The sequence below is a fragment of the Oncorhynchus masou genome, unplaced genomic scaffold (genome assembly GCF_036934945.1).
Source record: "Oncorhynchus masou masou isolate Uvic2021 unplaced genomic scaffold, UVic_Omas_1.1 unplaced_scaffold_1591, whole genome shotgun sequence".
Classification (NCBI taxonomy): Eukaryota; Metazoa; Chordata; class Actinopteri; order Salmoniformes; family Salmonidae; genus Oncorhynchus; species Oncorhynchus masou.
The window spans coordinates 46499-117091 of NW_027005989.1; the positions used below are offsets into that span (position 1 = coordinate 46499).

General features: G+C 46.8%; 3 protein-coding genes across 3 annotated transcripts in view; 1 reads left to right on the plus strand and 2 right to left on the minus strand.

The window, feature by feature from the left end:
- The window catches only part of ccdc146 (coiled-coil domain containing 146), a 54035-nt gene extending 33267 nt beyond the window's left edge, over nucleotides 1-20768 (minus strand). The window contains exons 1-2 of the mRNA XM_064959488.1: nucleotides 20592-20768; nucleotides 18670-18889 (exon numbers count right to left, since the gene is read on the minus strand). Of these exons, the coding sequence (XP_064815560.1) occupies nucleotides 18670-18831 (162 nt within the window). The 5' untranslated portion in view covers nucleotides 18832-18889; nucleotides 20592-20768. The remainder of the gene's footprint in view (nucleotides 1-18669; nucleotides 18890-20591) is intronic.
- On the plus strand, nucleotides 2927-10053 carry fgl2a (fibrinogen-like 2a). The gene is made up of 3 exons (XM_064959489.1): nucleotides 2927-3825; nucleotides 8172-8371; nucleotides 8681-10053. Exons 1-3 carry the CDS (start codon nucleotides 3078-3080, stop codon nucleotides 9185-9187), a joined length of 1455 nt encoding a protein of 484 aa, XP_064815561.1. The 5' UTR covers nucleotides 2927-3077; the 3' UTR covers nucleotides 9188-10053.
- A 5782-nt stretch (nucleotides 20769-26550) lies between the features above and the next one.
- On the minus strand, nucleotides 26551-56778 carry LOC135531448 (leucine-rich repeat-containing protein 17-like). The gene is given in 5 exon segments (XM_064959490.1): nucleotides 26551-27900; nucleotides 27903-27914; nucleotides 29899-30054; nucleotides 44598-45502; nucleotides 56402-56778. Coding segments are annotated over 4 exon segments (1350 nt in total). The 5' UTR covers nucleotides 45364-45502; nucleotides 56402-56778; the 3' UTR covers nucleotides 26551-27484.
- Between the last annotated feature and the right edge of the window lie 13815 nt (nucleotides 56779-70593).

Consider the following 70593-nt stretch of genomic DNA (forward strand, 5'->3'; position numbering starts at 1 on the left):
TAGGACTACAGGTGTAGAGACACACATAGGACTACTACATAGGACTACAGGTGTAGAGACACACATAGGACTACAGGTGTAGAGACACACATAGGACTACAGGTGTAGAGACTACACACATAGGACTACAGGTATAGAGACACACATAGGACATAGGACAGGTGTAGAGACACACATAGGACTACATAGAGACACATAGGACTACAGGTGTAGAGACACATAGGACTACATAGAGACACATAGGACAGGTGTAGAGACACACATAGGACTACAGGTATAGAGACACATAGGACTACAGGTGTAGAGACACACATAGGACTACAGGTGTAGAGACACACATAGGACTACAGGTATAGAGACACATAGGACTACATAGAGACACACATAGGACTACAGGTATAGAGACACATAGGACTACAGGTATAGAGACACATAGGACTACAGGTGTAGAGACACACATAGGACTACAGGTATAGAGACATAGGACTACACATAGGACTACAGGTGTAGAGACACACATAGGACTACAGGTGTAGAGACACACAGGACTACATAGGACTACAGGTAGGGAGAGACACATAGGACTACAGGTGTAGAGACACACATAGGACTACAGGTATAGAGACACATAGGACTACAGGTGTAGAGACACATAGGACTACAGGTATAGAGACACACATAGGACTACAGGTATAGAGATACACATAGGACTACAGGTATAGAGACACACATAGGACTACAGGTATAGAGACACATAGGACTACAGGTATAGAGACACATAGGACTACAGGTATAGAGACACATAGGACTACAGGTATAGAGACACACATAGGACTACAGGTGTAGAGACACACAGGACTACAGGTATAGAGACACATAGGACTACAGGTATAGAGACACACTTTTAGAGAGGAGATCCAGGCCTGGTTGGTACTGTAACTCTGACAGTTCTGTCTGTTAGAGAGGAGATCCAGGCCTGGATGGTACTGTAACTCTGACAGTTCTGTCTGTTAGAGAGGAGATCCAGGCCTGGTTGGTACTGTAACTCTGACAGTTCTGTCTGTTAGAGAGGAGATCCAGGCCTGGTTGGTACTGTAACTCTGACAGTTCTGTCTGTTAGAGAGGAGATCCAGGTCTGGTTGGTACTGTAACTCTGACAGTTCTGTCTGTTAGAGAGGAGATCCAGGCCTGGTTGGTACTGTAACTCTGACAGTTCTGTCTGTTAGAGAGGAGATCCAGGCCTGGTTGGTACTGTAACTCTGACAGTTCTGTCTGTTAGAGAGGAGATCCAGGCCTGGTTGGTACTGTAACTCTGACAGTTCTGTCTGTTAGAGAGGAGATCCAGGTCTGGTTGGTACTGTAACTCTGACAGTTCTGTCTGTTAGAGAGGAGATCCAGGTCTGGTTGGTACTGTAACTCTGACAGTTCTGTCTGTTAGAGAGGAGATCCAGGTCTGGTTGGTACTGTAACTCTGACAGTTCTGTCTGTTAGAGAGGAGATCCAGGTCTGGTTGGTACTGTAACTCTGACAGTTCTGTCTGTTAGAGAGGAGATCCAGGCCTGGTTGGTACTGTAACTCTGACAGTTCTGCTCAACCAACATGGAATAGGTTCTACACCTGCATTGCTTGCTGTTTGGGGTTTTAGGCTGGGTTTCTGTACAGCACTTTGAGATATCAGCTGATGTAAGAAGGGCTATATAAATACATTTGATTTGAATAGGTCAATTATAAACTCTATGGTTTTCCCTTCCTCTGTAAAAACTAAAGACAGTTTCTCGGTCAGTGGCTGGGAGCCACTTAAAGGAATGGATAGTCGAAAAGTTTCAATTCTCAACAACAACAAAAACAGTTACCATATCAGTTATATAGAGTTCCAGGCAGTTACAATATTCATAAGGATGAGTCATGGACAGTAAACTATTCCATAGATATGGTAGGAATAACAAGTTCTTAACAAGTTCTTTTCCTGCAGGTGAGGAGGACTCGTTAATGTGTAGCCCGTCTGGCTCAGAGGGACAATACTTCCTGATCACAAGATGGCTGACGTTGACCCATGACCGCCACCACACAGAGCCCTGTGGCACTGCCAGTTTCAGCCTGCTACAGGATTTGAGCTGTTCTGTTTATCTTTCAGGGCTCTACAGTCATCTCACCTTTGACCCAAAACTAAGGTGTATAACGTGAGTTTCAATAAGAGGGTTTGAATTGCAAATATTGCATCACTTTCAATATGACTCATCCTGAATGAAACACCTTACTGTGGAATAATATAGTGTGAATGACTTCCAGCCTGTGAAGAGCTATAGCCCACTATACAGGAATCCCACAACCCACCACAACGTCCATCAGTAGGAAAAGCCAACAACTTGTCGTGGCAGAGAGAAGATGCTCCGTATACAAATGAGCCTCTCAGACATTAGAGTTGTGGTGATGTCATATTCATACATTGAATCTAAAACTGTCATGGCAATGAGACCAGAGTTAAGAAGGAACGAGACACATTGGTGTTGATCCACAGCAACACTGAGATTGGAGCTTGGATACTGTAGGACTGTAGGACCATAGCCTTTCTCTCTGTTCAGGTGATCTAGTATCAGCCCTCTAAGACCCTCAAACCGACCACTTCTACCACTTCATAAAGGGCTTAGTGTCCTAGTTCAGGATAAATATCCAAGAATACAAAACAGCAAAACAACAAGAGGGGGAAAACCTACAGGAGAGAATGTTAATTCCATTGTACTGACTCACTTGTCTGTTCAGGGAAATGGGCTGACTTCTAAAGGACTGCAGCTCAGTCAGAACTCTGCCTTCCTACTCTCTCTTTAAATGGTTGACTTTGCTGCTGGTATGGAGTGGTGGAATTACGCAACACAGCCCCTCCCACCCCTCCCTCCTTCCTCTCTCCCCTGATATTAATGACACAACTATCTCAGGCAGGAGGCAGTCTCCTGTGCTCACTCTCCTGCAGGCTGCTCTCTCACGCTGCTCTCGCTCTCTCGTGACTGCGTAGCTGAGAAACACACACTCACTCACTCACTCACTCACTCACTCACACACACTCAGTCAAAACACACACCATGAGGCTGTTTGTGCTGTGTGTTGTGGCCTCCACCACTCTTCTGCTGGCAGTCCCATGGAGCTCCGCAGCAGAGCCAGGAGACAGAGCCCAGAGATGGGATAAGGTCCAGGATAAGGCTGCTACAGGAGAGGTTTCAGGGGTTTGCCCTGTGAGGATGAAGCCTTCTGGCCAGTGTGGAGAAGAGGACGACTGCCCCTACCAGATCACCCTGCCTCCACTGACCATCCAGCTGCCCAAGCAGTTCAGGATGCTGGAGAAGACCATGAAGGAGCTGCAGAGCCTGAAGGAGACGGTGAACTGGCTGAAGAGGGACTGTCAGGAGTGCCGGCAGCAGGCTGACCAGAGCCTGCAGAGGGACAGCGGGGAGGCAGCAGGGGGTCCCGGTACGGGACCAGGGTTTCTGGAAATACAGTCTAGCACCAGTAAGGAGGAACGAGGAGACGGGGGAACCAACACAGGGCCTGATGGGGATGGCATTGGCACCGGTTCTGGTACTGGCAAAGGCACCGTCTCTACCGGCGGTTCTGTGTTTGAGATGCAGGTGAAGATGAACAAGATGTCCAACAGCCTGCGTAACGCACGGGGACAGATCACGGCTCTGCAGGGCCGTCTAGAGGAACTAAGCCTGATCAACATGAGGAACGTGGAGGCCATCGTGGACAGCAAGGTGGAGAACATCACTGGAGTGATCAACAAGCTCAGTAACAACTGTAACCACCAGTGTGCCGTCCAGCCCTCTCCTCAGTGTACGTCTACTTACTCTCTTTCTTTCATTAACCAAATAGGTTCTTGACAATTTGACAGGAAAATTCTGTATAACCTTTAAGTGATTTACAAAATGCTCTGTTATTACTAAACTATCATTTTTCTGTGAAGTGCAGAACTCCCCTCAGTGTAAGTGTTATTGAAAATAGCCCCCCTGTTCTCTTATAGAAGCTCCTCTAGTCTCTTGTTATTGCTAACCTATTGTTCTCCTCTAAGCATCAGCCAGACTTATTATAAAAGCAGGCTTTCATGCACTGCATGCAGTACTGTACAGTATGCCAGCCCTCTGTACTGAGTGTGAGTACTCTGCCATATCACAAGGAGAGTTGCAGGTTTAACTCCAGATCATCACCCTTTATTTATGCATGGTCCTAAACTAACACTGCTACTGTACAAGGGAATTACATTGTTTACTCACACTTTATCTTTCAAAACTCATTGGGATAATCTGAGTGTGAGATATTCTGATATTTTGAGTGTGAGATATTCTGATATTCTGATATTTTGAGTGTGAGATATTCTGATATTTTGAGTGTGAGATATTCTGATATTTTGAGTGTGGGATATTCTGATATTTTGAGTGGTCCTTCCGATGGAAAGAGATATGTATATTTTCATATGGGCTTAATAGGAACCAATTTGAAACAAATAATTTTCCTGTCAGTTTCAATACTGTAGACCACTGGAAGGTACTTCCTTTTGGAGATCTGAACTGAAAACCCCATGTCCAATTATCAATGGAATGCAAACTAGTCATGTCAAAGATCCATTTCCATCGAGAGGTAACTCCAGGGGACATATTTCAGTAGTAATCATATAACATGTTACCATCCATCCAGATTGATATGGAACCATTCCTAAAGCATGTGACAACCATCTCCTCCATTGGCTACTATCTGAAAAACACATGTGAGATCCTTTTGAAATGGATCGACTCCCGACAGCAGTGGGATTTCTCCAGCCAGTGTACTTGTGACAGTGTTAACGTGCGGTCATTTCAGTGTGAACATTGTGACAGTGTTAACGTGCAGTCATTTCAGTGTGAACATTGGGACAGTGTTAACGTGCGGTCATTTCAGTGTGAACATTGGGACAGTGTTAACGTGCGGTCATTTCAGTGTGAACATTGGGACAGTGTTAACGTGCGGTCATTTCAGTGTGAACATTGGGACAGTGTTAACGTGCGGTCATTTCAGTGTGAACATTGGGACAGTGTTAACGTGCGGTCATTTCAGTGTGAACATTGGGACAGTGTTAAGTGTTGCGGTCATTTCAGTGTGAACATTGGGACAGTGTTAACGTGCGGTCATTTCAGTGTGAACATTGGGACAGTGTTAACGTGCGGTCATTTCAGTGTGAACATTGGGACAGTGTTAACGCGCGGTCATTTCAGTGTGAACATTGGGAGTGTTAACGTGCGGTCATTTCAGTGTGTTAACGTGCGGTCATTTCAGTGTGAACATTGGGACAGTGTTAACGTGCGGTCATTTCAGTGTGAACATTGGGACAGTGTTAACGTGCGGTCATTTCAGTGTGAACATTGGGACAGTGTTAACATGCGGTCATTTCAGTGTGAACATTGGGACAGTGTTAACGTGCGGTCATTTCAGTGTGAACATTGGGACAGTGTTAACGTGCGGTCATTTCAGTGTGAACATTGGGACAGTGTTAACGTGCGGTCATGGTGTAAACAGCTTCCTCCTTTATTACACTTGCCAACAAAGATGATGCAATGTGTTGCCTTCCGACAGTTGGTCATGGTGAGACCAGAACACTATGTAGAAGCACTTGTCTTAGATTAATCTGTCATGTTTCGTATAAGAGCTCTGCAAATGACTCTGGATAGCTTGACAAGATAATGTCAGAAGTGATTCATGTAAAGATTATGGAGAAACAGGCAATATAAAGTGTTTCCAGTAAGAGTGGGGAGCATCCAGTATCAAAGTGCAGTAGTGCTTGTGTTCTGTTGTTGACACAGCCTTCTTTCTACTGGCCACGTTTCTATCTTGATATGGGAAACTCTCTGTCGGCTCAATGACAACAGAACGTCAGCAGTCAGACATCTCCCAATCTCAGCCCTGTAACGGATCATTAAGCCCTCATTCACAGTTAAACTAAACAGTGTGCTTCCTATCTCTGATTGGATTTGAAGGTGTTCGCAGACACACATCGAGGGAGTCTACCTTCGGATCATTTCACTGAATCATGTTCTCGATTCATTTATAAACACTTTTAAGCTTCATCTCATGTCCCAAGCCTTTTTCTGTAGGAATTAAAGAACCTGTTTGCCTGTAATGTGAGACTGCTTTTCACTGGGACGATGTTACTTCCAGATGAGGGTTTTATGTCTGCATACTTCCTTGATAATACAGCTGCTCTTCTGTTGCTGTCAATCCCCTTTATCAGTCTGCATGGCTGTCTGTCCATCTGTCTGACGGACTGTTATATTTGGGTCAGTCACAGCCTGGTGCCCATATTCTGAGAACCACTAATACTATCACATATGGGCAGACTTTGATAGGAGTACTGCCCACAGGGGGGAGATACGGAGACACACACACACACACTCACACACACGCACACACGCACAAACAGCCTGCTCTTCCGTGCTCTGCTCTGTCCTCTTCTGTGCTCTGCTAACTCAACTCCTCTCTCATGCTTCCTAGGCTCCTATCCTGAGCAGTCGACTGGCGTCACTTTCCAAAACTCAGGTTTTCTAAGCTCCAGAAGTGTCTGTCAGGATGCGTTATCATCACACACACAGAGTGGGGACTGGCAGGCTCTCCAGCAGCCTTGGTTAATCCCATGTTACACGTTCCCACGTTTTGACAAGGCTGTGCTCCCCTTATATGAAAACAGTGACGGCCATGGCTCAACTCACTCAGTCAGCTCTGGGACTGGAAGTCAGTAACATTCCATGCAATGCCTGCTGGGTTGTGAGAGTCTTGTGCTTTGAGGGAAACAGTGTTTTCTTTACTCCTCGGACACTGACCGTTGTCCTCTCTCTCCCTCTCCCTCCCCCTGCCCTGTCTCTCTCTCTCCCTCCCCCTGCCCCGTCTCTCTCTGTCTCTCTCTCCCTCTCCCTGCCCTGTCTCTCCCTCTCCCTCCCCCTGCCCTCTCTCCCTCTCCCTCCCCCTGCCCCGTCTCTCTCTCTCCCTCTCCCTCCCCCTGCCCTGTTTCCCTCTGCCCACTCTCCCTCTCTCTCTCTCCTCTCCTCTCCTCCCCCTGCCCTGTTTCCCCTGTCTCTCTCTCCCCTCTCCCCCTGCCCTGTCTCTCTCTCCCTCACCCTGCCCTGTCTCTCTCTATCCCTCTCCCTGCTCTGTCTCTCTCTGTCTCTCTCTCCCTCCCCCTGCCCTGTCTCTCTCTCCCTCCCCCTGCCCCTCCCTCCCCCCCTGCCCTGTCTCTCTCTCCCTCCCCCTGCCCTGTCTCTCTCTCTCCCTCCCCCTGCCCTGTCTCTCTCTCCCTCTCCCCCTGCCCTGTCTCTCTGTCTCTCTCTCCCTCCCCCTGCCCTGTCTCTGTCTCTCTCTCTCCCTCCCCCTGCCCTGTCTCTCTCTCTCTCCCTCCCTGCCCTGTCTCTCTCTCTCCCTCCCCCTGCCCTGTCTCTCTCTCTCTCCCTCCCCCTGCCCTGTCTCTCTCTCTCTCTCCCCCTGCCCTGTCTCTCTCTCCCTCCCCCTGCCCTGCTCTGCTCTCTCTCTCCCTCCCCCTGCCCTGTCTCTGTCTTTCTCTCTCCCTCCCCCTGCCCTGTCGCTCTCTCTCTCTCTCCCTGCCCTGTGACAGACCATCTCTCTCCCTCCCCCTGCCCTGTGTCCCTCTCTCTCTCTCCTCTCCCCTCCCCCTGTCTCTCTCTCTCTCCCTCCCCCTGCCCTGTCTCTCTCTCTCTCTCCCTGCCCTGTCTCTCTGTCTCTGTCTCTCTCCCTCCCCCTGCCCTGTCTCTCTGTCTCTCTCTCTCTGACCTCCTCTCCCTCCCCCTGCCCTGTTCTCTCGAACTGGAGGACTCTCTCCCCCCTGCCCTGTCTCCTGTCTCTCTCTCTCCCTGGCCCCCTGCCCTGTCTCTCTGTCTCTCTTCTCTCTCTCTCTCTCCCTCCCCCTGCCCTGTACCCTCTCTCTCTCCCTCCCCCTGCCCTGTCAGCCAATCTCAATCTCTCCCCCTGCCCTGTCTTCTGGGGAACATGGCACAACATGTCTAGTGAAGCATACCCCCCCTGCCCTGTCTCTCTGTCTCTCCTCTCCCTCCCCCTGCCCTGAAACATCACAAATCTTTTTCTCTTCTCTCTCTCTCTCTCTCCCTCCCCCTGCCCTGTCTCTCTCTGTCTCTCTCTCACAACAGTCATCATCGCTCCCAAGGACTGCTCTGACTACAACATGCTAAAGGAGAGGAGGAACGACGTCTACCGGGTCACGCCAGACCCCAGGAATGGCACGTTCCAGGTCTACTGCGACATGGAGTCGTTCGGCGGCGGCTGGACCCTGGTGCAGCAGCGCCTCAATGGCACCGTCAGCTTCAACCGCTCCTGGGCTGAGTACAAGGTTAATAAACCCATTTGACAAAACTCTGTGACAGACCATGGTCAGTAACATTCCATGTAATGGCCTGCTGGCCTGTGAGAATCAGGGAAAACATGAGGCTGTGTCCCAAATGTCACCCTATTCCCTATTTGGGACAGATTTGACTCCTCTGACACAGACCTTTACCTTTTTCTCTCTCTCTCTCTCCCTGCCCTTGCCCTCTCTCTCTCTCTGTCTCTCTCTCCCCCTGCCCTCTCTCTCTCTCTCTGTCTCTCTCTCTCCCCCGGCCCTTGCCCTCTCTCTGTCTCTGTCTCGTCTCTCTCTCTCTAGAGGGGATTTGGTGACCTCCGGGGAGAGTTCTGGTTGGGCAACGACCGCATCCACCTCCTGACCAAGGCCAAGGACATGGTTCTGCGCATCGAACTGGAGGACTTCCAAGGGGTGCGGGAGTATGCCAAGTTCGACCAGTTCTACGTAGCCAACGAGTTCCTGAGGTATCGCCTCTCCATCAGCGGGTACAGTGGCACGGCCGGCAACGCGCTGCACATGAACCAGCACTTCAACCACGACCAGAAGTTCTTCACCACGCCAGACAGGGACAACGACATGTACCCGTCAGGGAACTGCGGCGCGTACTACAGCTCTGGGTGGTGGTTTGACGCCTGCATGTCAGCCAATCTCAATGGGAAATACTACCACAAGAGATACAAGGGCGTGAGGAACGGCATCTTCTGGGGAACATGGCACAACATGTCTAGTGAAGCATATCCCACCAACTACAGGCAGGCCTTCAAGACGGTCAAAATGATGATACGGCCAAAGAACTACGCTCCGTAAAGGAAAGCAGCATGAGAACGGAAACGACCGGAAACATCACAAATACTTTTTTCTTCTTAACTTTCTGCTCCTTTGACCTTTCTGTCTCCCACTGTCAAGTTGAACCACACGGTTCAGAGACAGTCTGAGACATCTGGGTTCCCGGTAATAAAACAGCAATGAAATCTTCAAAAGGTTGGAAAAGTCTCCACCGAAGACAAACGTATGATATCACAGTCAGGAAATGTCTGGCTATCGGTCAAACAACATACTATGGACCATGTGCCACTGAACTAACAACAGCAACAAAATGGAGTCAGGTATGTTTGCTTTCTGCAGAATAATTATATTGGTTGACTGCAGGCACTGCAACTGTTTCCAGACATCTGTAATTCCATTTTCTGTATAATACTGCCACCTAGCGTTAAGTCATTATACTGCCACCTAGCGTTATGTCATCACATTGCATCCTCATCTAGACAGGCAAAGCAGCATGGAAACTAAAGGCCGCAAGTTCAAGGAGGAAATGTACAGTATTTATTTTTGAAAGTATGATAGCTTTTATATAACTAATATATGGACTGTATGTTCATGCAGTACACAGTGATTGCCTAAGATGAGTACCCAAAAAAGTATTGTATTCGGAATAAAAAGTATTATATTGGGGTTGAGAAGTTGACCACAGAGAAGTTTAAAAATAAAACATGGAGTATTTTGACTTGTATGAAAAGGTTTAAAGTGTAGGTATATTTGAATAGAATAATTGATTATGTAGCTTGATGTATAGAACTGTATGTACACTAGAAGTTTTTGTTCACCTTCTATTGTCCTATTCAAAAAAGTATTTACTTTTTATATAAAAACATAAATAAACTTTTTACAGATTTGCACCGAGTACTGAATGTTTTGTTATCCATATCCCACATGAAACACAGCAGGCAAATAGCCCTGACCAGGCCTATATCTGCCAACCATCAGCAGGCAAATAGCCCTGACCCAGCCTATATCTGCCAACCATCAAGCAGGCAAATAGCCCTGACCAGGCCTATATCTGCCAACCATCAGCAGGCAAATAGCCCTGACCCAGCCTATATCTGCCAACCATCAGCAGGTAAATAGCCCTGACCAGGCCTATATCTGCCAACCATCAGCAGGCAAATAGCCCTGACCCAGCCTTTATCTGCCAACCATCAGCAGGCAAATAGCCCTGACCCAGCCTTTATCTGCCAACCATCAGCAGGTAAATAGCCCTGACCCAGCCTATATCTGCCAACCATCAGCAGGTAAATAGCCCTGACCCAGCCTATATCTGCCAACCATCAACAGGCAAATAGCCCTGACCCAGCCTATATCTGTCAACCATCAACAGGCAAATAGCCCTGACCCAGCCTTTATCTGCCAACTATCAACAGGCAAATAGCCCTGACCCAGCCTATATCTGCCAACCATCAGCAGGCAAATAGCCCTGACCCAGCCTATATCTGCCAACCATCAGCAGGCAAATAGCCCTGACCCAGCCTATATCTGCCAACCATCAGCAGGTAAATAGCCCTGACCCAGCCTATATCTGCCAACCATCAGCAGGTAAATAGCCCTGACCCAGCCTATATCTGCCAACCATCAGCAGGCAAATAGCCCTGACCCAGCCTATATCTGTCAACCATCAGCAGGCAAATAGCCCTGAACCAGCCTTTATCTGTCAACCATCAGCAGGTAAATAGCCCTGACCCAGCCTATATCTGCCAACCATCAGCAGGTAAATAGCCCTGACCCAGCCTATATCTGCCAACCATCAGCAGGTAAATAGCCCTGACCCAGCCTATATCTGCCAACCATCAACAGGTAAATAGCCCTGACCAGGCCTATATCTGCCAACCATCAACAGGTAAATAGCCCTGACCCAGCCTATATCTGCCAACCATCAGCAGGTAAATAGCCCTGACCCAGCCTATATCTGCCAACCATCAGCAGGTAAATAGCCCTGACCCAGCCTATATCTGCCAACCATCAGCAGGTAAATAGCCCTGACCCAGCCTATATCTGTCAACCATCAGCAGGCAAATAGCCCTGACCCAGCCTATATCTGCCAACCATCAGCAGGCAAATAGCCCTGACCAGGCCTATATCTGCCAACCATCAGCAGGCAAATAGCCCTGACCCAGCCTATATCTGCCAACCATCAGCAGGCAAATAGCCCTGACCCAGCCTATATCTGCCAACCATCAACAGGCAAATAGCCCTGACCAGGCCTATATCTGTCAACCATCAACAGGCAAATAGCCCTGACCCAGCCTATATCTGTCAACCATCAGCAGGCAAATAGCCCTGACCCAGCCTATATCTGTCAACCATCAGCAGGCAAATAGCCCTGACCCAGCCTATATCTGCCAACCATCAGCAGGCAAATAGCCCTGACCAGCCTATATCTGCCAACCATCAACAGGCAAATAGCCCTGACCAGGCCTATATCTGCCAACCATCAGCAGGCAAATAGCCCTGACCCAGCCTATATCTGCCAACCATCAGCAGGTAAATAGCCCTGACCCAGTCAACCATCAGCAGGTAAATAGCCCTGACCCAGCCTATATCTGCCAACCATCAGCAGGTAAATAGCCCTGACCCAGCCTATATCTGCCAACCATCAGCAGGTAAATAGCCCTGCCATATCTGCCAACCATCAGCAGGTAAATAGCCCTGACCAGGCCTATATCTGCCAACCATGCCAACCATCCAGCAGGTAAATAGCCCTGACCCAGCCTATATCTGCCAACCATCAGCAGGCCTATATCTGCCAAAATAGCCCCGACCAGGCCTATATCTGCCAACCATCAGCAGGTAAATAGCCCTGACCCAGCCTATATCTGCCAACCATCAGCAGGTAAATAGCCCTGACCCAGCCTATATCTGCCAACCATCAGCAGGTAAATAGCCCTGACCAGGCCTATATCTGCCAACCATCAGCAGGTAAATAGCCCTGACCCAGCCTATATCTGCCAACCATCAGCAGGTAAAAATAGCAACCTGACCAGGCCTATATCTGCCAACCATCAGCAGGTAAATAGCCCTGACCAGCCTATATCTGCCAACCATCAGCAGGTAAATAGCCCTGACCCAGCCTATATCTGCCAACCATCAACAGGTAAATAGCCCTGACCAGGCCTATATCTGCCAACCATCAGCAGGTAAATAGCCCTGACCCAGCCTATATCTGTCAACCATCAGCAGGTAAATAGCCCTGACCCAGCCTATATCTGCCAACCATCAGCAGGTAAATAGCCCTGACCAGGCCTATATCTGCCAACCATCAGCAGGTAAATAGCCCTGACCCAGCCTATATCTGTCAACCATCAGCAGGTAAATAGCCCTGACCAGGCCTATATCTGCCAACCATCAGCAGGTAAATAGCCCTGATCCAGCCTATATCTGTCAACCATCAGCAGGTAAATAGCCCCGACCAGGCCTATATCTGCCAACCATCAGCAGGTAAATAGCCCTGACCAGGCCTATATCTGCCAACCATCAGCAGGTAAATAGCCCTGATCCAGCCTATATCTGTCAACCATCAGCAGGTAAATAGCCCCGACCAGGCCTATATCTGCCAACCATCAGCAGGTAAATAGCCCTGACCAGGCCTATATCTGCCAACCATCAGCAGGTAAATAGCCCTGACCCAGCCTATATCTGCCAACCATCAGCAGGTAAATAGCCCTGACCAGGCCTATATCTGCCAACCATCAGCAGGTAAATAGCCCTGACCAGCCTATATCTGCCAACCATCAGCAGGTAAATAGCCCTGACCCAGCCTATATCTGCCAACCATCAGCAGGTAAATAGCCCTGACCAGGCCTATATCTGCCAACCATCAGCAGGTAAATAGCCCTGACCCAGCCTATATCTGCCAACCATCAGCAGGTAAATAGCCCTGACCAGGCCTATATCTGCCAACCATCAGCAGGTAAATAGCCCTGACCAGGCCTATATCTGCCAACCATCAGCAGGTAAATAGCCCTGACCCAGCCTATATCTGCCAACCATCAGCAGGTAAATAGCCCTGACCCAGCCTATATCTGCCAACCATCAGCAGGTAAATAGCCCTGACCCAGCCTATATCTGCCAACCATCAGCAGGTAAATAGCCCTGACCCAGCCTATATCTGCCAACCATCAGCAGGTAAATAGCCCTGACCCAGCCTATATCTGCCAACCATCAGCAGGTAAATAGCCCTGACCCAGCCTATATCTGCCAACCATCAGACCCAGGCCAACCATAAATAGCCCTGACCCAGCCTATATCTGCCAACCATCAGCAGGTAAATAGCCCTGACCAGGCCTATATCTGCCAACCATCAGCAGGTAAATAGCCCTGACCCAGCCTATATCTGCCAACCATCAGCAGGTAAATAGCCCTGACCCAGCCTATATCTGCCAACCATCAGCAGGTAAATAGCCCTGACCCAGCCTATATCTGCCAACCATCAGCAGGTAAATAGCCCTGACCCAGCCTATATCTGCCAACCATCAGCAGGTAAATAGCCCTGACCAGGCCTATATCTGCCAACCATCAGCAGGTAAATAGCCCTGACCCAGCCTATATCTGCCAACCATCAGCAGGTAAATAGCCCTGACCCAGCCTATATCTGCCAACCATCAGCAGGTAAATAGCCCTGACCCAGCCTATATCTGCCAACCATCAGCAGGTAAATAGCCCTGACCAGGCCTATATCTGCCAACCATCAGCAGGTAAATAGCCCTGACCCAGCCTATATCTGCCAACCATCAGCAGGTAAATAGCCCTGACCCAGCCTATATCTGCCAACCATCAGCAGGTAAATAGCCCTGACCCAGCCTATATCTGCCAACCATCAGCAGGTAAATAGCCCTGACCCAGCCTATATCTGCCAACCATCAGCAGGTAAATAGCCCTGACCAGGCCTATATCTGCCAACCATCAGCAGGTAAATAGCCCTGACCCAGCCTATATCTGCCAACCATCAGCAGGTAAATAGCCCTGACCAGGCCTATATCTGCCAACCATCAGCAGGCAAATAGCCCTGACCAGGCCTATATCTGCCAACCATCAGCAGGCAAATAGCCCTGACCCAGCCTATATCTGCCAACCATCAGCAGGCAAATAGCCCTGACCAGGCCTATATCTGCCAACCATCAGCAGGTAAATAGCCCTGACCAGCCTATATCTGCCAACCATCAGCAGGTAAATAGCCCTGACCAGGCCTATATCTGCCAACCATCAGCAGGTAAATAGCCCTGACCAGGCCTATATCTGCCAACCATCAGCAGGTAAATAGCCCTGACCAGGCCTATATCTGCCAACCATCAGCAGGTAAATAGCCCTGACCAGGCCTATATCTGCCAACCATCAGCAGGTAAATAGCCCTGACCAGGCCTATATCTGCCAACCATCAGCAGGTAAATAGCCCTGACATCAGGCCCTGACCAGGCCTATATCTGCCAACCATCAGCAGGTAAATAGCCCTGACCAGGCCTATATCTGCCAACCATCAGCAGGTAAATAGCCCTGACCAGGCCTATATCTGCCAACCATCAGCAGGTAAATAGCCCTGACCAGGCCTATATCTGCCAACCATCAGCAGGTAAATAGCCCTGACCAGGCCTATATCTGCCAACCATCAGCAGGTAAATAGCCCTGACCAGCCTATATCTGCCAACCATCAGCAGGTAAATAGCCCTGACCAGGCCTATATCTGCCAACCATCAGCAGGTAAATAGCCCTGACCAGGCCTATATCTGCCAACCATCAGCAGGTAAATAGCCCTGACCCAGCCTATATCTGCCAACCATCAGCAGGTAAATAGCCCTGACCAGGCCTATATCTGCCAACCATCAGCAGGTAAATAGCCCTGACCCAGCCTATATCTGCCAACCATCAGCAGGTAAATAGCCCTGACCAGGCCTATATCTGCCAACCATCAGCAGGTAAATAGCCCTGACCAGGCCTATATCTGCCAACCATCAGCAGGTAAATAGCCCTGACCAGGCCTATATCTGCCAACCATCAGCAGGTAAATAGCCCTGACCAGGCCTATATCTGCCAACCATCAGCAGGTAAATAGCCCTGACCAGGCCTATATCTGCCAACCATCAGCAGGTAAATAGCCCTGACCAGGCCTATATCTGCCAACCATCAGCAGGTAAATAGCCCTGACCAGGCCTATATCTGCCAACCATCAGCAGGTAAATAGCCCTGACCAGGCCTATATCTGCCAACCATCAGCAGGTAAATAGCCCTGACCAGGCCTATATCTGCCAACCATCAGCAGGTAAATAGCCCTGACCAGGCCTATATCTGCCAACCATCAGCAGGTAAATAGCCCTGACCCAGCCTATATCTGCCAACCATCAGCAGGTAAATAGCCCTGACCAGGCCTATATCTGCCAACCATCAGCAGGTAAATAGCCCTGACCCAGCCTATATCTGCCAACCATCAGCAGGTAAATAGCCCTGACCAGGCCTATATCTGCCAACCATCAGCAGGTAAATAGCCCTGACCAGGCCTATATCTGCCAACCATCAGCAGGTAAATAGCCCTGACCAGGCCTATATCTGCCAACCATCAGCAGGTAAATAGCCCTGACCAGGCCTATATCTGCCAACCATCAGCAGGTAAATAGCCCTGACCAGGCCTATATCTGCCAACCATCAGCAGGTAAATAGCCCTGACCAGGCCTATATCTGCCAACCATCAGCAGGTAAATAGCCCTGACCAGGCCTATATCTGCCAACCATCAACAGGTAAATAGCCCTGACCAGGCCTATATCTGCCAACCATCAGCAGGTAAATAGCCCTGACCAGGCCTATATCTGCCAACCATCAGCAGGTAAATAGCCCTGACCCAGCCTATATCTGCCAACCATCAGCAGGTAAATAGCCCTGACCAGGCCTATATCTGCCAACCATCAGCAGGTAAATAGCCCTGACCAGCCTATATCTGCCAACCATCAGCAGGTAAATAGCCCTGACCAGGCCTATATCTGCCAACCATCAGCAGGTAAATAGCCCTGACCAGGCCTATATCTGCCAACCATCAGCAGGTAAATAGCCCTGACCAGGCCTATATCTGCCAACCATCAGCAGGTAAATAGCCCTGACCAGGCCTATATCTGCCAACCATCAGCAGGTAAATAGCCCTGACCAGGCCTATATCTGCCAACCATCAGCAGGTAAATAGCCCTGACCAGGCCTATATATCTGCCAACCATCAGCAGGTAAATAGCCCTGACCAGGCCTATATCTGCCAACCATCAGCAGGTAAATAGCCCTGACCAGGCCTATATCTGCCAACCATCAGCAGGTAAATAGCCCTGACCAGCCTATATCTGCCAACCATCAGCAGGTAAATAGCCCTGACCAGGCCTATATCTGCCAACCATCAGCAGGTAAATAGCCCTGACCAGGCCTATATCTGCCAACCATCAGCAGGTAAATAGCCCTGACCCAGCCTATATCTGCCAACCATCAGCAGGTAAATAGCCCTGACCAGGCCTATATCTGCCAACCATCAGCAGGTAAATAGCCCTGACCAGGCCTATATCTGCCAACCATCAGCAGGTAAATAGCCCTGACCCAGCCTATATCTGCCAACCATCAGCAGGTAAATAGCCCTGACCAGCCTATATCTGCCAACCATCAGCAGGTAAATAGCCCTGACCCAGCCTATATCTGCCAACCATCAGCAGGTAAATAGCCCTGACCTGGCCTATATCTGCCAACCATCAGCAGGTAAATAGCCCTGACCAGGCCTATATCTGCCAACCATCAGCAGGTAAATAGCCCTGACCTGGCCTATATCTGCCAACCATCAGCAGGTAAATAGCCCTGACCAGGCCTATATCTGCCAACCATCAGCAGGTAAATAGCCCTGACCAGGCCTATATCTGCCAACCATCAGCAGGTAAATAGCCCTGACCAGGCCTATATCTGCCAACCATCAGCAGGTAAATAGCCCTGACCAGGCCTATATCTGCCAACCATCAGCAGGTAAATAGCCCTGACCAGGCCTATATCTGCCAACCATCAGCAGGTAAATAGCCCTGACCAGGCCTATATCTGCCAACCATCAGCAGGTAAATAGCCCTGACCAGGCCTATATCTGCCAACCATCAGCAGGTAAATAGCCCTGACCAGGCCTATATCTGCCAACCATCAGCAGGTAAATAGCCCTGACCAGGCCTATATCTGCCAACCATCAGCAGGTAAATAGCCCTGACCAGGCCTATATCTGCCAACCATCAGCAGGTAAATAGCCCTGACCAGGCCTATATCTGCCAACCATCAGCAGGTAAATAGCCCTGACCAGGCCTATATCTGCCAACCATCAACAGGTAAATAGCCCTGACCAGGCCTATATCTGCCAACCATCAGCAGGTAAATAGCCCTGACCAGGCCTATATCTGCCAACCATCAGCAGGTAAATAGCCCTGACCAGGCCTATATGTTTTATTCATTTCTCTTCATAAGGGTTCAGGATTGGCTGATGTTTTTTTTTAATTTTTTTTTTTTACCCCTTTTTCTCCCCAATTTCGTGGTATCCAATTGTTTAGTAGCTACTATCTTGTCTCATCGCTACAACTCCCGTACGGGCTCGGGAGAGACGAAGGTTGGAAGTCATGCGTCCTCCGATACACAACCCAACCAGCCGCACTGCTTCTTAACACAGCGCACATCCAACCCGGAAGCCAGCCACACCAATGCGCCGGAGGAAACACCTTGTACCTGGCAACCTTGGTTAGCGCGCACTGCGCCCGTCCCGCCACAGGAGTCGCTGGTGCCCGATGAGACAGGGACATCCCTACCGACCAAGCCCTCCCTAAGCCGGACAACGCTAGGCCAATTGTGCGTCGCCCCACGGACCTCCCGGTCGCGGCCGGTTACGACAGAGTCTGGGCGCGAACCCAGAATCTCTGATGGCACAGCTGGCGCTGCAATACAGCGCCCTTAACCACTGCGCCACCCGGGAGGCCGCGGCTGATGTTTTTTTAGTATTTACTATTTATTAGGATCCCCAATTACTTGTTGCCGAGGCAACGGCTACTCTTCCTGGGGTCCAAACAGGAAACAACACAACAAATAAAAGCCATAATATACATAAATATAAATAGCACTACATTTACATTACAATTTAGCCATTCAGCAGACGCTCCCATCCAGAGAAACCCACAGCTTGTGCATTTACCTGGAGATAGACAGGCGAGACAAACACTAACTGTATCACAGTGGTATCACAACCACCTATCACAGGGTAGGGTAGCCTAGTGGTTAGAGCGTTGGACTAGTAACCGAAAGGTTGCAAGTTTGTGTGTTTCCCAGCCTCTGTTCTGGACCTGGGAACTGTGAAGAGACCTCTGGTTTCAACTGGTCATGGTGACAGAGTTCTAGCAACTATGGTGGATGAATAACTAGGTCAGCCCAGTAGGGGTCAGCTCGGCTCGGTTTGTCTCAGTAGCGTGAAAAGAGTATGTGTTACCTGGTCTAAGCACTGGAAGGCTGGGCTGGCAGAGACGTGAGTGGGGCCCAGGGCCAGGCTCTCCTCCTGTAGGGCAGCATCAGGAGCCAGGGCTGATAAAGGAGTAGTCTCCTCCTCACCTCCTCCACTGGGAGGGTTGGTCTGCTCCCCAGCTTGGCTCATAGTGGCCCTGTCACACACACGCTGACAGACACGCAGATAGAGACAGCAGACAGACACGCTGACAGACACGCACGACAGACAGACAGACAGCAGACAGACAGAGACAACAGACAGACAGACAGACAGAGACAGCAGGGAGAAGATAGCAGACAGACAGCAGACAGACAGGATTAGTCAGCATTTTCATGATCTTCTAAAGAAGAAGAGCACTAGACAATTTCATAACTACTAGTCATTTACAAGATTATTTTACATTTATTGGCTTTTGTGAGGATTCTGTGTTATGCACTATAGACCGTTACCATATATGTGATTGAATATTATCTGCTGTTGGCTTGTGTGGATGTATGTGTTATGCAACATAGCTGAATTGAGACATTTTTAACAGTTTCAGGGCCATGGGCCTTTCTCATGATGGAAAAATACAGAATAACATGAAGACAGGAACTGTGCAATGAGTTGTAGGGGGCACATTCAGAACGTAGTGTTGCAAGAACAAACGGTCTTTTGTTAGATAACAGGAGCCAGGTGTGAGATAACTGGATCGAACATGGGCACATAGATATTCTACACAACTACAACGACTGACCGCTGAAGCGTCTAGGGGGCTGGGACCAGCTCGGGCGACCAACAATCAACGATAGGCTGAGTGAGTTTAAACCACGCCCAGTCTCTACTCTCCACTGCTCGGAAGCAGGAACTACTTCTGTCAGAGTATATTATAATCATTTTGTCAGGAACAAATCAGTTCTCTGTTTGCCCTGCGAGGTGGGACAGAGAGCCTGTATATACGAAAATTACATTTACCACTTATTGCTTAGCTAATAAAAAGTACATAGTATACAACCGAAGACTCAGCGTCATACTTATCCTGATACCAGATTCAACTGACGAGACCCGTAACACTTTGCAATGTATTTACAGAAATATACAGAATCTCAGCCTTGTGTATTCTATCCACTCTACATTACACTGATGAAAGACTGCTGCAACCCTCATAGCCTCCAGCTCCAGTCTTTGACCTAGAATGTGTCCCAAATGGCACCCTATTCCCTATAGTGTAGTACATTTGATCAGGCCCCATATTGGTCCTGGTCAAACGTAGTCCACTATAGGGAATAGGATGCCATTTGGGGCACAGCTCAGTGTTCTGGAACCTACAGAAAATACTAAACCCAGCTGCTTTACTGGACCCCTCTAAACCATGGCTGCTGGCCCAGTGGGCCTCTTACAGTAAGTACTGTCACTATCCTCTCCAGACTTACTTCCCACTGAGCACAGGCGTCAGCTCAATGTCTCGTTCAGATGAACATTTGGTTGAGTGTCAACTAACGTGAATCAACACATTTTTGCCGAATTGTTAGGCCTAAGAAGTATACAATAAATACTGGTAGAAAGGCTATTGAACCCGTTTCAACTGGAGACGAGGCCTGTGTTCAGGGCTCCAAATGAACCTTTTCCACTCCGAACTCATTTTTCCAGACGCGCACCACTGTTTGTGTTCATTTGCAAGGTTTAATGTCAATGATCCTTGTTCTATCTGTGATATACCGTTACCGACTAGAGGGCATTGGATTTAGATGATACGAATGAATCATTTTAGCCAAACAGAACCGAACAATTCGCTTCCTACTCAAAACTGCTAAAGTTAACTACTAGTTACAACTATTTGACCAGGCTCGTGTAAGCTAACTGCGGAAAGAAGAAATAGCTATAGGTAGCTGACGTTAACTGTTACAATTACACTCTGGTATTCTTACCTGTAACAGTCCCTTTATTCACCTGTGACTCCAAGTTTGTCAAAATAATGATCCAGCATTATGCCATAAAAGTTAGCTCTGGGAAGTAGAGCTATTTGTAAATGTTGTTGGTAGCTAGCTAGCTAAACAACAAAATGCTTCAGTAAATCTCAGCCTCTCTGTTTTGTTGAATGCCTTGAAAACGTTGCCATAACAACGACATCCCAACATCCTTTTCAGCAAGACTGAAAAAACAGTTTTTAAACTTTTAAAAACAGCAAAGAGGCAATAAGACACGTTAAATACGAGCTATATTTCAATTATTGAATTAAAACAGTGCACGCACTGTGCTTATTTGTCGATTAGAAAAATGTATTGATCATATTGAATCGCATGCTTGCAGGCGCAAACAGACAGCTAAATTCCAGCAGAGGGCGCCAAGGATTCATTATCACGAGTACAGAGAATTTTCTCTACAAGCTGAGCTGTGGTAACCTTTGTGTCCTGCAGTCCGCAGAGCAGGGCAAATAAATCGTGTAGTGAGAGCGTCATCAAGGACTGCTCGTCATTTGAACCAAGCCAACCAACACCTGTCCTGGAGGCATCCTCTGTAGGAGGCATATACATACACAGGAAATAACTCTAAGGATTGTTATGGATTGCACCAAGAACTGTTGAGTTTGGAGAGTTGAGGTCCAGACAATTGGTTTTTATGATATATATATTTTTTATATATAAAGATATAGATATATTTATATATATATAAAGATTTTTATTTACTCTGAAGCAATTTAATTTGAACATTCTGGAGTTGAGACCAGGGCCTGTATTCAGATAGCGTCTCAGAGTAGGACTCCTGATCTAGGATCAGGTCCCCCTGTCTATATAATCATATTCATTATGATCTAAAAGGCAACATTTATCCTAGATCAGTACTCATGCACCGTGACTCTTTATGAGGACAGGCCCAGAACAGCTGAAGAGTTCCCTTCTCTCCATTGTCACATGGTGACGTCACCCTCTCAGCTCAGGAGAAACTGGAAAAACATTTAAGATCATTGTTCTTCCCCCTGGATCCAAATGTAGTCTTGATTCCTCTCCTTGTTTTGTAGGTCATCTATGCAAATTCGTCTGGGTCCATTCACTGTTCTTCAATCTTAAATCACATAGAAAAGATTTATAACAGCCTTCTGGTTCAACACATCAAAATGTTTGTGAAACACTCCAGATGGTGCTTGTGGTGTGTGTGTGTTGTGTGTGTGTGTGTGTGTGTGTGTGTGTGTGTGTGTGTGTGTGTGTGTGTGTGTGTGTGTGTGTGTGTGTGTGTGTGTGTGTGTGTGTGTGTGTGTGTGTGTGTGTGTGTGTGTGTGTGTGTGTGTGTGTGTGTGTGTGTGTGTGTGTGTGTGTGTGTGTGTTAAAGGGGTAGGATTTGGTAGGTCCCATGAAGCAGGATTCTCATTTTGGGAGAGACTTTTATAGTGGCCCTGTACTGGACATAAATGTTCATAGATAGACTTGACCCTCTGTCCTGTGACTACTGTAGTAGGTTCGTTGAGACAGTATCAGATGGTTGACCTTTGGCTCAGATGTTGAGGTTTTTCACGGTCCATTTATGGTTCATAAGAACGTTGTATCTCATGAATCACTGATCTGGTTGTTTCTGGTCCAGTAGAGGGTTCGCTCCCAGCATTGACCTTAACTTCCATCACATTTCTGGACTGATTTCTGGAACCTGCCCATGTTTTTGTTTTCTATAACAATATGCCTTTCAAGAGAATTATCATTTTGGCAAGTAAAACAAGTTCATGCGCTTCTCAGAAATTATTTTTAGATTTGTGTTTAACTCAGAATTTCAAATGCATGAGGACATGCAGCTAAATTAGGACAGTAGATTTAGCTAACAGTTCACAATTAACCAGGTTTGTTTTCCTTATCAATTCACATTCCATCATGGTAAACTGTCAACAATAGTACTTCATTGAGTTATGTTTGTTACTAACTCCTACTAATGTAGCAGCACAGGAAAACAACGTTCTGTGCTGTATTCAGTAAACACAACAGGTAAACAATAGCCATTAAAGATGAAGGAATGTGCACCATTCCATACAGACATATTTAGCTTAATCTTCTGAGTAGGTTTTCAGTCTAACTTTGTGCATAGGATGTGTCTCGACCTGTTCTGATCATCCAGCCTGTCTTTAGGGCTCTCTAGTGGTTTTAGTGTCCTCCTTAGTAGTCAGTGAAGTCATACACACTTGTTCCTTCTGAGTGCAATAGTAAAGTGTGTTTTCTTCTCATGACTTCCAGAGAGCACTCTGTTTCTAGTAGGTCTAATATTTGTTCTTAGAATAGTGCCGTACAGGGCTTGTTCTTAGAATAGTGCCGAACAGGGCTTGTTCTTAGAATAGTGCCAAACAGGGCTTGTTCTTAGAATAGTGCCGAACAGGGCTTGTTCTTAGAATAGTGCTGAACAGGGCTTGTTCTTAGAATAGTGCTGAACAGGGCTTGTTCTTAGAATAGTGCCGTACAGGGCTTGTTCTTGGAATAGTGCCAAAAAGGGCTTGTTCTTAGAATAGTGCCGTACAGGGCTTGTTCTTGGAATAGTTACGAACAGGGCTTGTTCTTAGAATAGTGCCGTACAGGGCTTGTTCTTGGAATAGTGCCGAACAGGGCTTGTTCTTAGAATAGTGCCGAACAGGGCTTGTTCTTAGAATAGTGCTGAACAGGGCTTGTTCTTAGAATAGTGCCGAACAGGGCTTGTTCTTAGAATAGTGCTGAACAGGGCTTGTTCTTAGAATAGTGCCGAACAGGGCTTGTTCTTAGAATAGTGCTGAACAGGGCTTGTTCTTAGCATAGTGCTGAACAGGGCTTGTTCTTAGAATAGTGCTGAACAGAGCTTGTTCTTAGAATTTTGATACCGGTCCCCGATGGGAATCAAACCAACAATCCTGGCATTGCAAGCACCATGCTTTACCAACTGAGCTACATGGACCACAGTTACCCCCAACAACTGGGTGCTGATTAAGGCAGCCCTTCGCACCTCTAATTCAGAGGGTTTGGGTTGAACGCGAAAGGCATTTTGGTTGAATGCATTCAGTTGTGCAACTGACTAGGTGTTCCCTTTCCCTAACCAGATGCAGAACAACTCATGAATGATGATTTTTTTGTGAAAATGTGTTCTCATTGCTGTACAGATGTAGGACCTTCATTTGAGCCAGTTCGCTACAGCAGTAAAATAACCCTTCAGCAACAGGAAATGTGGAATATAATTTATGATTTTGTTTTGTACGGGTTGATCCATTTTTCATTAGGACAGTTTGTTAAACTGGAAATTACAAACATTAGAGGCCTTTTTAAACCTTGGATACACTACAAGTGTCCATTTCCTGCCGTGCAGGAACATTTGTGCATTAGCATGATGATGAAATTAAGATACTGCATCTGTATCTTGGAGAGAAAACAACCAAAAATCTTATTTTAAGTGATCTGGTTGCAGCTGTACAAAACCATACGCTGGTCGAGTGACAATCTCTTACAGCTGTTCTATGGCTATGTGAAGCCTGTTTCATTTATATGATCACCCTGGGTGGTGTGTTTCATAAAGCTTATCATCCCATGAATCACTATTGCTGAATTAAATAATCAGAGGGAAAAGTGACTGTATCCTGTACACTACTTTTCTTTTGTACCTGTGTATTGTAGTCATAACAAAAGCAGAAACACATCGGGGGTCATTTTATGATCCTTCTGCAGGCTCTTTCAAGTTAGGCAGTGTTCTGTTTTCAATATCCCAATTAATCCAAGTTGGGTTTTCTTCCAGACACGTATTCTGCACAGTGAGGAGTATAGTTCCACAGTCACCGTAGAAGGTTCCGTTCCAACTGATGAAATCTGCAGATGCCTAATACAATCTATTAAAGACTTTCCAGAATTCTTTATTCAACTCTTTTTTTATAGTTACTCTATAACAAATTGTCTTGCTCGCATCAAAGTGTTGCTGAACAAAGGACAGAAATTAAATTTGAAATGAAAAACAGTCACAGGGATTATTTGTGCGTCGCACCGACAGAAATAAACATCTCTCCAGGAAGAAGGGTGAGGGTGTACGTTTCATGATTAATGACTCATGGTGTAATTGTAACAACATGCAGGAATTCTAGTCCTTTCGTTCATCTGACCTAGAATTACATGCGATCAAATGCCGACCGTATTATCTCCCAATAGAATTCTCGTCGGTTGTTATCACAGCCGTGTATATCCCCCCTCAAGCCGATACCACAACGGCCCTCAAGGAACTTCACTGGACTTTATGTGTCACTCCCTGGTCTTAGTATTTTGTGTTTTCTTTATTTATTTGGTCAGGCCAGGGTGTGACATGGGTTTTGGTATGTGGTGTGTTTTGTCTTGGGGTTTTTTCATAGGTATTGGGATTGTGGCTTAGTGGGGTTTGCTAGCAAAGTCTATGGCTGTCTGAAGTGGTTCTCAATCAGAGGCAGGTGTTTATTACTCATCTCATATGTATATACTGTATTTTATACCATCTATTGCATCATGCCTATGCTTTTCGGTCATTGCTCATCCATATATTTATATGTATATATTTTTATTCCATTCCTTTACTTAGATTTGTGTGTACTAGGTAGTTGTGGAATTGTTAGATTACCTGTAGATATTACTGCACTGTCAGAACTAGAAGCAGAAGCATTTCACTACACTCGCAATAACATCTGCTAACCATGTGTATGTGACCAAGAAAATGTTCAAAATGTTTTTAAATTAACATTCACAGGCAGTGATCTTCAGACTCTCTCCTCAGATAACAGAACATCAGATAATTGGACAGCTTGACTGAAGAAATGGTTTCCCCCTCTTTTTCTGACATACCAAACAACATGTTTCCCAAATGTGAGAAAGCTCTGAGAGTAACAGCTGTGCATACTAGTGTTGGACGTATCCTGGCTCACTGAGATGCTTACAATACTGCTTAGAACATCAGAGTCATGTCTGACTCCTGTGATGTCACAGGGCTCCGCTGGCTAACATGGGACCTTCAGGATCATTCAGGACACATGCCACTATAGAAACCCACCACATACATCAGATGGCCCACAATCCCTGCATGTGTGAATTACTTAAGGTGTGTATGAACCAAGACATCGGTTTCTGTTCAGGATCGTATGGACTGACTAAATGTACTGTAGGTCTTCAGCGGGTAACTCCTCAGCTTCATGTGTTGAGGTGCAGAGAGGAAGAGGTAGTGTGGAGAGGAAGAGGTAGTGTGGAGAGGAAGAGGTAGTGTGGAGAGGAAGAGGTTTCTGTTCAGGATCGTATGGACTGACTAAATGTACTGTAGGTCTTCAGCGGGTCCATGTCTAACTCCTCAGCTTCATGTGTTGAGGTGCAGAGAGGAAGAGGTAGTGTGGAGAGGAAGAGGTAGTGTGGAGAGGAAGAGGTAGTGTGGAGAGGAAGAGGTAGTGTGGAGAGGAAGAGGTAGTGTGGAGAGGAAGAGGTTTCTGTTCAGGATCGTATGGACTGACTAAATGTATTGTAGGTCTTCAGCAGGTCCATGTCTAACTCCTCAGCTTCATGTGTTGAGGTGCAGAGAGGAAGAGGTAGTGTGGAGAGGAAGAGGTAGTGTGGAGAGGAAGAGGTAGTGTGGAGAGGAAGAGGTAGTGTGGAGAGGAAGAGGTAGTGTGGAGAGGAAGAGGTAGTGTGGAGAGGAAGAGGTAGTGTGGAGAGGAAGAGGTAGTGTGGAGAGGAAGAGGTAGTGGAGAGGAAGAGGTAGTGCGGAGAGGAAGAGGTAGTGCGGAGAGGAAGAGGTAGTGAAGCCGTGGAACAGCTGTTTTGAACTGACCCGAAGACGCTCCATGTTTTATGGTGAAGCATCACAGATCTAACAGATAGTTGAAGGGGTTGGGGGAAGGATGGGCCTAAATCCCTTTAGGATTAGTGTGTGTGTTAGTAATGTAAACCTCATTCATTTCAGAAAAAAAACGGCTTTTATTTCATGAACAGATGATCTAAATCATACATTTAGAAGAAATGTACCTCGGGCCTCCCGTCTATATGAGGAGTCAATACAGATCTGGGTTCGATCCCGGGCTGTGTCACAGCCGGCCGCGACCTTGAGGGGGCGCACAATTGTCTGGGTTAGGGAGAATTTGGCCGGCTGGGATGTCCTTGTCCCGTTGCGCTCTAGTGACTCCTTGTGGTAGCTGCGTGCATGCATGTTGACTTCGGTCACCAGCTATATGTTTCCTCTGACATATTGATGCTTCGGAGAACTAATGGCTCTCGACCTTCGCTTCTCCCTAGTCCGTACAGGAGTTGCAGCAATGGGACAACACTGAAACTAACAATTGGATATCGTAAAAAATATATCAACCTCTACTTTTTCAAAAAAGTATATCCACAACGAAATATTCTTGTAACAAAAACAGCAACAACTGTCCTGCATTGGTCATGCTGGTGGGAATCCAACTGTCCTGCATTGGTTATGCTGGTGGGCATCCAACTGTCCTGCATTGGTTATGCTGGTGGGAATCCAACTGTCCTGCATTGGTTATGCTGGTGGGAATCCAACTGTCCTGCATTGGTTATGCTGGTGGGAATCCAACTGTCCTGCATTGGTTATGCTGGTGGGAATCCAGCTGTCCTGCATTGGTTATGCTGTTGGGAATCCAGCTGTCCTGCATTGGTTATGCTGGTGGGAATCCAACTGTCCTGCATTGGTTATGCTGTTGGGAATCCAGCTGTCCTGCATTGGTTATGCTGTTGGGAATCCAGCTGTCCTGCATTGGTCATGCTGGTGGGAATTCAAAAGTTTAAAAAAACTCTGATAGACTGAATTGGAATGTTCTGTGATTATAGAAAACAACAACAACAGTTCTCTTCTAATTTCCAACTCTGTCCTATTAAGTCAACCTGGTGACCTCATATTTCTTTGGTCTGGGGTCTCTCAGAGGCTTCGGCAGAAGCTCCATCTCCGCCTCCTCTGTCTCGGCCACTAGCTCCTGAGCCGTCTGTCCCTGTCCTGCATCACCCTTCCCTGGCTGTGGATCCTTATCCTTGGGACACTCTCCGTTGTAGGTCTTGACATAATTCTCCACGGGCCAGCCCCTGAACTCCTGAGGCTCGGTGCAGATTAGGCCAGAGTAGGCCACCCCGGGGTGATGCTTCAGCCAGTAGATCAGGTAGTGGATGTTGTAGTCACAGACCCAGGGGTTATCCCCCAGATTCAGCATCCTGAGGAAGTACAGGTCCTCCAACACTCCGTACTGGAAGTAGTGCAGGCTGTTGTTGGACAGGTCCAGCTCTCGCAGGTACAGAGGCCCGCAAACGCAGCTATGGAGAGGGGGAGAAATGCAGGATGTTAAGGGTTAGTTAGAGGGACAGGAAATTTCAATGAATCTTATAGCACAAGTCTCAGTGGAAGAAATTCCTACTGGACAGGCACAGGTGCCCAGTGGATGCAGCTGAAGAGGGGGGACAAGGGAGAGAGAACGTTGGGGTTAGAGGTCAGCTGCTACTTCAATTCATCTTATACAGTAGCAGTGGTAATGTCCACTAATGGACCTGAATACTGAATTATTACCGGGAACTAAAGTTCCACTGTAACACGAGAAAGAGTAACAGCTTCCATAACTAATTTCCGACTGCATTTTCAGCACCTCGTCTTCAAACACATGCTGATATTAACTTTGACCAGTGCTCTCCCCATCACCTAGTCTCAGCTCTAATTCAAGCTGAAGTTAGCCTGTTGATGTGGCTACGATGTGCCTAATAGCTAGCAGACGTCTTTAAGATGTGTTTCCTGCAGTGTAGCCCTGAGTAATGGTGGCAGTGCAAGCTAGCGCCATAAAGATAGATAGGCCTACTGTATTTAGCACTGTCTCCAGTGACCCTCCTGTTACCACTCCCACAAACCCCCTCAGATTATGCTCTTATCATACGCATGAGAATTACTGTCCGGTTTCTACTGGTTTGTCTGTGCAACTCAATGAGACAACAATTCTGGTCTATTTTTTAAACCAGTTTGTGCTTGCTACAGAGCTTAGCTTCTCACAGTCCCTGAGAAAACTGAGGGAGCATTTTGTGAATACTTCATGAGAATTGTGTTCAATTTGCAGTTGCTTTCTCTGTCCAGAACGGACTGGCTTTTGATCCATAACAGGCCATTTCTTTCTTATTCTTTCTCCTCGATCATAGTAGTTAATGACTGTGTGTGTACAGTACTGGTTGTCATAGTTGGTCGGAATTAACCACCATTAATTACTTGTTAATAACTCAGGGAAATACTAAATTGTTTGCATATGTTCTGCAATAATTAATGATAAGGGAACTATTTTCTTTCCGTGGCAAAGCTTCCTGGCTATGTGACCAGTTCTTGTGAGCCTAGGAATAATGAGACAGCGTTTTTTTCTCAGTTCTCAAACATAACAGAACTAGAAGGTAGTATAGTGATTCCTCAGCAAATAGAGAACCTTGTTATTTCTACAAACGAGATGGAGCAGGTTTATGGCATCGTAGTCTCCTTTAAGTCAGATTTAACCGTGTGAGAAGCTAATGAGGGTTAAGGGTTTTTATCTATGTGTGGAATTGATCCAAACTCAATGCTGCCTGGTATGGTATATAAAGTACTGGTATGGTATATAAAGTACTGGTATGGTATATAAAGTACTGGTATGGTATATAAAGTACTGGTATGGTATATAAAGTACTGGTATGGTATGTTATATAAAGTACTGGTATGGTATATAAAGTAAAGTATACTGGTATGGTATATAAAGTACTGGTATGGTATATAAAGTACTGGTATGGTATATAAAGTACTGGTATGGTATGGTATGGTATATAAAGTACTGTATATAAAGTACTATGGTATATAAAGTACTGGTATGGTATATAAAGTACTGGTATGGTATATAAAGTATGTGAGTGTTTTATTTGTCTTTCTTCTGCCTCTTTCTCCACATTACCCAGGGATTCTAACAATTCTATTTCAGGAGGATGGAAATAAAGCCACGCCTCCATTTTGTGATGAATGGACTCAAGGTCAAGGTCCTCCTCTGATTCCTCTTTTGACCTCTTTCTTTGCAGGTCCAGTGTGGGCTCGATTACAATGGGGGACCAGTAAGGAAGTGTGTGCACTCACTACTGTAAGTCACAAATCCAAAACATATTTAACAGAAAGCATATATATCTCAGATTGCTGTGTCTTATTAAACCCTTCTTCAGGTGTTGTGAGATCTGATCCTCTGCGCAGCATGACTTGGCACACATCCACAATGATTGTGCTGTTTGAAGGAAGTGTATGGTCTCTCCTCACCTGTGTCGATCTGATCCAGACTGTTACTGCTGAGGTTGAGAAGCTTCAGGTCCCTGGCAGCAACAAACTCCTTGGGCCGGAGCTGAGTGATGCTGTTACTGGACAAGTCCATCCTCACAATGTCTGACGGGAGACTTGAGGGGATGTTCTTCAGTTCTGCAGGGAGGGGAGGGAGGGGGGGGGTAGACAGAGAGGGAGAATATGGAGGTCAGTGAGAGGTTAATGGCTTAACCAGACATGTTTACAATGGCCAAATCAGCTAGCTATCATACTGCATGAAAACATGAACAAAAATATAAGCGGACACACAAGGAACTTTGGGACATATGTGATTTTTTCAACCCAATGCATACGTGTTGATCGCCAGAGTGACTGAAATTTGGATTCCTACATATGTGAATTCCGAGTGTGCCCTGAGAATATCAAGATGGCCTCCCCTTTCTATAGTCCCTCTGTAGCCATGTTGTATGTCTGAGCCAAGCAGGACTGTTATTCACAGCACTCTGGGTTGACCTTAGCCTTTGAAGGGTATGAAACATGAAGGTTAACGTATGAAACAGGGTTTCCCACAGGGGTAAAAGGCCTCTGAGAGCTTCTGTCTTTTTTTGTGATCGCCAGCAGCCTTTACCATAGAAGGAAAACCTCTGCAAGAGCCATTGTTCTCCATCTAGAGTTTAAAATAAAGACTAAGACATGAAGACGAAGTAGGTGGTCCCTAAAAATGCATACAACTTCTACTAACAATTCATAATGAATGATGTCTTTTGATCCGGGTTTTCTAAGTCTTGTTCACAATGAACGCGCTCAGCTGAGAATGAACCTAGCTGTGGTGGGGTGGAAAACCTTCCTTTTTAATTTCATGAACGACACAGGACCTTTCTGTGTTTGTCAAAATCCACGTACAGAAGTCTTGGACTGCTTCCAGTTGGCCACATTCTGAGCACGGTTTATTGATCATTCGGCTGAAGGAACTATCACAGACCTTAACGACAGACATCTGCTCTAATATCATAACAGCATAGGACATCCATCCTCCTCCACTGTAAGGAAAGGAGATTAGCGCTCCATGGCTTTTAAGATGAGGTTCCTGGAGCAATGACACCCTATTCACTAGATAGTACACTACTTTTGTCCATACCCCTATGGGCCATGGTAGCGCTCTGGTTAAAAGTAGTGCACTATGTAGGGAATAGGGTGCCATTTGGGACACATTGGAGATGTTCCATCTTTCCCCTATCTATCGAACCCCTGCCTCACAACACCTGTGATATGCTTTAGTTCAGACTACAGCAGTGAGTTCAGACTACAGTAGTGAGTTCAGACTACAGCAGTGAGTTCAAACTACAGCAGTGAGTGGGGAAACATGCAGATGGTTGGGATGTTGGGAGAAGTCAAGGTCGTTCAGCCATAACCGTTTTCAGAAACAATCTGAACTCATCATGAGGGGCCACAGTCAGAGCTGGCCCTATATCCATACCCACTCATACAGTCAGAGCTGGCCCTATATCCATACCCACTCATACAGTCAGAGCTGGCCCTATATCCATACCCACTCATACAGTCAGAGCTGGCCCTATATCCATACCCACTCATACAGTCAGAGCTGGCCCTATATCCATAGCCACTCATACAGTCAGAGCTGGCCCTATATCCATACCCACTCATACAGTCAGAGCTGGCCCTATATCCATACCCACTCATACAGTCAGAGCTGGCCCTATATCCATACCCACTCATACAGTCAGAGCTGGCCCTATATCCATACCCACTCATACAGTCAGAGCTGGCCCTATATCCATACCCACTCATACAGTCAGAGCTGGCCCTATATCCATACCCACTCATACAGTCAGAGCTGGCCCTATATCCATACCCACTCATACAGTCAGAGCTGGCCCTAAATCTATACCCACTCATACAGTCAGAGCTGGCCCTATATCCATACCCACTCATACAGTCAGAGCTGGCCCTATATCCATACCCACTCATACAGTCAGAGCTGGCCCTATATCCATACCCACTCATACAGTCAGAGCTGGCCCTATATCCATACCCACTCACACAGTCAGAGCTGGCCCTATATCCATACCCACTCATACAGTCAGAGCTGGCCCTATATCCATACCCACTCATACAGTCAGAGCTGGCCCTATATCCATACCCACTCATACAGTCAGAGCTGGCCCTATATCCATACCCACTCATACAGTCAGAGCTGGCCCTATATCCATACCCACTCATACAGTCAGAGCAGGCCCTATATCCATACCCACACATACAGTCAGAGCTGGCCCTATATCCATACCCACTCATACAGTCAGAGCTGGCCCTATATCCATACCCACACATACAGTCAGAGCTGGCCCTATATCCATACCCACTCATACAGTCAGAGCTGGCCCTATATCCATACCCACTCACACAGTCAGAGCTGGCCCTATATCCATACCCACTCATACAGTCAGAGCTGGCCCTATATCCATACCCACTCATACAGTCAGAGCTGGCCCTATATCCATACCCACTCATACAGTCAGAGCTGGCCCTATATCCATACCCACACATACAGTCAGAGCTGGCCCTATATCCATACCCACTCATACAGTCAGAGCAGGCCCTATATCCATACCCACACATACAGTCAGAGCTGGCCCTATATCCATACCCACTTATACAGTCAGAGCTGGCCCTATATCCATACCCACACATACAGTCAGAGCTGGCCCTATATCCATACCCACTCATACAGTCAGAGCTGGCCCTATATCCATACCCACTCATACAGTCAGAGCTGGCCCTATATCCATACCCACACATACAGTCAGAGCTGGCCCTATATCCATACCCACTCATACAGTCAGAGCTGGCCCTACATCCATACCCACTCATACAGTCAGAGCTGGCCCTATATCCATACCCACTCATACAGTCAGAGCTGGCCCTATATCCATACCCACTCATACAGTCAGAGCTGGCCCTATATCCATACCCACTCATACAGTCAGAGCTGGCCCTATATCCATACCCACTCATACAGTCAGAGCTGGCCCTATATCCATACCCACTCATACAGTCAGAGCTGGCCCTATATCCATACCCACTCATACAGTCAGAGCTGGCCCTATATCCATACCCACTCATACAGTCAGAGCTGGCCCTAAATCTATACCCACTCATACAGTCAGAGCTGGCCCTATATCCATACCCACTCATACAGTCAGAGCTGGCCCTATATCCATACCCACTCATACAGTCAGAGCTGGCCCTATATCCATACCCACTCATACAGTCAGAGCTGGCCCTATATCCATACCCACTCACACAGTCAGAGCTGGCCCTATATCCATACCCACTCATACAGTCAGAGCTGGCCCTATATCCATACCCACTCATACAGTCAGAGCTGGCCCTATATCCATACCCACTCATACAGTCAGAGCTGGCCCTATATCCATACCCACTCATACAGTCAGAGGTGGCCCTATATCCATACCCACTCATACAGTCAGAGCTGGCCCTATATCCATACCCACACATACAGTCAGAGCTGGCCCTATATCCATACCCACTCATACAGTCAGAGCTGGCCCTATATCCATACCCACTCATACAGTCAGAGCTGGCCCTATATCCATACCCACTCATACAGTCAGAGCTGGCCCTATATCCATACCCACTCATACAGTCAGAGCTGGCCCTATATCCATACCCACTCATACAGTCAGAGGTGGCCCTATATCCATACCCACTCATACAGTCAGAGCTGGCCCTATATCCATACCCACACATACAGTCAGAGCTGGCCCTATATCCATACCCACTCATACAGTCAGAGCAGGCCCTATATCCATACCCACACATACAGTCAGAGCTGGCCCTATATCCATACCCACTTATACAGTCAGAGCTGGCCCTATATCCATACCCACACATACAGTCAGAGCTGGCCCTATATCCATACCCACTCATACAGTCAGAGCTGGCCCTATATCCATACCCACTCATACAGTCAGAGCTGGCCCTATATCCATACCCACACATACAGTCAGAGCTGGCCCTATATCCATACCCACTCATACAGTCAGAGCTGGCCCTACATCCATACCCACTCAAATAGTCAGAGCTGGCCCTATATCCATACCCACTCATACAGTCAGAGCTGGCCCTATATCCATACCCACTCATACAGTCAGAGCTGGCCCTATATCCATACCCACTCATACAGTCAGAGCTGGCCCTATATCCATACCCACTCATACAGTCAGAGCTGGCCCTATATCCATACCCACTCATACAGTCAGAGCTGGCCCTATATCCATACCCACTCATACAGTCAGAGCTGGCCCTATATCCATACCCACTCATACAGTCAGAGCTGGCCCTAAATCTATACCCACTCATACAGTCAGAGCTGGCCCTATATCCATACCCACTCATACAGTCAGAGCTGGCCCTATATCCATACCCACTCATACAGTCAGAGCTGGCCCTATATCCATACCCACTCATACAGTCAGAGCTGGCCCTATATCCATACCCACTCACACAGTCAGAGCTGGCCCTATATCCATACCCACTCATACAGTCAGAGCTGGCCCTATATCCATACCCACTCATACAGTCAGAGCTGGCCCTATATCCATACCCACTCATACAGTCAGAGCTGGCCCTATATCCATACCCACTCATACAGTCAGAGCTGGCCCTATATCCATACCCACTCATACAGTCAGAGCAGGCCCTATATCCATACCCACACATACAGTCAGAGCTGGCCCTATATCCATACCCACTTATACAGTCAGAGCTGGCCCTATATCCATACCCACACATACAGTCAGAGCTGGCCCTATATCCATACCCACTCATACAGTCAGAGCAGGCCCTATATCCATACCCACACATACAGTCAGAGCTGGCCCTATATCCATACCCACTTATACAGTCAGAGCTGGCCCTATATCCATACCCACACATACAGTCAGAGCTGGCCCTATATCCATACCCACTCATACAGTCAGAGCTGGCCCTATATCCATACCCACTCATACAGCCAGAGCTGGCCCTATATCCATACCCACACATACAGTCAGAGCTGGCCCTATATCCATACCCACTCATACAGTCAGAGCTGGCCCTATATCCATACCCACTCATACAGTCAGAGCTGGCCCTATATCCATACCCACACATACAGTCAGAGCTGGCCCTATATCCATACCCACTCATGCAGTCAGTGCTGGCCCTATATCCATACCCACTCATACAGTCAGAGCTGGCCCTATATCCATACCCACTCATACAGTCAGAGCTGGCCCTATATCCATACCCACTCATACAGTCAGAGCGGCCCCATATCCATACCCACTCATACAGTCAGAGCTGGCCCTATATCCAAACCCACACATACAGTCAGAGCTGGCCCTATATCCATACCCACTCATACAGTCAGAGCTGGCCCTATATCCATACCCACTCATACAGTCAGAGCTGGCCCTATATCTATACCCACTCATACAGTCAGAGCTGGCCCTATATCCATACCCACACATACGGTCAGAGCCGGCCCTATATCCATACCCACACATACAGTCAGAGCTGGCCCTATATCTATACCCACTCATACAGTCAGAGCTGGCCCTATATCCATACCCACTCATACAGTCAGAGCTGGCCCTATATCCATACCCACTTATACAGTCAGAGCTGGCCCTATATCCATACCCACACATACAGTCAGAGCTGGCCCTATATCCATACCCACACATACAGTCAGAGCTGGCCCTATATCCATACCCACTCATACAGTCAGAGCTGGCCCTATATCCATACCCACACATACAGTCAGAGCTGGCCCTATATCCATACCCACTCATACAGTCAGAGCTGGCCCTACATCCATACCCACTCATACAGTCAGAGCTGGCCCTATATCCATACCCACTCATACAGTCAGAGCTGGCCCTATATCCATACCCACTCATACAGTCAGAGCTGGCCCTATATCCATACCCACTCATACAGTCAGAGCTGGCCCTATATCCATACCCACTCATACAGTCAGAGCTGGCCCTATATCCATACCCACTCATACAGTCAGAGCTGGCCCTATATCCATACCCACTCATACAGTCAGAGCTGGCCCTATATCCATACCCACTCATACAGTCAGAGCTGGCCCTAAATCTATACCCACTCATACAGTCAGAGCTGGCCCTATATCCATACCCACTCATACAGTCAGAGCTGGCCCTATATCCATACCCACTCATACAGTCAGAGCTGGCCCTATATCCATACCCACTCATACAGTCAGAGCTGGCCCTATATCCATACCCACTCACACAGTCAGAGCTGGCCCTATATCCATACCCACTCATACAGTCAGAGCTGGCCCTATATCCATACCCACTCATACAGTCAGAGCTGGCCCTATATCCATACCCACTCATACAGTCAGAGCTGGCCCTATATCCATACCCACTCATACAGTCAGAGGTGGCCCTATATCCATACCCACTCATACAGTCAGAGCTGGCCCTATATCCATACCCACACATACAGTCAGAGCTGGCCCTATATCCATACCCACTCATACAGTCAGAGCAGGCCCTATATCCATACCCACACATACAGTCAGAGCTGGCCCTATATCCATACCCACTTATACAGTCAGAGCTGGCCCTATATCCATACCCACACATACAGTCAGAGCTGGCCCTATATCCATACCCACTCATACAGTCAGAGCTGGCCCTATATCCATACCCACTCATACAGTCAGAGCTGGCCCTATATCCATACCCACACATACAGTCAGAGCTGGCCCTATATCCATACCCACTCATACAGTCAGAGCTGGCCCTACATCCATACCCACTCAAATAGTCAGAGCTGGCCCTATATCCATACCCACTCATACAGTCAGAGCTGGCCCTATATCCATACCCACTCATACAGTCAGAGCTGGCCCTATATCCATACCCACTCATACAGTCAGAGCTGGCCCTATATCCATACCCACTCATACAGTCAGAGCTGGCCCTATATCCATACCCACTCATACAGTCAGAGCTGGCCCTATATCCATACCCACTCATACAGTCAGAGCTGGCCCTATATCCATACCCACTCATACAGTCAGAGCTGGCCCTAAATCTATACCCACTCATACAGTCAGAGCTGGCCCTATATCCATACCCACTCATACAGTCAGAGCTGGCCCTATATCCATACCCACTCATACAGTCAGAGCTGGCCCTATATCCATACCCACTCATACAGTCAGAGCTGGCCCTATATCCATACCCACTCACACAGTCAGAGCTGGCCCTATATCCATACCCACTCATACAGTCAGAGCTGGCCCTATATCCATACCCACTCATACAGTCAGAGCTGGCCCTATATCCATACCCACTCATACAGTCAGAGCTGGCCCTATATCCATACCCACTCATACAGTCAGAGCTGGCCCTATATCCATACCCACTCATACAGTCAGAGCAGGCCCTATATCCATACCCACACATACAGTCAGAGCTGGCCCTATATCCATACCCACTTATACAGTCAGAGCTGGCCCTATATCCATACCCACACATACAGTCAGAGCTGGCCCTATATCCATACCCACTCATACAGTCAGAGCAGGCCCTATATCCATACCCACACATACAGTCAGAGCTGGCCCTATATCCATACCCACTTATACAGTCAGAGCTGGCCCTATATCCATACCCACACATACAGTCAGAGCTGGCCCTATATCCATGCCCACTCATACAGTCAGAGCTGGCCCTATATCCATACCCACTCATACAGTCAGAGCTGGCCCTATATCCATACTATATCCACCCACATACAGTCAGAGCTGGCCCTATATCCATACCCACTCATACAGTCAGAGCTGGCCCTATATCCATACCCACTCATACAGTCAGAGCTGGCCCTATATCCATACCCACTCATACAGTCAGAGCTGGCCCTATATCCATACCCACTCATACAGTCAGAGCTGGCCCTATATCCATACCCACACATACAGTCAGAGCTGGCCCTATATCCATACCCACTCATACAGTCAGAGCTGGCCCTATATCCATACCCACTCATACAGTCAGAGCTGGCCCTATATCCATACCCACTCATACAGTCAGAGCTGGCCCTATATCCATACCCACTCATACAGTCAGAGCTGGCCCTATATCCATACCCACACATACAGTCAGAGCTGGCCCTATATCCATACCCACTCATGCAGTCAGTGCTGGCCCTATATCCATACCCACTCATACAGTCAGAGCTGGCCCTATATCCATACCCACTCATACAGTCAGAGCTGGCCCTATATCCATACCCACTCATACAGTCAGAGCGGCCCCATATCCATACCCACTCATACAGTCAGAGCTGGCCCTATATCCAAACCCACACATACAGTCAGAGCTGGCCCTATATCCATACCCACTCATACAGTCAGAGCTGGCCCTATATCCATACCCACTCATACAGTCAGAGCTGGCCCTATATCTATACCCACTCATACAGTCAGAGCTGGCCCTATATCCATACCCACACATACGGTCAGAGCCGGCGCTATATCCATACCCACACATACAGTCAGAGCTGGCCCTATATCTATACCCACTCATACAGTCAGAGCTGGCCCTATATCCATACCCACTCATACAGTCAGAGCTGGCCCTATATCCATACCCACTCATACAGTCAGAGCTGGCCCTATATCCATACCCACACATACAGTCAGAGCTGGCCCTATATCCATACCCACTCATACAGTCAGAGCTGGCCCTATATCCATACCCACACATACAGTCAGAGCTGGCCCTATATCCATACCCACTCATACAGTCAGAGCTGGCCCTATATCCATACCCACACATACAGTCAGAGCTGGCCCTATATCCATACCCACTCATACAGTCAGAGCTGGCCCTATATCCATACCCACTCATACAGTCAGAGCTGGCCCTATATCCATACCCACTCATACAGTCAGAGCTGGCCCTATATCCATACCCACTCATACAGTCAGAGCTGGCCCTATATCCATACCCACTCATACAGTCAGAGCTGGCCCTATATCCATACCCACACATACAGTCAGAGCTGGCCCTATATCCATACCCACTCATACAGTCAGAGCTGGCCCTATATCCATACCCACTCATAAAGTCAGAGCTGGCCCTATATCCATACCCACTCATACAGTCAGAGCTGGCCCTATATCCATACCCACTCATACAGTCAGAGCTGGCCCTATATCCATACCCACTCATAAGGTCAGAGCTGGCCCTATATCCATACCCACTCATACAGTCAGAGCTGGCCCTATATCCATACCCACTCATAAGGTCAGAGCTTGCCCTATATCCATACCCACTCATACAGTCAGAGCTGGCCCTATATCCATACCCACTCATACAGTCAGAGCCTGCCCTATATCCATACCCACTCATACAGTCAGAGCTGGCCCTATATCCATACCCACTCATACAGTCAGAGCCGGCCCTATATCCATACCCACTCATACAGTCAGAGCTGGCCCTATATCCATACCTACTCATACAGTCAGAGCTGGCCCTATATCCATACCCACTCATACAGTCAGAGCCGGCCCTATATCCATACCCACACATACAGTCAGAGCTGGCCCTATATCCATACCCACTCATACAGTCAGAGCTGGCCCTATATCCATACCCACACATACAGTCAGAGCTGGCCCTATATCCATACCCACTCATACAGTCAGAGCTGGCCCTATATCCATACCCACACATACAGTCAGAGCTGGCCCTATATCCATACCCACTCATACAGTCAGAGCTGGCCCTATATCCATACCCACTCATACAGTCAGAGCTGGCCCTATATCCATACCCACTCATACAGTCAGAGCTGGCCCTATATCCATACCCACTCATACAGTCAGAGCTGGCCCTATATCCATACCCACTCATACAGTCAGAGCTGGCCCTATATCCATACCCACTCATACAGTCAGAGCTGGCCCTATATCCATACCCACACATACAGTCAGAGCTGGCCCTATATCCATACCCACTCATACAGTCAGAGCTGGCCCTATATCCATACCCACTCATAAAGTCAGAGCTGGCCCTATATCCATACCCACTCATACAGTCAGAGCTGGCCCTATATCCATACCCACTCATACAGTCAGAGCTGGCCCTATATCCATACCCACTCATAAGGTCAGAGCTGGCCCTATATCCATACCCACTCATACAGTCAGAGCTGGCCCTATATCCATACCCACTCATAAGGTCAGAGCTGGCCCTATATCCATACCCACTCATACAGTCAGAGCTGGCCCTATATCCATACCCACTCATACAGTCAGAGCCTGCCCTATATCCATACCCACTCATACAGTCAGAGCTGGCCCTATATCCATACCCACTCATACAGTCAGAGCCGGCCCTATATCCATACCCACTCATACAGTCAGAGCTGGCCCTATATCCATACCTACTCATACAGTCAGAGCTGGCCCTATATCCATACCCACTCATACAGTCAGAGCCGGCCCTATATCCATACCCACACATACAGTCAGAGCTGGCCCTATATCCATACCCACTCATACAGTCAGAGCTGGCCCTATATCCATACCCACACATACAGTCAGAGCTGGCCCTATATCCATACCCACTCATACAGTCAGAGCTGGCCCTATATCCATACCCACTCATACAGTCAGAGCTGGCCCTATATCCATACCCACTCATACAGTCAGAGCTGGCCCTATATCCATACCCACTCATACAGTCAGAGCTGGCCCTATATCCATACCCACTCATAAGGTCAGAGCTGGCCCTATATCCATACCCACTCATACAGTCAGAGCTGGCCCTATATCCATACCCACTCATACAGTCAGAGCTGGCCCTATATCCATACCCACTCATACAGTCAGAGCTGGCCCTATATCCATACCCACTCATACAGTCAGAGCTGGCCCTATATCCATACCCACTCATACAGTCAGAGCTGGCCCTAGCCTTTTGGGGGCTCTAAGTAACATTTTGTCATGGGGCGGAGAGAAGATTTAGTAATTTTATAACAAATTCCATGCAATTCTACTCATTTTGCCATAGGGTTTAGAGAAATGTTTGCAGTTTTTAACATGATATCTGAGTGAGATTGACTAACAAAATCAATGGGGGCCCACCGGTCTGCAATTTGACCATGCTTACTAGAAGTTTAGATGGCTGGCCACTAGACTAACTTGTCAGTCTAATTACTGAAGCTGTTAGTGACTGACGTAACAACAGAGCAACTGCTGATGCACAACCACTATTCTAACTCTCAACAGGAAGTTTATTTGAAATGTTTTTAGAAATGTTTCCGCGGGCCAACAAAAGGGGGGTGGCGGCCAGTTGCCCATCCCTGATATAGTTTATTAAAATCACATGTTGTTTACAAACAGCAGGAAACTAAACCTATACAGCCATTAATTTAGATTGTAAATGCACAGTGCTGCTTTTACAGAGTCAGGTGCCAAACATGCCTGTATATCAAGGAAATCAACGATGCTGTGGAGGAGAGGAGACTACCGGCAGAATATTACCCATCATGCTGTGGAGGAGAGGAGACCACCAGCAGAATATTACCCATCATGCTGTGGAGGAGAGGAGACTACCGGCAGAATATTACCCATCATGCTGTGGAGGAGAGGAGACCACCAGCAGAATATTACCCATCATGCTGTGGAGGAGAGGAGACTACCAGCAGAATATTACCCATCATGCTGTGGAGGAGAGGAGACTACCAGCAGAATATTACCCATCATGCTGTGGAGGAGAGGAGACCACCAGCAGAATATTACCCATCATGCTGTGGAGGAGAGGAGACTACCAGCAGAATATTACCCATCATGCTGTGGAGGAGAGGAGACTACCATCAGAATATTACCCATCATGCTGTGGAGGAGAGGAGACTACCAGCAGAATATTACCCATCATGCTGTGGAGGAGAGGAGACTACCGGCAGAATATTACCCATCATGCTGTGGAGGAGAGGAGACCACCAGCAGAATATTACCCATCATGCTGTGGAGGAGAGGAGACTACCGGCAGAATATTACCCATCATGCTGTGGAGGATGACCTCTGGAGACCACCAGCAGAATATTACCCATCATGCTGTGGAGGGAGGAGACTACCAGCAGAATATTACCCATCATGCTGTGGAGGAGAGGAGACTACCAGCAGAATATTACCCATCATGCTGTGGAGGAGAGGAGACCACCAGCAGAATATTACCCATCATGCTGTGGAGGAGAGGAGACCACCAGCAGAATATTACCCATCATGCTGTGGAGGAGAGAATACAGAGACCACCAGCAGAATATTACCCATCATGCTGTGGAGGAGAGGAGACTACCAGCAGAATATGACTCCCTCTCTGCTACACATCATGACTCCCCCAGAATGTGTCAGCTGACAAAACACCCAGCCATCGGTTACAGGAACTTCAAGAAACCATGATATAATGTTAGAAGAGGAGGTTAGGCTTTACAGAGATGACAAGCAGGCCAACTCTCCATATGCTGACTCAACGGTTCTGCTAATGATAGATCAGGACTAAACCAGGCGTCATCTTGCCTGGACGACATTTATCTAAAAAGTACACGCACTCTGACATATTCTCCCATATATCATGTATGTACCACAGAGATGATTTATTTGTGGTTAGATACATTCTGTCTTGCTCCCGCACAGTTCGGTAGTGTACTGTAGGGACATTTCCAGTGTTTACAAATGAGACTTTGTTTAAATCAGTGTAATGACCTCTGGTCAGTTATTAGTTACAGTATATTAAGGCCCTGAGGAGGGATGGGAGGGGGAGGGAGCGAGGGAGGGAGGGAGGGAGGGAGCGAGGGAGGGAGGGAGGGAGACTAGGGAGGGAGGGAGGGAGGGAGGGAGGGAGGGGGAGGGGGAGGGAGGGAGGCTATGACCAGTGAGATGATCTAGTGAGGTTCAGATAAAGGACTGATTGAAAGCCTTTCCAGAGGGGAAGAGAAATAGTTTCCTCCAGCTGAACATGGGGATCTAAATTTATATAGCGACAGTAGAATACAGAGACCAGTGTTGCTGCTTCTTGCACGTTTAACTGCACTCTGACAAATGGCTTTCTGGGGACAGGATAGGGACAGTACATCATTATATGACTGTCATTCATCATCTTGGTCAAAGGGCCAGTTCACTGTGACATGTCATAAATATACAGTAGAACAATACATCAGAGTGCCACTTCCACACTAAATTAGTATGAAGGGACTATTCATGACCATACTGCCACATCTATACTAAATCAATATGAAGGGACTATTCATGACTATACTGCCACGTCTTTACTAAATCAATATGAAGGGACTATTCATGACCATACTGCCACGTCTATACTAAATCAACATGAAGGGACTATTCATGACCATACTGCCACGTCTATACTAAATCAATATGAAGGGACTATTCATGACTATACTGCCACGTCTATACTAAATCAATATGAAGGGACTATTCATGACCATACTGCCACGTCTATACTAAATCAATATGAAGGGACTATTCATGACCATACTGCCACGTCTATACTAAATCAATATGAAGGGACTATTCATGACCATACTGCCACGTCTATACTAAATCAATATGAAGAGACTATTCATGACCATACTGCCACGTCTATACTAAATCAATATGAAGAGACTATTCATGACCATACTGCCACGTCTATACTAAATCAATATGAAGGGACTATTCATGACCATACTGCCACGTCTATACTAAATCAATATGAAGGGACTATTCATGACCATACTGCCACGTCTTTACTAAATCAATATGAAGAGACTATTCATGACCATACTGCCACGTCTATACTAAATCAATATGAAGAGACTATTCATGTTGTATTTTGGAGCTCAAACAAAAGCAGTCCCCACACAGCATGGACTCCATGCAGGATTTGTAGTCAGTCCCATGGGTCTGGGCCTAACGACTATTGGAAAAACAATACTGAAAGCTAATCTCTCTCAAGGTTATAGTCCTGGTAGCAGTTCTAATGTGGCAGTTATACATAGCACAGAAACGCCACCAGATGTGAGAGTCTGGACGGGGACAGAAAGGAGACTCCATATTTCCCCTTGGTCCCTTTGTGTCTAACGTTACATGATGGTTTCCACGGTTTCCACGCTGCAGGCCGTCACTCTAAGGCCTCTCGGGTTACAGTCGTCTCCTACCACATTCTGATTCAGGGAAATTATCGAGAACACATTTAGAAAGTAATCCTTATCAACCACAGCTCTGGAGTATCCAGCAGCCAGCCTCTCCTCCATACTGTTCCAAAAGTCCTCACAACAACCATGTGTAGTGAACAATGGCCAGAGATTTCAGATGGACATGTGACTCATACACTGAGGGCCGGTTTCCCTGACCCATACTAGTCCTAATCTTGGACTAAAAAGCTGTTTCAGTAGAGATTCATCTGGGTCGAGGAACCCATGGCCCTGAGAACCCCAATAACTCACTCCAGTGTTCTGAAAGACCCGAATACAACACGTCGTTGTCCTCCAAGGAGGACATTCTTCACACAGGTCACACAAACAAATGAAAGGGAGACAAGCTTGGTTGGCTCATAGCTTACCTTTGCTCTTGCAGTCCAGCATGGGTTTGGGGAACATGTAGGTGTGGCACAAGGAGTTGGCATCAGGGTACTTCTTGATGGGTGGTGGTTTGGGCAGATTACCCTGCCCCTCTTGAGGTTTCTGCCCTGGCTGATGGCCCTCCCCATCCTCAGCACACAGCAGCTCTGGCCTCATCTTCTTCAGCTTCTGACCTCTCAGCGCGTCCGGCTCCGAACACTTGGCGTAGTTCCCTAGGTTACGGTTGCTGGGCACCTGCAGGGTCCTGACCAGACTATCCAGCGAGCACCGGCAGTCCCAGGGGTTGTCATAGAGACGCAGGTAGCGGAGGTTTGGCAAAGGCAGCAGGTGCTCCTCAGAAGCTGTCTTCATCTGGTTGTGCTGAAGAAGCAGAGTAGTGAGCTGTCCCAGCCCTGCGAACGCCTCCTCCTCCACCATGTAGAGCTCATTCTGTTGTAGATCCAGACTCTTTAGGTTCTTGAACTGGGAGAAGGTGTTGTCTCTGAGCACCTGGATCTTGTTGCGGGCCAGCAGGAGGTGGTGGATGTCTTCAGGCCAGTGCTGTTGCACCCCGGTCAGCTGGCGGTCCTGACAGTCCAGGTATTTCTCTCCGGCCTCCATGTATTCCTTGCATTCAGAGGTTTGGCGTTTGACAGCATTGGCCCTGCCTTTCCCCCGGGCCCTGCCCCTTTCTCTGCTCCGTCCACCCTTCCTGGGCTCAGTGGAACTCAGGAGCAGGAGGAGCAGCAGAGCGCTGAGCAGCCGCATCCTGGGAGCCCCAATGCCACCACTGGGAGATGGGGGAGTGGCAAGACTGGAACAAGAGGGAGGGAAGGGGAGAGGGATGGCCTTGTGCAATCAGAGATGGCCTTGGGTTTCTGCTGGTGCCAGGGAAGGCTGGTTACAGCTGTGTGAGAGAGAGAGAGAGTGAGTTAAGTGGAGAGTTCATTGTTCGGGAGGAGAGGGAAAGGAAGGGATAGAGAGGAAGAAAGGGAGGGATAGGAAGAATGATGGAGAGAAACAAACATAAAGCATGTTATATGATAGTCTATCAACCAGAGAGAGAGTTAAAACACTGTCATGGAACAGTGCCACATTTCCTTTGTTCCTCAGTCTTCTCTCTCAGTTCCTATCCTCCCTTCTTCTATCTCTCTGTTTCTCTCCTCCCTTCTCCTATCTCTCTGTTTCTCTTCTCCCTTCTCCTATCCCTCTGTTTCTCTTCTCCCTTCTCTTATCTCTCTGTTCCTATCCTCCCTTCTCCTATCTCTCTGTTTCTCTCCTCCCTTCTCCTATCTCTCTGTTTCTCTTCTCCCTTCTCCTATCTCTCTGTTCCTCTCCTCCCTTCTCCTATCCCTCTGTTCCTATCCTCCCTTCTCCTATCTCTCTGTTTCTCTCCTCCCTTCTATCTCTCTGTTCCTCTCCTCCCTTCTCCTATCTCTCTGTTCCTCTCCTCCCTTCTATCTCTCTGTTCCTCTCCTCCCTTCTCCTATCCCTCTGTTCCTATCCTCCCTTCTCCTATCTCTCTGTTTCTCTCCTCCCTTCTATCTCTCTGTTCCTCTCCTCCCTTCTCCTATCTCTCTGTTTCTCTCCTCCCTTCTCCTATCCCTCTGTTTCTCTTCTCCCTTCTCCTATCTCTCTGTTTCTCTCCTCCCTTCTCCTATCTCTCTGTTTCTCTTCTCCCTTCTCCTATCCCTCTGTTTCTCTTCTCCCTTCTCTTATCTCTCTGTTCCTATCCTCCCTTCTCCTATCTCTCTGTTTCTCTCCTCCCTTCTCCTATCTCTCTGTTTCTCTTCTCCCTTCTCCTATCTCTCTGTTCCTCTCCTCCCTTCTCCTATCCCTCTGTTCCTATCCTCCCTTCTCCTATCTCTCTGTTTCTCTCCTCCCTTCTATCTCTCTGTTCCTCTCCTCCCTTCTCCTATCTCTCTGTTCCTCTCCTCCCTTCTATCTCTCTGTTCCTCTCCTCCCTTCTCCTATCCCTCTGTTCCTATCCTCCCTTCTCCTATCTCTCTGTTTCTCTCCTCCCTTCTATCTCTCTGTTCCTCTCCTCCCTTCTCCTATCTCTCTGTTTCTCTTCTCCCTTCTCCTATCTCTCTGTTCCTCTCCTCCCTTCTATCTCTCTGTTCCTCTCCTCCCTTCTCTTATCTCTCTGTTTCTCTTCTCCCTTCTCCTATCCCTCTGTTTCTCTTCTCCCTTCTCCTATCTCTCTGTTCCTCTCCTCCCTTCTCCTATCTCTCTGTTCCTCTCCTCCCTTCTCCTATCTCTCTGTTCCTCTCCTCCCTTCTCCTATCTCTCTGTTCCTCTCCTCCCTTCTCTTATCTCTCTGTTCCTCTCCTCCCTTCTCTTATCTCTCTGTTTCTCTTCTCCCTTCTCCTATCTCTCTGTTTCTCTTCTCCCTTCTCCTATCTCTCTGTTTCTCTTCTCCCTTCTCCTATCTCTCTGTTTCTCTTCTCCCTTCTCTTATCTCTCTGTTCCTCTCCTCCCTTCTATCTCTCTGTTCCTCTCCTCCCTTCTCTTATCTCTCTGTTCCTCTCCTCCCTTCTATCTCTCTGTTCCTCTCCTCCCTTCTCTTATCTCTCTGTTCCTCTCCTCCCTTCTGATCTCTCTGTTTCTCTCCTCCCCTCTTCTATTTCTCTGTTCCTCACCTTTCTTCTCCTATCTCTCTGTTCCCCTCCTCTCTTCTCCTATCTCTCTGTTCCTCTCTTCCCAACACAAAACCTGATGGCGGTCTGCTCTTCTCTCTCTCTCGCTCTCTCTCTCTCGCTCTCGCTCTCGTTCTCTCCAGTCAGTAATTCATCTGCACACTAGGCTGAAAGCCTCACGAACATTCATCAAAGAGGAGGAAGTTTACATGTCTGTGTACGTCCACTCCTGTAAACATACACTGATAAACATGGTGGCTGTAAAGACCTCCCTAACTACCTTACCCCAAGGGAAGGCTGTGTGTAGCTGAATGGAATTACCCTGAGGGAAGGTTGAGTGTAGCTGAATGGAATTACGCCGAGGGAAGGCTGTGTGTAGCTGAATGGAATTACGCTGAGGGAAGGCTGTGTGTAGCTGAATGGAATTACGCTGAGGGAAGGCTGTGTGTAGCTGAATGGAATTACCCCAAGGGAAGGTTGAGTGTAGCTGAATGGAATTACGCCGAGGGAAGGCTGTGTGTAGCTGAATGGAATTACGCTGAGGGAAGGCTGTGTGTAGCTGATTGGAATTACCCCAAGGGAAGGCTGTGTGTAGCTGAATGGAATTACACCAAGGGAAGGCTGTGTGTAGCTGAATGGAATTACCCCAAGGGAAGGCTGTGTGTAGCTGAATGGAATTACCCCGAGGGAAGGCTGTGTGTAGCTGAATGGAATTACCCCAAGGGAAGGCTGTGTGTAGCTGAATGGAATTACCCCAAGGGAAGGCTGTGTGTAGCTGAATGGAATTACCCCAAGGGAAGGCTGTGTGTAGCTGAATGGAATTACCCCAAGGGAAGGCTGTGTGTAGCTGAATGGAATTACCCCAAGGGAAGGCTGTGTGTAGCTGAATGGAATTACCCCGAGGGAAGGCTGTTTGTAGCTGAATGGAATTACCCCAAGGGAAGGCTGTGTGTAGCTGAATGGAATTACCCCAAGGGAAGGCTGTGTGTAGCTGAATGGAATTACCCCAAGGGAAGGCTGTGTGTAGCTGAATGGAATTACCCCGAGGGAAGGCTGTGTGTAGCTGAATGGAATTACCCCAAGGGAAGGCTGTGTGTAGCTGAATGGAATTACCCCAAGGGAAGGCTGTGTGGAGCTGAATGGAATTACACCAAGGCAAGGCTGTGTGTAGCTGAATGGAATTACCCCAAGGGAAGGCTGTGTGTAGCTGAATGGAATTACCCCAAGGGAAGGCTGTGTGTAGCTGAATGGAATTACCCCAAGGGAAGGCTGTGTGTAGCTGAATGGAATTACCCCAAGGGAAGGCTGTGTGTAGCTGAATGGAATTACCCCAAGGGAAGGCTGTGTGTAGCTGAATGGAATTACCCCAAGGGAAGGCTGTGTGTAGCTGAATGGAATTACCCCAAGGGAATGCTGTGTGGAGCTGAATGGAATTACCCCAAGGGAAGGCTGTGTGTAGCTGAATGGAATTACCCTGAGGGAAGGCTGTGTGTAGCTGAATGGAATTACCCCAAGGGAAGGCTGTTTGTAGCTGAATGGAATTACCCTGAGGGAAGGCTGTGTGTAGCTGAATGGAATTACCCCAAGGGAAGGCTGTGTGTAGCTGAATGGAATTACCCTGAGGGAATGCTGTGTGTAGCTGAATGGAATTACCCTGAGGGAAGGCTGTGTGTAGCTGAATGGAATTACCCCAAGGGAAGGCTGTGTGTAGCTGAATGGAATTACCCCGAGGGAAGGCTGTGTGTAGCTGAATGGAATTACCCCAAGGGAAGGCTGTGTGTAGCTGAATGGAATTACCCCAAGGGAAGGCTGTGTGGAGCTGAATGGAATTACCCAAGGCAAGGCTGTGTGTAGCTGAATGGAATTACCCCAAGGGAAGGCTGTGTGTAGCTGAATGGAATTACCCCAAGGGAAGGCTGTGTGTAGCTGAATGGAATTACCCCAAGGGAAGGCTGTGTGTAGCTGAATGGAATTACCCCAAGGGAAGGCTGTGTGTAGCTGAATGGAATTACCCCAAGGGAAGGCTGTGTGTAGCTGAATGGAATTACCCCAAGGGAAGGCTGTGTGTAGCTGAATGGAATTACCCCAAGAGGGAATGCTGTGTGGAGCTGAATGGAATTACCCCAAGGGAAGGCTGTGTGTAGCTGAATGGAATTACCCTGAGGGAAGGCTGTGTGTAGCTGAATGGAATTACCCCAAGGGAAGGCTGTGTGTAGCTGAATGGAATTACCCCAAGGGAAGGCTGTGTGTAGCTGAATGGAATTACCCTGAGGGAAGGCTGTGTGTAGCTGAATGGAATTACCCCAAGGGAAGGCTGTTTGTAGCTGAATGGAATTACCCTGAGGGAAGGCTGTGTGTAGCTGAATGGAATTACCCCAAGGGAAGGCTGTGTGTAGCTGAATGGAATTACCCTGAGGGAAGGCTGTGTGTAGCTGAATGGAATTACCCTGAGGGAAGGCTGTGTGTAGCTGAATGGAATTACCCTGAGGGAAGGCTGTGTGTAGCTGAATGGAATTACCCCAAGGGAAGGCTGTGTGTAGCTGAATGGAATTACCCTGAGGGAAGGCTGTGTGTAGCTGAATGGAATTACCCCAAGGGAAGGCTGTTTGTAGCTGAATGGAATTACCCTGAGGGAAGGCTGTGTGTAGCTGAATGGAATTACCCTGAGGGAATGCTGTGTGTAGCTGAATGGAATTACCCTGAGGGAAGGCTGTGTGTAGCTGAATGGAATTACCCTGAGGGAAGGCTGTGTGTAGCTGAATGGAATTACCCTGAGGGAATGCTGTGTGTAGCTGAATGGAATTACCCTGAGGGAATGCTGTGTGTAGCTGAATGGAATTACCCCAAGGGAAGGCTGTGTGTAGCTGAATGGAATTACCCTGAGGGAAGGCTGTGTGTAGCTGAATGGAATTACCCTGAGGGAATGCTGTGTGTAGCTGAATGGAATTACCCCAAGGGAAGGCTGTGTGTAGCTGAATGGAATTACCCTGAGGGAAGGCTGTGTGTAGCTGAATGGAATTACCCTGAGGGAATGCTGTGTGTAGCTGAATGGAATTACCCTGAGGGAAGGCTGTGTGTAGCTGAATGGAATTACACAGAGTTTATTATTATCACTGGTGTTACAGGTTAGTGTTGATGATGCACCTTGAATGCTCTTATCATACATATATTTAGTAGTTATATGTATGCCATTCAAATATGGTTCCCAGGATATACGCTATTCTACCAGGAAAACAATGATATCTTATTCATGACAACAGTCATTCCTCATGTTGACCTAGATTTATAAGGTCCAACCCAGGTTACAGTACGGGCAAACATAAGGCAGCATCGAAACTTCCCCAGAGGAAATATTAATCCACTTTTATGGTTTAGCAATGATGACAAACCTACCTCAACGTTATGTAGCAGTGGTTCTGGCTCTGCTTGCTGTGTGTGTGTGTGTGTGTGTGTGTGTGTGTGTGTGTGTGTGTGTGTGTGTGTGTGTGTGTGTGTGTGTGTGTGTGTGTGTGTGTGTGTGTGTGTGTGTGTGTGTGTGTGTGTGTGTGTGTGTGTGTGTGTGTTTTCACCCCCACCAGCGATGGGCCTGTACAGTATTGACTCATTAGTCCCAAGTGTGATGTGAGGCAGCAGCCATAATGTCTGCCAGACAACACCCTCCATCTCCTGCTACAGTGAGCCAGTCCAACTGTATCACCCCCCCCCTCCTCCTCCCCCACAGCCTTCCACAGTGGAACAGTCCAGTCACAGGGAGAGATGGAGAAGAGGTAGTGTAAACATTGAGTTTATAGACACAATGGAGTTAGATAATTCTTCAGTCTGAGAACCCTTTGCCCTGTAGTATCCTACCTAGCAAGCAAACACGCAGCAAAGCTCCACTAGTGAGATCTGAGTCCATCCGTCCACTGTAGCCACTCCCTTAGGGACAATATGAAAACAAGAGACCTGTGATATTTCATCTGCTCCCTGAAAATAAACCATTATAACACAAAGATGACTGCCATCTAGGGCCATTCAGACAGTTTGTTGTAAGTTAGTCTCTCTCCACGTAAGCACTGTTAGCGCCCGGCCGTGCCTCTGCCAGTGTAAACACACACTCTCCCATATGGAGTGCACATGGCAAAGCTTTGGGCCTCTAACCCCCTCTGGTCTGCCCAGCTCTGGCCCAGTTCCGGCACAACTTCGGCCCAGCCCAATGCCCAGGCCATCTAGCTCCGGGCCCATTCAGCTATATCAGACCAGGCTGGCATAGCCACACACTCACTCACTCACTCACTCACTCACTCACTCACTCACTCACTCACTCACTCACTCACTGACTGTACTGTTCAACTGGAAGACGTTTTACCGTGCAGGTGAACTGTGTTTCTTTTCATTTTATAATCTTTATGCATAAATTCCCTTTCATAAAACATTTTTATGTTTAAGAGTCCTTCAATTTTGTCATATTTTAATTGAACCTTTATTTATACAGTTTCTTTCTCCATTGAAATAACATCTCTTTTCCAGGAGAAACCTGGTCCAATAGCAGCAGAGGGAACCACGTTTCAGACAAAACAACAGACACTAACACAACATTAAACACAACTATTGACACACACACAGTACAACACACACAGGGTTTACAAAGATCAGCTGTATTTTAACGCAATCATCTCATGCTACTAGAATGTGCTCTGCAGGAAAATTATAATACCAGTAAAAGTTTGAAATCTGAAAAAAATCTAAATAATCAATGCATTTACACACCCATGTGTTGGGTGTAGGGAGTATCTGTGTAAAACCACATGGCAGTGGTACTGAGTAATGTCCTGCACTGTCATTCACTGGCCAACCTCCATCCCAGACCAATTCCCTGTGGTAATAACAGATGTTATGTACCTCTATCTGGAGTCAGGCATCAGGCATGCTGGTCAAAGTGCAAATGGGCGAATGAATCGGCCGACACAACCTGAGAGCCGTGGGGAGTGAGACTAATGCACTGTACAGCTCAAGAACTGGGACTCGGTGGGGGCTGGAGAACCCAGTATGATGCTGCTGATAGATTTAACAGAGACAGCTGGGGTCACACAGGCTTCAACACAACACACACAGCACTTACCAACAGGAGGCAGACTGGGCTGTGTGTGTTGAGCTGTCTAGTAATGCAAAGGAAAGCACACTGTACGCTGTTGGTTCCTCGCTGTCCAACCAAAGTGCTTGAACTGAGGAACTCAGTTGATGTGAAAGAACAGCAAACACACAACCACCACACAACGTTGTCTCAACATAGACTCCATGTTGTTGGTCTATTCTAGACTGTAATTCTTGGATTATGCATGTTGTGCAAGTGAAACACCCCAATGGAGTATTCTAATGCTAAACCACTGTAGGTAGTTCCCCTAGCAGGACCTGGATGGATCAGTGAACAGCCTCGTTATAGCAGCAGGCAGCCTTAAAGCTCCAGTGCAGGGTGGCTGCCTACACAGCCTGCATCTCAATGCTTTACCAACACAGAATAGGGCACTGGGGATGGAAACAGAGAGAAAAGAACGTCCATAAGAAGTGGTGCAGAACACAAGGACTGTACTGTACCGGAGATTTTATTTTCATTTCCCAGTCGACCCTGCTGCCACCCAAAACAAACTCATTCCCGACCGTGACCTGATCTGACTGAGTTTCCTTTCAGGTTGACTGAGGTGTTCAGTCAGTGTGTCCCAAATGGCACCCTATTCCCCACGCAGTGCACTACTTCTGACCAGTGCCCTATGGGCATTTGGGAGGCAGACAGAGTCTGTATCTGTTCCCCACAGCACAATCCTCAGAGAACGCTTACACAGCATGGAGCACTAATTAGAACACTTGAACTCTCTCTCACAAGCATGCAGGCAGGGGGAAAGTTGATCCATTAAATACATGTCAAATTGTATTTATCACAGGGATCATTGAAAGCTCTATGTTATTCTTGCTCTTCCAGAGATAACTGAAAAAATAGGGTGAAGTGATGCAGTGCTTCATGCGGTGTATCCCCTCTTGCCTTTAGGGTTGCAGTGCTTCATGCGGTATATCCCCTCTTGCCTTTAGGGTTGCAGTGCTTCATGCGGTATATCCCCTCTTGCCTTTAGGGTTGCAGTGCTTCATGCGGTGTATCCCCTCTTGCCTTTGGGGTTGCAGTGCTTCATGCGGTATATCCCCTCTTGCCTTTAGGGTTGCAGTGCTTCATGCGGTGTATCCCCTCTTGGCTCTAGGGTTGCAGTGCTTCATGCGGTGTATCCCCTCTTGCCTTTAGGGTTGCAGTGCTTCATGCGGTGTATCCCCTCTTGGCTTTAGGGTTGCAGTGCTTCATGCGGTGTATCCGGTGTATCCCCTCTTGCATTTAGGGTTGCAGTGCTTCATGTGGTGTATCCCCTCTTGGCTTTAGGGTTCCAGTGCTTCATGCGGTGTATCCCCTCTTGGCTTTAGGGTTCCAGTGCTTCATGCGGTGTATCCCCTCTTGGCTTTAGGGTTCCAGTGTTTCATGCGGTGTAGGGCTTTGTTCCAGTGCTTCATCGGTGTATCCCCTCTTGGCTTTAGGGTTCCAGGTGTATCCCCTCTTGGCTTTAGGGTTGCAGTGCTTCATGCGGTGTATCCGGTGTATCCCCTCTTGCATTTAGGGTTGCAGTGCTTCATGTGGTGTATCCCCTCTTGGCTTTAGGGTTCCAGTGCTTCATGCGGTGTATCCCCTCTTGGCTTTAGGGTTCCAGTGCTTCATGCGGTGTATCCCCTCTTGGCTTTAGGGTTCCAGTGCTTCATGCGGTGTATCCCCTCTTGGCTTTAGGGTTCCAGTGCTTCATGCGGTGTATCCCCTCTTGGCTCTAGGGTTCCAGTGCTTCATGCGGTGTGTCCGGTGTATCCTGTTCATGCGGTGTATCCCCTCTTGGCTTTAGGGTTCCAGTGCTTCATGCGGTGTATCCCCTCTTGGCTTTAGGGTTCCAGTGCTTCATGCGGTGTGTCCGGGGTATCCTGTTCATGCGGTGTATCCCCTCTTGGCTGTAGGGTTGCAGTGCTTCATGCGGTGTATCCCCTCTTGGCTTTAGGGTTCCAGTGCTTCATGCGGTGTATCCCCTCTTGGCTTTAGGGTTCCAGTGCTTCATGCGGTGTGTCCGGTGTATCCTGTTCATGCGGTGTATCCCCTCTTGGCTGTAGGGTTGCAGTGCCTCAAGCGGTGTAACCCCTCTTGGCTTTAGGGTGGCATTCCGACCCCCAGAGAGAACATTCCAACAGAAACATACAGCACTGACCACTAATCCTTAAAAACCTTCAGTAAGATCCTTTACCACGCACTTCCTCTCAGTTGCTCCTGTTTCAGAAAACTGGTGTATCAGAAAGTGCCCTGAAGCCTTGAACCCAGCGTTATTATCTTGAGAAAGAAACTGTGACAGGGGATGTTTACCAGAGCCCTGTTCTTCCCAGCATTCCCAGAGGGAGAAAGTACGGTGATTGCGTTGGAACACGGCCAGAGACATTTACACCTCAAGTGCACAAACAGCACATACACGTCTCTTCTTACAAGAGAAAGTTTTCCACTTAAGAAAAAAAGGCAACAGCTTAAATTTCAATATGTCCTGGACAAAATAATCAATAGGCAATGAGTGCAAGCATGCATGTCTAAAACCTCTTACAGTGGCATGTCTAAAACCTCTTACAGTGGCATGTTTAAAACCTCTTACAGTGGCATGTCTAAAACCTCTTACAGTGGCATGTCTAAAACCTCTTACAGTGGCATGTCTAAAACCTCTTACAGTGGCATGTCTAAAACCTCTTACAGTGGCATGTCTAAAACCTCTTACAGTGGCATGTCTAAAACCTCTTACAGTGGCATGTCTAAAACCTCTTACAGTGGCATGTCTAAAACCTCTTACAGTGGCATGTCTAAAACCTCTTACAGTGGCATGTTTAAAACCTCTTACAGTGGCATGTTTAAAACCTCTTACAGTGGCATGTCTAAAACCTCTTACAGTGGCATGTCTAAAACCTCTTACAGTGGCATGTCTAAAACCTCTTACAGTGGCATGTCTAAAACCTCTTACAGTGGCATGTTTAAAACCTCTTACAGTGGCATGTTTAAAACCTCTTACAGTGGCATGTCTAAAACCTCTTACAGTGGCATGTCTAAAACCTCTTACAGTGGCATGTCTAAAACCTCTTACAGTGGCATGTTTAAAACCTCTTACAGTGGCATGTCTAAAACCTCTTACAGTGGCATGTCTAAAACCTCTTACAGTGGCATGTCTAAAACCTCTTACAGTGGCATGTCTAAAACCTCTTACAGTGGCATGTCTAAAAACAGTGGCATGTCTAAAACCTCTTACAGTGGCATGTCTAAAACCTCTTACAGTGGCATGTTTAAAACCTCTTACAGTGGCATGTCTAAAACCTCTTACAGTGGCATGTCTAAAACCTCTTACAGTGGCATGTCTAAAACCTCTTACAGTGGCATGTCTAAAACCTCTTACAGTGGCATGTCTAAAACCTCTTACAGTGGCATGTCTAAAACCTCTTACAGTGGCATGTCTAAAACCTCTTACAGTGGCATGTCTAAAACCTCTTACAGTGGCATGTCTAAAACCTCTTACAGTGGCATGTCTAAAACCTCTTACAGTGGCATGTCTAAAACCTCTTACAGTGGCATGTCTAAAACCTCTTACAGTGGCATATCTAAAACCTCTTACAGTGGCATGTCTAAAACCTCTTACAGTGGCATGTCTAAAACCTCTTACAGTGGCATGTCTAAAACCTCTTACAGTGGCATGTCTAAAACCTCTTACAGTGGCATGTCTAAAACCTCTTACAGTGGCATGTCTAAAACCTCTTACAGTGGCATGTCTAAAACCTCTTACAGTGGCATGTTTAAAACCTCTTACAGTGGCATGTCTAAAACCTCTTACAGTGGCATGTCTAAAACCTCTTACAGTGGCATGTCTAAAACCTCTTACAGTGGCATGTCTAAAACCTCTTACAGTGGCATGTCTAAAACCTCTCACAGTGCAGAATTCTGTGCTGTTCTGTTCTCTTTAGGAAAGTGCTGCTACTGCCCATTCTAGTACAGTAAATCTCTATTACACTACTGGCTGCCTTCAACACTGTGACTGTACTACTGTAACAGAGGAAACAGAACAGAGAGAGAGAGGGAGGGGGGGTTCTGGTACCTGGCCACGGGGAGAGGGAGACGTTGATGGGTCCACTAGGGCTCTGGTCGGTCCTCCACTAGGGCTCTGGTCGGTCCCTCACTAGGGCTCTGGTCGGTCCCTCATCCCCTGCTCTTTGTCCTGTCATGGAGGGCTGAGCCGGACCCTGGAAGTCTGCCTGCTTAGCCTGCCTGCCTCTCCTGCCTGCCTGCCTCTCAGGCTGTGAGGGGGCTCTCTGTGTGCAGTGAGGCTCATTCAGCCTGCGTCTGGTATTAAATTACACATGACACAGCTCCTCTGCTCTGTTCTGTGCAGACGGGCAGGCAGGCAGGCGAGGAGGAGAGAAACACGTTTCTCCAGTGTTGAGTAACTGGCCCGCCTCCAGCCCAGCTCCTAGCCTGTCCTGTCCTCATAGAGTGTCAGGCTGTTGGAGGAGGAGGAGGAGGAGGAGGAGGAGGAGGAGGAGGTGGAGGAGGAGGAGGAGGAAGAGGAGGAGGAGGAAGAGGAGGAGGAGGAGGAAAAGGAGGAGGAGGAAGAAGCTCACAAACAACAGATATAGTAATTACTACTGAATGTTAATGATTACTCAGACCTGGCTGCTTCAAACCGTTGGAATGCATGACTGTGTAAGCCCACATGTATATCTCCCAAACAGAGGAGGCTGGCAGTCTCCTTCAGGCATAGTTTGATGGATAACATGAGTCGACTGCTAATGAACATATGACACACACACACACACACACACACACACACACACACACACACACACACACACACACACACACACACACACACACACACACACACACACACACACACACACACACACACACACACACACACACACACACACACACACACACCATCATTCAAATTTGTTGTGGAGTGTTCTGTAAGACCACAGAGACAGACATCGTCTCTGTCTCTCTCTCTCTCTCTCTCTCTTTCCCTCTCTCCAGATAACATTACTACAGCACTTCGCCATGGGTAGCCATGGGTGAATGGATGTGCCTCTCATTAAATAATTCAAACAAGTTCAAGCCCATTTCAAGGTCATGTAGGGGCGAGAGGGGGAAGTATACGCTATTATTTCAGTTTTCAATACTGAGATACCTTGGACACAGGTCTTGTGGAATCTGTTGTAAGGTTGGGAAAGAAGACATTGACATTTGAGTCATTGAGCAGACACTCTTATCCAGAGTTACTTAGTTAGTGCAGCCATCTGAAGACAGCTAGGTGGAACCAGCACATATCTCAGTCACAGTAAGTTCATATTTCCTCTATAAAGCCGAGTCAGAGCTTTTATTTTTAGGGCAGGTGTCTTGACATTGATTTAAGAAGATCAAGATAAGAACCTAACGCTTTATCTTGAGTTTTACAATCCTCTGTCGTTGTTTTTTTGCTTGAGTGGAATTTACATAGATTTGATCATTTAAAATCCCAACCTATAAGAGATATGCGTTTAAATTCGCAGTATGTCACATCTCACGGGTTCCACAGCTTTACCTAAGAAAAATATGTCCCTACCTGAACACTTAAACAGTCCATTGTTTGAGATATGATGCTTTTGTTTTAGTACATGGATATTAGACTGTATTTTCTGCCAAAACATGTTTTTCCTGTTAGTTTTCCTCCCAGTTTGTCAGGCTTTTCCACATGGCTTTCTTCCACACACAGCGGATTGTAAATACATTGTCTCTGTAATGTTGGAAAAGACAGGACTGACATGGGGACACAATCAACTCAGACCAACTGCCTGTTATATAACCATCTGTTATATGACTATGAAACAGACAATTAATAGAATGATAGCCGACTCTGCCCCTACAACAGGATACTAGTGGTTTGAGGCAGGCATGAAACCTTTAATTAAGAATGTCATTTCTCTCTTATCTCAAGAGGAGGTCCAGAGGAGTGATGTAATCATGGAAGCTTGCTTGGGCGGATACCTTCCTCCCTTGAAGATGAGTTCAGCACAACCTTGACAACCTTCCACCACTACATCAGACACATCCTGAGGAGATACATTTATGAAACGGTCAAGGTGCCACCAGCTGCCTGTGCTGGCTCGAGTCACCTTCTTCAGCACCACAGACCTCTGGGAAAAAGCGCAAGGCAGCATCTGTTATTTCACTTGCCTCAACACACGTCTGTCTATTCCTCCCTTTACACAAACAGATGACAGCAAAGACATGACAAGCATATGTCTCACATAATAAGAACACAACATTCCCAGAGTCAGTAGTAGTCAATCAATGTCATTTGGCTTATTTATTTTACCTTTATTTTACTAGGCAAGTCAGTTAAGAACAAATTCTTATTTTCAATTAACAGTGGGTTAACTGCATGTTCATGGGCAGAACGACAGATTTGTACCTTGTCAGCTCGGGGATTTGAACTTGCAACCTTTCGGTTACTAGTCCAACACTCTAACCACTAGGCTACCCTTCCGCCTCACTTATGTCCCCAGTGGAACCCTATCCCCTTTGTAGTGCACTACCTTTGACAAGAGCCATACACTCTTCAAAAAATGTGTTCCAAAGAGTTCTAGTCCACGTGTGGGCCGGTTTACTAGTATCTGTCGTTCTGCCCCTAACAGGCAGTTAACACTGTTCCTAATCCAATTTGTTCTTAACTGACTTGCCTAGTAAAATAAAGGTAAAATAAAAAAATAAGTAAATAGGAATGGCTGGATCGGAATGTATTGAATGACATTAAACACATTTGATACCATTCCAATCACCAGCCTCCTGTGCTAGCCAGTATAGCATTGCCAGAAGTGTCCCTCGCTTATCTCATGTTGTTCAAAGGAAGTATTGTTTTTTGGAGTGCCCACTTATTTATTGTGGGGCATCTTTTAATTAATGCACTGACCATGAATGTGGAAGACTTGATTTAGCATATAGTTTCTATATGTGTTCATGTTGTTATGTCTTAATGTTGGCATTCAGGACTGATTATGTGTGTATTTATCAATTATAATGTCTTATTGGACCACCATGTTGTCTGTAATGCAAATTTTTACCTTGTCAGCTCGGGGATTTGATCCAGCATCCTTTTGGTTACTGGCCCAACACTCTAACCACTATAGAAGGGTTGTTGACTGCCACTGCATGACGTGCCGAGCATGTGGTACACATTGCTGATTTGGAAATCTGCTCATTGTTGATGACACTACAACCAAGTTGTTACGACTTCTAGGAGTAGTGGGTGCGGAGTCAGGCGCAGAGAGACTTCTAGGAGTAGTGGGTGCGGAGTCAGGCGCAGAGAGACTTCTAGGAGTAGTGGGTGCAGAGTCAGGCGCAGAGAGACTTTTAGGAGTAGTGGGTGCGGAGTCAGGCGCAGAGAGACTTCTAGGAGTAGTGGGTGCGGAGTCAGGCGCAGAGAGACTTCTAGGAGTAGTGGGTGCGGAGTCAGGCGCAGAGAGACTTCTAGGAGTAGTGGGTGCGGAGTCAGGCGCAGAGAGACTTCTAGGAGTAGTGGGTGCGGAGTCAGGCGCAGAGAGACTTCTAGGAGTAGTGGGTGCGGAGTCAGGCGCAGAGAGACTTCTAGGAGTAGTGGGTGCGGAGTCAGGCGCAGAGAGACTTCTAGGAGTAGTGGGTGCGGAGTCAGGCGCAGAGAGACTAGGAGTAGTGGGTTCTAGGAGTAGTGGGTGCGGAGTCAGGCGCAGAGAGACTTCTAGGAGTAGTGGGTGTAGTGGGTGCGGAGTCAGGCGCAGAGAGACTTCTAGGAGTAGTGGGTGCGGAGTCAGGCGCAGAGAGACTTCTAGGAGTAGTGGGTGCGGAGTCAGGCGCAGAGAGACTTCTAGGAGTAGTGGGTGCGGAGTCAGGCGCAGAGAGACTTCTAGGAGTAGTGGGTGCGGAGTCAGGCACAGAGAGACTTCTAGGAGTAGTGGGTGCGGAGTCAGGCGCAGAGAGACTTCTAGGAGTAGTGGGTGCGGAGTCAGGCACAGAGAGACTTCTAGGAGTAGTGGGTGCGGAGTCAGGCGCAGAGAGACTTCTAGGAGTAGTGGGTGCGGAGTCAGGCGCAGAGAGCAGAGGGTTTTGGACAACCGTATTTATAACCGGTTTAAATAGCCCTAACCAAAACCCTAAACAAGAAACAGGTGTAACCAATAAGACAAAACCAACAGAAAAGGAAAAGGGGATTGGTGGCAGCTAGTAGACCGGTGACGACGACCGCCGAGCGCCGCCCGAACAGGAAGAGGAGCCACCTTCGGCGGGAGTCGTGACACAAGTAAATGATACCATATTGTTGTTAACACTACAGTATAGTAAATGGTAACATATTGTTGGTAACACTACAGTATAGTAAATGGTAACATATTGTTGGTAACACTACAGTATAGTAAATGGTAACATATTGTTGGTAACACTACAGTATAGTAAATGGTAACATATTGTTGGTAACACTACAGTATAGTAAATGATACCATATTGTTGGTAACACTACAGTATAGTAAATGGTAACAGGTTGTTGGTAACACTACAGTATAGTAAATGGTAACGTATTGTTGTTAACACTACAGTATAGTAAATGGTAAAATATTGTTCTTAACACTACAGTATAGTAAATGGTAACATATTGTTGGTAACACTACAGTATAGTAAATGGTAACATATTGTTGGTAACACTACAGTATAGTAAATGGTAACATATTGTTGGTAACACTACAGTATAGTAAATGGTAACATATTGTTGGTAACACTACAGTATAGTAAATGATACCATATTGTTGGTAACACTACAGTATAGTAAATGGTAACAGGTTGTTGTTAACACTACAGTATAGTAAATGGTAACATATTGTTGTTAACACTAGAGTATAGTAAATGGTAACATATTGTTGTTAACACTACAGTATAGTAAATGGTAACATATTGTTGTTAACACTACAGTATAGTAAATGGTAACATATTGTTGGTAACACTACAGTATAGTAAATGATAACATATTGTTGGTAACACTACAGTATAGTAAATGGTAACATATTGTTGGTAACACTACAGTATAGTAAATGGTAACATATTGTTGTTAACATTACAGTATAGTAAATGGTAACATATTGTTGTTAACACTACAGTATAGTAAATGGTAACATATTGTTGGTTACACTACAGTATAGTAAATGGTAACATATTGTTGGTAACACTACAGTATAGTAAATGATACCATATTGTTGGTAACACTACAGTATAGTAAATGGTAACAGGTTGTTGGTAACACCACAGTATAGTAAATGGTAACATATTGTTGTTAACACTACAGTATAGTAAATGGTAAAATATTGTTGTTAACACTACAGTATAGTAAATGGTAACATATTGTTGGTAACACTACAGTATAGTAAATGGTAACATATTATTGGTAACACTACAGTATAGTAAATGGTAACATATTGTTGTTAACACTACAGTATAGTAAATGGTAACATATTGTTGGTAACACTACAGTATAGTAAATGGTAACATATTGTTGGTAACACTACAGTATAGTAAATGGTAGCATATTGTTGGAAACACTACAGTATAGTAAATGGTGACATATTGTTTATGACACTACAGTATAGTTAATGATAACATATTGTTGGTAACACTACAGTATAGTAAATGGTAACATATTGTTGGAAACACTACATTATAGTAAATGGTAACATATTGTTGGAAACACTACATTATAGTAAATGGTAACATATTGTTGGAAACACTACATTATAGTAAATGGTAACATATTGTTGGTAACACTACAGTATAGTAAATGGTAACATATTGTTGTTAACACTACAGTATAGTAAATGGTAACATATTGTTGGTAACACTACAGTATAGTAAATGGTAACATATTGTTGGTAACACTACAGTATAGTAAATGGTAGCATATTGTTTATGACACTACAGTATAGTTAATGATAACATATTGTTGGTAACACTACAGTATAGTAAATTGTAACATATTGTTGGAAACACTACATTATAGTAAATGGTAACATATTGTTGGAAACACTACATTATAGTAAATGGTAACATATTGTTGGAAACACTACAGTATAAAACATGAGAATAGTAGATAAATAAATCAAAGGAAACAGAAAACGTCATTACAAAGCAAATCACCTCCCAAACTGCTCACAGAGCAGAAACACAAGAACCCAAAGAAAGTTAGTCCATGTAATTTATCTCCCTCCTTTTCCCTGGCTGAAGTCTCTAGCTGCAGTTTCCTTCACATCATTGCCCCCCTCCTTGTGTATATTGCTGTGGTTTAGGAGACACATTCAAATGGTATTTGGGCCCTCCTGGAGGGCATAGACCTATCACAGCTGTCTCTTCCTCTGAGGTCAGATGGCCGTTCAGACAGGCCTGGAATCAGTTACAGCTTAGACTGTTTCCAGGGAGAATTCAGAAATTCCACGGCTGTTCCATTCTACTCTGTCTGTTCCACTCTGCTCACAAATTCTCATGGCTGCAGAACCTTTTGGCTGACTCGGAATCTATCACCAAGACACCCTCTGCCATCAACGGGACAGGGTGATGATGTCATAATGGATGTGAGGAAAATCTTACCCCACAAGAGACAGAATGTCTTTAATTTAACTCACAACCACCAGGGCCTCTTCCTGGTGCTGTTATTATTAATACCCATAACTTGTTTTTACTTGTTTAAGATGCCCTCAGGACCAAGGCTGAGCACAACTACACTTGACTTAAACCTTCTGGTTTCTTCAGATATACCAGCAGGCACTAATGTGGAATGACACAGGAGGTTTTCCAGACAAGAGGTTGTAGAGCCAGGAGGTTGTAGAGACAGGTGGTTGTAGAGACAGGAGGTTGTAGAGACAGGAGGTTGTAGAGACAAGAGGTTGTAGAGACAGGTGGTTATAGAGACAGGTGGTTGTAGAGACAGGAGGTTGTAGAGACAGGAGGTTATAGAAACAGGAGGTTATAGAGACAGGATGTTGTAGAGACAGGAGGTTGTAGAGACAGGAGGTTGTAGAGACAGGAGGTTGTAGAGACAGGTGGTTGTAGAGACAGGAGGTTGTAGAGACAGGAGGTTGTAGAGACAGGAGGTTATAGAAACAGGAGGTTATAGAGACAGGATGTTGTAGAGACAGGAGGTTGTAGAGACAGGAGGTTGTAGAGACAGGAGGTTGTAGAGACAGGTGGTTGTAGAGACAGGAGGTTGTAGAGACAGGAGGTTGTAGAGACAGGTGGTTGTAGAGACAGGAGGTTGTAGAGACAGGTGGTTATAGAGACAGGAGGTTGTAGAGACAGGAGGTTGTAGAGACAGGAGGTTGTAGAGACAGGTGGTTGTAGAGACAGGAGGTTGTAGAGACAGGTGGTTGTAGAGACAGGTGGTTATAGAGACAGGAGGTTGTAGAGACAGGAGGTTGTAGAGACAGGAGGTTATAGAGACAGGTGGTTGTAGAGACAGGAGATTGTAGAGACAGGAGGTTGTAGAGACAGGTGGTTGTAGAGACAGGAGGTTGTAGAGACAGGAGGTTGTAGAGACAGGTGGTTGTAGAGACAGGAGGTTGTAGAGACAGGAGGTTGTAGAGACAGGTGGTTGTGGGCGTACATGTGTCCTGGCCTGCTCTCGACAGATGGGAGTCTCTCAGATTACATGGCTGTGAGGAACAAAGAAAACCGTTCTCCAAACACTGATGTCAGACAACCAACCAGTCTACACAACCAACTGTCTGAGCTGGTAATCTAGTCTACACAACCAACTGTCTGAACTGGTAATCTAGTCTACACAACCAACTGTCTGAACTGGTAATCTAATCTGCCGGATCTGTAGTGACACAGTTAACACTATGATGCAGTTCCTTAAACCACTGTGATGCAGTTCCTTAGACCACTGTGATGCAGTGCCTTAGACCACTGTGATGCAGTTCCTTAGACCACTGTGATGCAGTGCCTTAGACCACTGTGATGCAGTTCCTTAGACCACTGTGATGCAGTTCCTTAGACCACTGTGATGCAGTTCCTTAGACCACTGTGATGCAGTTCCTTAGACCACTGTGATGCAGTTCCTTAGACCACTGTGATGCAGTTCCTTAGACCACTGTGATGCAGTTCCTTAGACCACTGTGATGCAGTGCCTTAGACCACTATGACGCAGTTCCTTAGACCACTGTGATGCAGTTCCTTAGACCACTGTGACGCAGTGCCTTAGACCACTGTGATGCAGTGCCTTAGACCACTGAGCCACTCGGGAGGCACTTTTCAAGGTCTTTGTCTGTGTGTGTTTTAGGTAAAGATTGCCCTCTAGCTTGTGTTACTGTTGCAAGAAAATCAAGTTTGTTACCACTGCGGCGAGACATGAATGTGCCAGACCCGAATGTGCCAGACCAGCCATACAACGACGACACACACTGCCTTGCATTAATGATTTAGGTATCTCTTTCTGAATGCTTATTCTACTCCGTGGTGTTGACACAGCTGTGTGGGATTTGAGTGGTGCTCTCCAGGATGTTGATGAAGCAGTGTGACATGAGAGACCCTTTACCTCGACCTCTATTTCACTACATTCCAAACCATTGACTGGTGGAGAGAGGTGGATGATGTGGATGTTCATGTTACATGTTTTAACCTCCTTGTTCGGAGAGAATGGTCAGTTGTACAGCCGAATGCATTGAACTGAAATGTGTCTTCCTCATTTAACCCAACCCCTCTGAATCAGAGAGGGGGGCTGCCTTAACGGACATCCACGCCATCTGCACCCAGGCAACAAAATCATAGATTTATCCACCTTGCCAGCTCGGGGATTCGACCTTCTGGTTACTAGCCCAACGCTCTTCACCGCTAGGCTAACTTCCTCCCCTGTCTCGTACTACGGGTCAGGATGACAATATTGTCCTAAATGAGCTTTGTGCAAATGCACCAAGGCAATGAGATGGGGCCATGCTTAAACAAAGACACACTCCTACTTTATAGGCTGTATCCTACAGCAGTAGGTAATTGTAACAACCATCATCATCAAGCCATAATGTTGTCATAACAACTGCCTAATATATCCCATTACAACAAGTTATGACAATCTGTTGACTGGCCATGCAAGGAGCAGTAGGAGTCTGATAGTTTTCTTCATTTTGAGGAAATCTTTCCTAATCCTGGTGAAAACCTGTTCAAAACGTCTCTGTCTCCTTCTGTGACAAGTTGAGAACTGTGTGAGTGGTGCTATTGATTCTTCTCCCTCCACAGCCCCATCTAGATCCCCCCGTGGTCCTCTCGACATCCATGTCCCTCCGTCTAAAGACCCCCGCAATGGTCCTCTCGACATCCATGTCCCTCCGTCTAGACCCCCGTGGTCCTCTCGACATCCATGTCCCTCCGTCTAGACCCCCGTGGTCCTCTCGACATCCATGTCCCTCCGTCTAGACCCCCGTGGTCCTCTCGACATCCATGTCCCTCCGTCTAGACCGGTTCCTCCAACATCACTTCCTATGGCTGGGCTTGTTTCCACATGTTGTAGCTGTAGGCAGCAGGATAATGGAGCATAGTGTCACACTGAGACGCGCTAATTAAAGGAGCAATCTGGTTCCTATTACCGGCTTTCAAATAACGCTCTCTCTCTTAACGTGCCCCAGTCTGATAACAACATGGCTGCTTAGTTTCTCTGGTGTTGAGATGGCATGGCCCTGTGTGTGTATGTTATAGTGTCTGTGTCTGTGTGGGCACTGCAGTTCTACAGGCTCCTGGGAGAAAGTCTTTGTCCTCCTCAGAGGCATGGTTTGTTCTTATGTCCTGAAAACATGAAAACAGTGAAGTCACCTTTGGATAGATCTGTTACCATTCAACGTGATTGAAACAGAAAGATGTCATGGACCACTTCAGATGTACTTTATTAGTTATCTTTCCATTGATTCCAGATTTAATCTTGAATGACATACCTCTGTTGAATTAAAAGCTGAGCTCAAATCTCAACAATTTAAACCTATTAATACACTTTAATGTCAAAAGAATAAAAGACCAACTGCCAACACCTAGCTCTTGTCTATCATTGGGGAATGACCTCACTGTCAACACCTCCCCCTTGTCTATCATTGGTGAATGACCTCACAGTCAACACCTCCCCCTTGTCTATCATTGGTGAATGACCTCACAGTCAACACCTCCCCCTTGTCTATCATTGGAGGGTGACCTCACTCCCTGATGATTCGTTTTCAATGTTGCCATGACCCTGATGTTACAAGTCAATTAAGTTTTTACTATTTGTTTCTTTAATTGGATATTTTATGGAGTTTTAGCTCTTATTTAAAAATAAATGCTCAATAAAAATCAGAGCAAATAAGTCTGTGGAGAATTACAGTGTTGTAGCACCGTGCCACGTTGTACAGTGGCTTTATTAATGTTTTCAGCTATTTATGATTGTGTGCAGTCACACACACACACACACACACACACACACACACACACACACACACACACACACACACACACACACACACACACACACACACACACACACACGCACAGTCACACTCACAGACAGTCACACTCACAGACAGTCACACCCAGCAAGACACTCAAGAGTCACTGTGAAAGAGTGTAGGATGTGATTGTAGCCGTTCCTCCACACTTCACTGAGAGCTTTCTTTGCACAACCATGGAAAAAGACAACCACTCTACTCCCAGAGAGAGAGAGGGAGGAAAAGGAAAGCTCAAAGTAGAGGGATCAGTGTGAGAGAGATTTGTTGTATTTGTGCTGTCACTGTAAATCAAACAGAAGCATTGTTTAACTCTAACTGTGTGGCTCAGTGTATACAGCACACCCAGAATCATGGAAACACACTCACACACACACACACACACACACACACACACACACACACACACACACACACACACACACACACACACACACACACACACACACACACACACACACACACACACACACACACACACACACACACACACACACACACAACCTTCCTCTTCGGGACATTCCAACAGTCCAGTCCACCCTCCTTCACGTTGTATTAATTCCCCAGGATAATGTTGTGACAGTATCACAGGCGTGTGTGTGGAATAATACTACAATATTAAGTCGCGGTAGTGTTTATACATCTGCTGGTTTGGCACCACTCACGACCAGCACTTGGGATGAAAAGTGAAATGGATCTTCCCTTCTTCCTGAATGAAAACAAAAACGAAACCCTTAGTATTTAGCCTCACATACTCCATTAGCCTAACAACTATCCTGGGAGCTGGGTGTGGTCTTTTAGCCTATCAGTGGCTGGGAACAGCCTATCAGTGACTGGGAGCTGGGTGTGGTCTTTAGCCTCACGGCCTATCAGTGGCTGGGAGCTGGGTGTGGTCTTTAGCCTCACGGCCTATCAGTGACTGGGAGCTGGGTGTGGTCTTTAGCCTCACGGCCTATCAGTGGCTGGGAGCTGCGTGTGGTCTTTAGCCTCACGGCCTATCAGTGGCTGAGAGCTGGGTCGTTCCATCAAATGAGTACCTTAAGGTACAGTGTAGCTTCATTAAAAAAAAGTTTTATTTCACCTGATTTTAATATTTTTTCATAAAGAGCAACTTAATTAAATAAACACATTCTCCCATCTCAAGAGGTTAAATAAAAAATACAATAGTAACTGCCTATTAAGTGCCAAATAAAGTAATAGAGTTGACCTTAACAGGGTTGACCGTAACAGGGTTGACCTTAACAGGGTTGACCTTAACAGGGTTGACCTTAACAGGGTTGACCGTAACAGGGTTGACCTTAACAGGGTTGACCTTAACAGGGTTGACCGTAACAGGGTTGACCGTAACAGGGTTGACCTTAACAGGGTTGACCTTAACAGGGTTGATGATTTCTTCTTAAATCAGCCATAAATCCCCTTGTGACAGAGGGAATTGAAGCTTTTTGTGTACAACAGGAAGGGGCAATTGAATGCAAGCTTCACATTACTTATTTATTGTACAAACATTTCTAGCCTGTATATCTATGGCTAACGTGTTATGCTCGACAAGCTCAGTTCACAAAAGAGGGAGACAGACATTTCATTAGATGAATCATTGATATGAATCATAATTTTCAGAATGATTAAACCAGGCAAGTCAGTTAAGAACAAATTCTTATTTACAATGACAGCTTAGGAACAGTGGGTCAAGTGACCTGGTCAGGGGCAGAATGACAGATGTTTATCTTGTCAGCTCGTGGATTCGATCTAGCAACCTTTCGGTTACTGGCCCAATGCTCGAACCAATATATACTGTACTCTATATCATCTACTGAATCTTTATGTAATACATGTATCACTAGCCACTTTAAACTATGGCACTTTGTTTACATACCCTACATTACTCATCTCATATGTATATATTGTACTCGATACCATCTACTGCATCTTGCCTATGCCGCTCTGTACCATCACTCATTCATATATCTTTATGTACATATTCTTTATCCATTTACACTTGTGTGTATAAGGTAGCAGTTGTGGAATTGTTAGGTTAGATTACTCGTTGGTTATTACTGCATTGTCGGAACTAGAGGCACAAGCATTTCGCTACACTCGCATTAACATCTGCTAAATCAAATTTGATTTGATTTGATATTAGCCCAAACCTGTCACCCCAAAATTACTTTGTCAAAGCAACAAAATAACTAGAGCTTTACAATGACGATGAGAACTTGGAGAAATGTGGGTTTAAATGGGTTAAAATCTTCCTAGAAGTCACAGAGCGACACGTCAATATCAAGAATTTGGGCACTTTAGCAAGTCTTTATTCATAATAAAAATCTAATTTAGTCATTTTAATATAACAGGCTTTTAAAATTCAACGTTGATGCACAACTTCCACTGAACATCTCAAAGGGATGCAAAGGGACCTCTTCTCCTGACGTTACCCAGCACAACTGAACGGATTATCGTTACCTTCATTTCCCAAACACAGTGTTTCGGGGGAAACACTGTACAGCCGGAGACCGGAGTCAGCGTGCACCCGGCACAAGGAGCTGCTAGAGCGCGATAGGACAAGGACATCCAGGCAGACCAAACCCTCCCCTAACCCAATTGTGCAGTGCCTCATGGGTCTCCCGGTGGCGACACACCCCAGGATCAAACCCAGATCTGTAATGATGCCTCTAGCACTGCGATGCAGTGCCTTAGACCACTGCGATGCAGTGCCTTAGACCATTGCGCCACATGGGAGGCCTCTTTTAAGCATCTTTCAACACAGGCTTAACACCTAACAAACACATTGTCCTTTTTTTTACACTTTTCACACAGGCCAGGCCTTGTTTTTACTTCATATCCTCGAGATAATGCCTTGCATTACGCCTGGGAAGACAACACTTGCTCAACTTGCCATTGGCTCACCCATTGACACAACTTACCCCAATGATAACATTTTTACTATATTAGCCCACACTTGAGGCGTCACTACAGACTCGGGTTCAATCCCAGGCTGTGTCACAACCAGCCGTGACCTGGAGTCCCATAGGGCGGTGCACAATTGGCCCAGCGTCCTCCGGGTTAGAGGAGGGTTTGGTCAGGGGGGCTTTACTTGGCTCATCGCACTGTAGCGACTCCTTGTGGCTTCCCTCGGTCATCGGTTGAACGGTGTAACGACTGGCTTCCGGGTTAAGCGGGCGGGTGTTAAGAAACTTGGTCTGGCGGAGGACTCATGACTTGACCTCATGACTCCCCGTTGGGGAGTTGAAGCGATAAGACCAGATCACAATTGGATATCAGGAAAAAGGGGTTAAAATACAACCAAAAAATATATATATATTATATCAAATTAGACATTTTGTCTATGGTTTCCTAGAAACAAGGGTTCCTCAACTTACCCCTTTGGCTCATCATACCTCACTCTCCCCCTAGAAGATTCTGGAACTAATGAATTCCCTCTTTCCAGCCCCCCATACGGAATACATTCCATTTCCTTCTCTCCACAGCCTGGACCAGAAGGCTAGTTATCCCTGTGTTATTCCCTGTCATTCACAATGTACTTTATGTCTCCAGCAGGAATGTAGGGCTGTCTGTGTGTCTGTCAGTGAGTGGCTGTGTCTGTGTGGGCCTGGTCGTCATGGAGATACAACACACCTGTCTCTTTCTCGTCAACAGGAGAGATTATCATGAGCTATTTAAGACTCACAGGGTTCGAACCCCTTCTGTTACCGAGCCTGACAGTCTGATTCAGAGGGGTTGGGTTAAATCCGGAAGACACATTTGAATTGAAACCATTCAGTTGTGCAACTGA

Coding starts and splice junctions, on each gene's coding strand:
- fgl2a (XM_064959489.1), top strand. CDS start 3,078: ATGAGGCTGTTTGTGCTGTGTGTTGTGGCCTCCACCACTCTTCTGCTG. Junction 3,826..8,171: donor CGTCCAGCCCTCTCCTCAGT/GTACGTCTACTT, acceptor CTCTCACAACAG/TCATCATCGCTCCCAAGGAC. Junction 8,372..8,680: donor GCTCCTGGGCTGAGTACAAG/GTTAATAAACCC, acceptor CTCTCTCTCTAG/AGGGGATTTGGTGACCTCCG.